The sequence below is a fragment of the Syngnathus floridae genome, unplaced genomic scaffold (assembly GCF_059516105.1).
Source record: "Syngnathus floridae isolate MCC-2025c unplaced genomic scaffold, RoL_Sflo_1.0 HiC_scaffold_32, whole genome shotgun sequence".
Lineage (NCBI taxonomy): Eukaryota > Metazoa > Chordata > Actinopteri > Syngnathiformes > Syngnathidae > Syngnathus > Syngnathus floridae.
In genome coordinates, this window is record NW_028284061.1 from 449,764 (window position 1) to 516,754 (window position 66,991).

Consider the following 66,991-nt stretch of genomic DNA (forward strand, 5'->3'; position numbering starts at 1 on the left):
AGGGGCTCCTCTTCCCTCCATTCAGGACATTTCATCTCAGCGCTGCATGTCCCGTGCCCGTAACATCATCAATGACCCATCACACCCCCACCATGGACTGTTCTCCCTGCTGCCCTCTGGGAAGAGGTTTGCAGCATCCGCTGCAGGTCCACCAGGTTCTGCAACAGCTTTTTCCCTGCTGTCATCAGACTGTTGAACACTAGAACTGTTGAGCTCTAAACTGAACTCTGCATCACACATTCACAGAACTGTACTTTATGACACTACGGACCTCTATCTTGCACTATCTCGCACTACCAACTTTACTGAACTTGTATAAACCCTTTAAATAGAAGTTTAATACATGGTTTAGCATTCCTCTGCACACTCTTGAATACTGTTTTGCCTACTTGCACTATTGCATAATTATCACTGCTGCACTTTATACTTATTTTTAATATATATATATATATATATATAGTATATATGTATATATATATATTTTCATAGGATATGTTACTTCTATTCAACTGCAATATCACTACTTTGTTGTAAGACGTATGCAACGGAATTTCGTTTTGTATGCACCATGTGCAGACAAGATGACAATAAAGTTTGTCTAAGTCTAAGTCATGTCAGGTCAGCTGTCTGGAGAGAGAGAGAAGTCAGGACCTGCGGGCGGAGCACCACCGTGCCACCGCCGCCATGACGGAACTCAAAAGCAAACTCCATGAGGAGAAGCAGAAAGAGTTAGCCATTACCAGGGAGACATTACTGCGGCAGCATGAAATGGAGCTGATGAGAGTGATCAAAATCAAATATGGAGAGATCCAGCGACTGAATGCCTTGGTCCTCAGCCTGAGGGACGGCTCCATGGACAAGGTGATCCGCTCTATCCGTGTCTGACTATCCGCACGCCACGTCGGGCTTCGATGCGGCCGCTACCGTATTGTGTAGCTTGTCCCCAGTAAGCGTCGCGGCGCTCCGTTGCGGTCTCAACGGCCCGGTGTGGCGCAATGTCTGCTCAGGTGAGGAGGGGGGGCGCTTTGCTGGCGGAGGTGGAGGAGACGCGGCGGTGTCGGGAGACCGAGCGGTGTCGCCTCCACCAGGAGCGCGGAAGAAGCCCTGGCAGCGGCCCAGCAGGCCTGGCAGTCCCGAGCGGCCGAGCTCCGATCGGCTCATCACCAGCATCGGGAGGAGCTGAGCCGAACCAAGAGAGACTGCGAGAGGGAGATCCGCCGACTGGTAGGACTGATCAGATGCGCGGTGCGTGGCTATGTTCCCAATTTCGTTGTATACCTGCAGTGCAATGACACCTAAGGCATTCTATTCTATTCTATTTCACAAGAAGAAAATGTCCGGTTGCTCGCTTCGCTTTTGTCACAGCAAAGGTGTTCTAGTCGATTCCAGAAAAAAATTGGCCGGTTGCTCTCTTTGTTTTTGTCACAATTCTGGCAAATGAGTTTGCCCGCCTGCCTGAGCGCTCCCCGTTTGTACATCCAGACGGATGAGATCAAGCTGAAAGACAGAGCGGTTAGTGTTTTGGATGAAGCCCTGGGGCCGGCCACGTCCACCGCCTTCAGCTGCAGACTCAGGCTGCCGAGCAGCAGATCGCTGCCCTGAGGGATTCCCAAAGGGCGGGCCTAAACTACCCTGGAAGTGGGGTCAACGCCGCTACTAGCAATCCTCTTCATTGCGTAAGCCACCTCATCACACACTTGCAGTACGCATGACTTAGTTCGTTGCTGGAGGAAGGTAGCACAAAAACAGTTTTGAACTTTGAACGAGTGCTTGTGTGTGTGTGTTGCGGGGCGTTTTCAGTCTCAGGAGGATCGGGACACGCGACGGTTTCATCTGAAAATCGCTGAGCTCAGCGCAGTCATCAGGAAACTGGAGGATCGAAACGCCCTGCTTTCTGAAGAGCGCAATGAACTGGTAATTTATTGACGGCACGCTTGAAGGTTTGCGCTACGTTTGATGCGCGCCATCCAGCGAGGCACCCATTGCGCTTGCTTATTAGTTGAGCGGCGCGGCGAGTCGGTTGCCTGGTAGATGTCTTTTATTGGGAGCCAAAGCCACGATTCCGTTCAAACCGATGCAAAAGGAATGGATACGTTCTGGCCCGCGTGTTGTGCGTCTTTCACATCCCGCACTTCATGCTTGCAGCTAAAGCGACTGAGAGAAACAGAAAGCCAGTTTCTGCCACTCCTGTACAAAAACAAACGCCTGAGCAGGAAGAATGAAGAACTCTCGCTGGTGCTGTGTCGCCTTGAAAACAAAGTGCGCTTTGTCACCCAGGAGAACGAGGAGATGGCAAGCTTGGTAAGTCGACGCGGACAACGGCGGCGTGCCAACAGAGTCCACTGCATTTGTGTTCCACAGAGAAGGCCTAGTTCGCTCAATGACCTGGACCGCGGTTGCGGCCAGCAGGACGGTGAAATGGAGTTCCTTCAAGTTGTGGAGCAGCGGCACATCATCGACGACTTGTCCAAGGTCTTCAGGCAGGCGACTCGGTGCACGTACGGCAGCGCCGCGCTCGCTCGCTGTCGCCAGGAAACCTTTTCCGTCCAAAGCTTGGCCGGCGGCCGCCATCCAAAAAATTGGCCCCTTAAATTCCGACCTTTCAAGCAGGAGCATTGTGCGCACGCGTTTGAACACGCTTTAGACTTGTTTTGCCGTTTTCAGCAGCTCAAAGCTCCCGTTTTGTCAGCGCCTTTGCCACTCGCTGTGCGCTGAAAACGACGGACTTGCCCGGCTGCTCAGCCCGTCAACCATGAGCCGCGAGCGCGACGTCATTGTCCGTAGGCAGCTAGTGGCAAAATGCACCCTGTTAGAGTTGCGCTCGCTCCAACTTATTTTGCAAGAACCACACGGGAGACAAGTAAGTTCTTTTGGACACCTGCAGGTGGAGAGTCCATCCGTTGTACGAATGAAGTCTGACTCTCGGCTCCTGCACGAGCATTTTAATTAAGAGAAACAGGGTGGGTGTAAGAGTGGATTGAATAGAGGAAGCCCTTGACCTCTAGTCAAAACATAGCAAGGGGTGTTTTACGACTTTGTGTAGGAAGGGATAAGCGATAGGGATAAATAAGGGATAAATAATATTATTTATTACAGGTCGCAGTCAAAGTCAAAGCAACACAATGATACGATAAAGATAATCTGGAAAACCCTGACACACCCTGTAGTTGTCACTTTTGGAAAAGACGAGCGTCCCTCCAATCATCGCCGGTGACGTGTTTTTCAGGCTCTGGAGACAGGAGCTCATGTCAGAAATGTCATTGTGAGTCGCGTTTGTTTCTGCGCCGGAGCCGTTCGTTCCCTTTGCATCCAAAGAATCTCAAAGGCGGATTATTTGTGTCGACAGGAGAGAGATTTGCTGCTACGATACCGACGTCGAGAATCTCTGAGGAGGAACAAAGCGTGAGGTCCTGCAAGGTGAGTCTGTTTGTTTGCGGCTGCTTGGTGTTGCGCAAGATGAAATGGCCTTTTTCTCGCTATCGTTCCTCTCGTCGATTCATCGTGAGGTGTCGCTTCAGTTTGTTCAGAGAGATGTTTGCTTCCGCGCCCGCAGGTCATCGAAACATTTTACGGCTACGACGAAGACGTGTTGGTGGACTCGGACGGATCGTCCTTGTCTTTTCACACCGACAGAACCCCCGACACGGAACCCGAAGAGGTAGCCCGCCATTTCTGCCAGCGTATTGGCACCAAACATTCCTCTTCAGCCTGGAATCGGACTCGTCTTTGCGTCGCGGGTGCTTTGTCGCCGGTCTGACTGATTCTGGTACTAGTGCTGTGTTGCATTGGTGTGTGCATGAAGAGGCGGAGCTTCGCTACCGCCAGCTGACGCAAGAATATCAAGCGCTGCAACGAGCCTACGCTCTGCTAGCCCAGACCAGCGAAAGGGGACTACGACGCCGAGAAGGAGATCAAGGTGGCGCCCCTTCCCGCAACCCCCGGCCGGGTCGCAGCCTCCCCGTTCTCACCCAGCCTCGGGTGTTCTCTGGTCTGAAAGGAGGAGGAGGAGCCTCCCTCCTCCTCCTTTCAGACCAGAGAAAAGCTGATGGTAGAAATGGGTCACTATCAAAGCAGAGTAGCAGATCTGGAGTCAGCGCTGAAGCAACAAGGACAGGTAAGCTCATCAATGAGCACACCTTTTTCTCAGACAAAATAGCTACATTCTTCAGTCACTCATCCGTCTGGCATTACTGGACCAACCCCCCCCCCCCCCCCCCCCGAACGTGGCTGGGAAAATGCGGAGAAAAGCAAATGTCATTTTCCAGTCAACCAAAGAATTTGTGGATGAAAATGACACAACATTCCAAAGCTGTCCACGCGTTTGTCTCTTCTAGAATGTCAAGTGGGTGGAGGAGAAGCAGCTGCTGCGTCAGAGCAATCAGCAGTTGGCCGAAAAGGTGACGGAAAGAAAGGCGCTGGGCGGAGTCGCTTGGCGTCACACCTGTCGGGAAGCCCCGCAGATGAGGTCTGACTGTCTTTTCAGGTCAGGCGGATGGAGGCGGAAGAAGCGCGTCTGAAAGAGCACATCCAGGATATCCGAGATCAAAACGAACTGCTTGAGTTCCGCATCCTGGAGCTGGAGGTGGGAAGACTCGCACAAGCGTGTTGAGGCCAGAGATGTGACGGACGGACGGACGGACGGACGGATGCATGCCTCTGCCTTTCAGGAGAGGGAGTGGCGCTCCCCCGTCTTGAAGTTTCTGCAAGTCCGTTTCCCAGACGGCCTCAGCCCTTTGCAGATCTACTGCGAGGCCGAGGGCGTGAGCGTACGTAAGGCGTCCCTCGCAACCCTAACCTTAACCCGAGGTCCCAGAACACCTTACATTGCTCCTTGCGCCTTTCCCCCGGACATCGTCATCAGTGATCTGATGAAGAAGCTGGACATCCTGGGCTATAACGCCGTAAGTGTATGTCGAACTCCTTATGTTCGCACTCCACGAGACTCGGCGGCTCAAATGTGACTTTTGGAAGGCTTTGCGCTGAAAGAAGCTTGTTGACGCTGTGCCTTTGGGCTCTTGCAGAATCTCACCAACGAGGAGCAGGTGGTCGTGATTCACGCCAGGACCCTTCTCACCCTAGCCGAGAAGGTAACGCGCACGTCCACGCACGCTCTCGCATTCTGCTTATGTGACAGCAGCCTTTCCTCAGTGGTTAGAATACATCAAAGTGACCAAGTCAGCACTTCAACAGAAGATGTTGGACATTGAAAGTGAGAAGGTAGACAGACACGCGACATCAGCCAAGGGGAACTCCGGCAATGTGCCCCAACAATTCTGACCTTGAGCTGTGCTAGGATATGTTCTGCAAGCAGAAGGGCTACCTGGATGAAGAGTTGGACTTCAGGAAGTGTTCCATGGACCAGGCTCATAAGGTAAGCCGCCCTCAAATCTCCCGCCGGACCACTGATGGACGAGGATTGCGGCCCAGAGGATCCTGGAGCTGGAGGCCATGTTGTACGAGGCGCTACCGCAGCGGGACTGCCCCGCCACGGACGGCGAAAAAGCCAGCCACGCTGGCGTGAATGACGTGCTGACGGCGGATCAGAGAGAAGAGCTTAGGAGCGCCGTGGACCAATGGAAGCGAGCCCTGATGTGCGAGTTGAGGGAGCGCGACGCTTGCATCCTCCAAGAGAGAATGGATCTGCTGCACAGCGCGCAACAGGTAAGGGCCCAAAGCCAGCCCGGCACTTACTTGCACGCTTACTGGCTTTTGAATGCCACTTTCCATTTGTCCGTCCTAGAGGAACAAAGAGCTGAAAGAATTCATCGAAGCTCAGAAGAGACAAATCAAACAATTGGAGGAGAAGTTTCTGTTTCTCTTTCTATTCTTCTCCTTGGCCTTCATTCTGTGGCCCTAACACCAGCTGGTGAGTGAGCTCCAGCGGCACCGCACTCGACACCTCCGATACACTGCCAGCCGGTCTCAGACGTTGGCAGACGCTCCGATGCCAACGTATACCCCCCGCCACGGTGACAGAGGCACCGCGTCACACCGGCGCTCATCCAATCAGAAGGCAGGAAAAGCAAATTCACATGCAGGGCACTTTTGAACCAGAAGAGAGCGCCACAAAAAACGGTTGTTGCCCCAAACGCGCACTAAAAAGGGTCAGAATAACAAGAGTCCCACTGGCCAGCCGGGGCCACCCGTCCAGCTGTTTCTTCAGGGGGGAAAAAAATTGGAGTCACCGGTGAGTACATTTTGCATTTAGCTCTGCTTTTCTGCTTCTGTCTTCAAGTGTGTGGCATCCTGCGATCAAAGAGTCAGCCAACCCCAAAGCGGTTGACCTCAACGTCCCACCACCATGCCTACCAGAGCAGGTGACGTGATGCTTTGGACATCCTTCCGTCTCAGATGCCCAAAAGTACTCTTTGCCACATCTGCGGCAATACGGTGTCTTTTCAAAGGTGCAAATAAATCCAGCGTGGGCGGAACACGCACGTCTTCGGTTTTTCCCGCTTTGTTTGTGTGACAGCTGTTGTGAAAATTTTATACAAATAAAGTTGTATAGTACAGGTTTGGCCAAGCCGCAACTCCCGAACCGCATGCGGCTCTTTTATGTTCATATCAACATTTGTGTGTGTGTGTGTGTGTGTGTGTGGGGGGGGGGGGTTGTGCGTGTTGGCTTCACTTGAGTTCAATTTGGTATTTTGGTCAAAAGCGCATGTGGTGAAATTCCACAAAGTAGGATGGGCAAACACATTTCTTTAAACTATGAGTGTCAATTGGGCTCTCGAAATGGCAGGGAAAAGATGCACAGCAAAACGAAAATACGTAGATGAACACAGGACGTTTTAATCAGAGTGGGAAAGTTTCTATTTTTTGTTGAACGTGATGGCAAACCATTCTGCCTGATATGTCAGACCTCAGCGCATTTCAAAGATTCAAATCTTCAGCGCCATGCACTTCAGCTCACTCCATGCTAACATTGATCAGGCGTCGAACCCGCATCATCATGCTTAAGAGGTGGCCATGCTAACCAGTGCGCCATTATGTCAACGCATAATAACTAAGTCTACTGGTCAAAAGAGCGGTTACTATATGACGTCGCTACGTCGTGGTCACGTGACGCAGACAAGACGTCAATGGACGTGGGCAGAGTTAACTTGTTTAAAAGGGAGTAGGCAGAAGAAATATTTAATTTATTTAAATCTATTTTGAGTGCACACCATTATGCCAATGCATAACAACTGTAAATCTACTAAACAAAACAGCGGTTGCTATATGACATCTGCCACGTCGTGGTCACGTGACATACGTGACGTCGATGGGCGTAACTTTCGCCGGAATTCAAATCCGCGGGGAGAGTTAACTTGTTTAAAAGAGAGTGGGCAGAAGAATTATTTAATTTATTTAAATCTATTTGGTGTGTGCGCCATTATGTCAATGCATAACAACTGTAAGTCTACTAAACAAAACAGCGGTTGCTATTTGACGTCTGCCACGTCGTGGTCACGTGACGCGGACGTGACGTCGACGCCTACTTTACATCCCACCGATCACAGGACTCCTCGGCTGCATAACCGTGCCCCCTTCCCAACCAATCGGATTTGCTATACGCGAAAACGACGCCAATGGAAAGAGCTTCCGCCCAAATTTAAATCCGTGGGCGTGGCTCGCAGCAGGAAGTAGGAAAATGGCGGCGATGTTGACAAAGACACAGCGGATGGTAACATACGACTAACAAGAGAAATATTTTTATTTTCTGCTTGCAACTGGACCGTCCAGAGCGTACACGGTAAGTACAACTCATCGTTTTTAAAAAGAAGTACATTTGTTGCCCTGAAAAGCGAGTGAGCGTGGCGTTTGTGGGGGACGTCGAATTTCGACGATTCTTTCTGGTCAACGGTTGTAAATGATTGTGTTGATTAAAAAAGAAAACTTGATGTAACTCTACTTTTAACTGCCGTTTCAGATAGATTTGGAATTGCATCACATCCAATTTTGCCTAGAGCGTACACGGTAAGTAACACTCGTTGTGTTTAAGGAGATTTACGTTTGTAATAGCAGAAGTGTAGCCGCGTTGCGTTGTACGTGTGAATGTTGGTCCGGGCGAAATGTTAATGTTTAATTTCATTCCTTTAGGTTCCACGGTGTTTGTTGGCTGCAAGTTTTCCACTGCAAGAAGAGGCTCATATCATTGACCAGGAGCGAGCTACAATGGTGAGTAGCCATAACATTTATGTTAAACACTTCCTATTTCATGTCTAACAGTACTTGATTTAACAAATAACCATAAATAAATACAGTGTGGGCACTGAAGTTAACATATGTGATTATACTGCCTAATCTGTCACCGAGTAGATTGTTGCAAAGTAATATAAGATCCAAAGTTGTAATTCAGAATAGTTTTCAAAAGAAGGCCATTAGAATTATATACAAGTCTGATTACCCTGAACAAGCTATTAATTAAATCACAAATTCTTCAATTCAAAGATTTGGTAGATTATCAGACAAATAATGTCTAACAGTAATTGATTTAACACATCACGATAAGTAGATTGAGTGTGGGCACTCTCAAGTTAACATATGTGATTATACTGCCTAATCTGTTACAGAGTATGTTGTTGCCAAGTAATGTAGAATAGATCCAAAGTAGTAATCCAGAATAGTTTTGAAGAGGCCATTAGAATGATAAACAAATCTGATTACCTTGAACATAATAACAAGCTAAGTGTTTAATATGTCCTATGAAGTCAAAATTGGGCACCATCATGTGGTGAAATTTGGAATTGCATCACATCCAATTTTGCCTGGGAACAAACAGATTACATAAATCTTAGTTTTGAATAAGCCACTCCTTCTCAAACAAGTAAACTCTGCCCATTTTGCGCAGTAGATGTTCTGTTAATATCTAGTATTTATACAAAGTCATAATTTAAATTGCTTTCAACCTTCATTCATCGGTTCAACCAACATTACTCGCTCTTATTACCAACTTGTATTGATTTAACTAAGCGTTTAATACTTCCTATCAGGTCTCAAATCGAGATTTGGCAAAATACAATTTCAGCAAATCCAATTTTGCCAGGGAACAAAAATAGATTAAATAAACTAAATAAGTCCTCTTCCCATTAAATAAATCAGAAAAGTCTGTCTTGTAACCAGTCCTCTTCAAACAAGTAAAGTCTGCCCATTTTGTGCCGTAGATTTTGTGTCTATGCCTAGTATTTAAACAAAATCATAATTTAAACGACTTCTTTCCTTCATTCACTTTGGAAATTTGGAATTGCAGCAAATCGAATTTTGCCAGGGAACAAAAATAGATCAATTAAACTAAATAAGTCTTCTTCCCATTAAATAAATTAAAAAAGTCTGTCTTGTAACCAGTCCTTTTCAAACAAGTAAAGTCTGCCCATTTTGTGCCGTCGATTTTGTGTTAATGCCTAGTATTTATACAAAATCATAATTTAAAGGACTTCATTCCTTCATTCACTTTGGAAATTTGGAATTGCAGCACATCAAATTTTGCCTGGGAAGAAAAGTAGATTAAATAAATTTAATAAGTCTTACTACTTCCCATTAAATAAATTAAATACGTCTTACTTGTTCCCACTCCTTTTCAAAACAGTAGTTTAAAACGAGGGCCCTTCACTCAATCTTTAACCTCAACCCCGCACGTTGTGTTGTATCTGTGAATGTTGGTTGTGGCCAAATGATAGTTTTCTTTCATTCGTTTAGGTTCCAAGAAAACTTGATGTAACTCTACTTTTAACTGCCGTTTCAGATAAGCGGGTATTACGTCGCAGTCAAATGCCGCGGATATGACGTAATTGCCCGAACCTCCGCCAAAATTCAAATCTGTTGGCGCGATGGCCGTGAGCCACTGAGCAGCGACGATTATCAACAGAAATATCTTTATTTTCTGCTTGCAACTGGACCGTCTAGAGCGTACACGGTAAGTAACACTCATTGTGTTTAAGGAGATTTACGTTTGTAATAGCAGAAGTGTAGCCGCGTTGCGTTGTACGTGTGAAAATTGGTCGAGGCGAAATGTTAATGTTTAATTTCATTCCTTTAGGTTCCACGGTGTTTGTTGGCTGCAAGTTTTCCACTGCAAGAAGAGGCTCGTATCATTGACCAGGAGCGAGCTACAATGGTGAGTAGCCATAACATTTATGTTAAACACTTCCTATTTCATGTCTAACAGTACTTGATTTAACAAATAACCATAAATAAATACAGTGTGGGCACTGAAGTTAACATATGTGATTATACTGCCTAATCTGTCACGGAGTAGATTGTTGCAAAGTAATATAAGATCCAAAGTTGTAATTCAGAATAGTTTTCAAAAGAAGGCCATTAGAATTATATACAAGTCTGATTACCCTGAACAAGCTATTAATTAAATCACAAATTCTTCAATTCAAAGATTTGGTAGATTATCAGACAAATAATGTCTAACAGTAATTGATTTAACACATCACGATAAGTAGATTGAGTGTGGGCACTCTCAAGTTAACATATGTGATTATACTGCCTAATCTGTTACAGAGTATGTTGTTGCCAAGTAATGTAGAATAGATCCAAAGTAGTAATCCAGAATAGTTTTGAAGAGGCCATTAGAATGATAAACAAATCTGATTACCTTGAACATAATAACAAGCTAAGTGTTTAATATGTCCTATGAAGTCAAAATTGGGCACCATCATGTGGTGAAATTTGGAATTGCATCACATCCAATTTTGCCTGGGAACAAACAGATTACATAAATCTTAGTTTTGAATAAGCCACTCCTTCTCAAACAAGTAAACTCTGCCCATTTTGCGCAGTAGATGTTCTGTTAATATCTAGTATTTATACAAAGTCATAATTTAAATTGCTTTCAACCTTCATTCATCGGTTCAACCAACATTACTCGCTCTTATTACCAACTTGTATTGATTTAACTAAGCGTTTAATACTTCCTATCAGGTCTCAAATCGAGATTTGGCAAAATACAATTTCAGCAAATCCAATTTTGCCAGGGAACAAAAATAGATTAAATAAACTAAATAAGTCCTCTTCCCATTAAATAAATCAGAAAAGTCTGTCTTGTAACCAGTCCTCTTCAAACAAGTAAAGTCTGCCCATTTTGTGCCGTAGATTTTGTGTCTATGCCTAGTATTTAAACAAAATCATAATTTAAACGACTTCTTTCCTTCATTCACTTTGGAAATTTGGAATTGCAGCAAATCGAATTTTGGCAGGGAACAAAAATAGATCAATTAAACTAAATAAGTCTTCTTCCCATTAAATAAATTAAAAAAGTCTGTCTTGTAACCAGTCCTTTTCAAACAAGTAAAGTCTGCCCATTTTGTGCCGTCGATTTTGTGTTAATGCCTAGTATTTATACAAAATCATAATTTAAAGGACTTCATTCCTTCATTCACTTTGGAAATTTGGAATTGCAGCACATCAAATTTTGCCTGGGAAGAAAAGTAGATTAAATAAATTTAATAAGTCTTACTACTTCCCATTAAATAAATTAAATACGTCTTACTTGTTCCCACTCCTTTTCAAAACAGTAGTTTAAAACGAGGGCCCTTCACTCAATCTTTAACCCCAACCCCGCACGTTGTGTTGTATCTGTGAATGTTGGTTGTGGCCAAATGATAGTTTTCTTTCATTCGTTTAGGTTCCAAGAAAACTTGATGTAACTCTACTTTTAACTGCTGTTTCAGATAAGCGGGTATTACGTCGCAGTCATGTGCCGTGGATATGACGTAATTGCCCGAACCTCCGCCAAAATTCAAATCTGTTGGCGCGATGGCCGTGAGCCACTGAGCAGCGACGATTATCAACAGAAATATCTTTATTTTCTGCTTGCAACTGGACCGTCTAGAGCGTACACGGTAAGTAACACTCATTGTGTTTAAGGAGATTTACGTTTGTAATAGCAGAAGTGTAGCCGCGTTGCGTTGTACGTGTGAAAATTGGTCGAGGCGAAATGTTAATGTTTAATTTCATTCCTTTAGGTTCCACGGTGTTTGTTGGCTGCAAGTTTTCCACTGCAAGAAGAGGCTCGTATCATTGACCAGGAGCGAGCTACAATGGTGAGTAGCCATAACATTTATGTTAAACACTTCCTATTTCATGTCTAACAGTACTTGATTTAACAAATAACCATAAATAAATACAGTGTGGGCACTGAAGTTAACATATGTGATTATACTGCCTAATCTGTCACGGAGTAGATTGTTGCAAAGTAATATAAGATCCAAAGTTGTAATTCAGAATAGTTTTCAAAAGAAGGCCATTAGAATTATATACAAGTCTGATTACCCTGAACAAGCTATTAATTAAATCACAAATTCTTCAATTCAAAGATTTGGTAGATTATCAGACAAATAATGTCTAACAGTAATTGATTTAACACATCACGATAAGTAGATTGAGTGTGGGCACTCTCAAGTTAACATATGTGATTATACTGCCTAATCTGTTACAGAGTATGTTGTTGCCAAGTAATGTAGAATAGATCCAAAGTAGTAATCCAGAATAGTTTTGAAGAGGCCATTAGAATGATAAACAAATCTGATTACCTTGAACATAATAACAAGCTAAGTGTTTAATATGTCCTATGAAGTCAAAATTGGGCACCATCATGTGGTGAAATTTGGAATTGCATCACATCCAATTTTGCCTGGGAACAAACAGATTACATAAATCTTAGTTTTGAATAAGCCACTCCTTCTCAAACAAGTAAACTCTGCCCATTTTGCGCAGTAGATGTTCTGTTAATATCTAGTATTTATACAAAGTCATAATTTAAATTGCTTTCAACCTTCATTCATCGGTTCAACCAACATTACTCGCTCTTATTACCAACTTGTATTGATTTAACTAAGCGTTTAATACTTCCTATCAGGTCTCAAATCGAGATTTGGCAAAATACAATTTCAGCAAATCCAATTTTGCCAGGGAACAAAAATAGATTAAATAAACTAAATAAGTCCTCTTCCCATTAAATAAATCAGAAAAGTCTGTCTTGTAACCAGTCCTCTTCAAACAAGTAAAGTCTGCCCATTTTGTGCCGTAGATTTTGTGTCTATGCCTAGTATTTAAACAAAATCATAATTTAAACGACTTCTTTCCTTCATTCACTTTGGAAATTTGGAATTGCAGCAAATCGAATTTTGGCAGGGAACAAAAATAGATCAATTAAACTAAATAAGTCTTCTTCCCATTAAATAAATTAAAAAAGTCTGTCTTGTAACCAGTCCTTTTCAAACAAGTAAAGTCTGCCCATTTTGTGCCGTCGATTTTGTGTTAATGCCTAGTATTTATACAAAATCATAATTTAAAGGACTTCATTCCTTCATTCACTTTGGAAATTTGGAATTGCAGCACATCAAATTTTGCCTGGGAAGAAAAGTAGATTAAATAAATTTAATAAGTCTTACTACTTCCCATTAAATAAATTAAATACGTCTTACTTGTTCCCACTCCTTTTCAAAACAGTAGTTTAAAACGAGGGCCCTTCACTCAATCTTTAACCCCAACCCCGCACGTTGTGTTGTATCTGTGAATGTTGGTTGTGGCCAAATGATAGTTTTCTTTCATTCGTTTAGGTTCCAAGAAAACTTGATGTAACTCTACTTTTAACTGCCGTTTCAGATAAGCGGGTATTACGTCGCAGTCATGTGCCGTGGATATGACGTAATTGCCCGAACCTCCGCCAAAATTCAAATCTGTTGGCGCGATGGCCGTGAGCCACTGAGCAGCGACGATTATCAACAGAAATATCTTTATTTTCTGCTTGCAACTGGACCGTCTAGAGCGTACACGGTAAGTAACACTCATTGTGTTTAAGGAGATTTACGTTTGTAATAGCAGAAGTGTAGCCGCGTTGCGTTGTACGTGTGAAAATTGGTCGAGGCGAAATGTTAATGTTTAATTTCATTCCTTTAGGTTCCACGGTGTTTGTTGGCTGCAAGTTTTCCACTGCAAGAAGAGGCTCGTATCATTGACCAGGAGCGAGCTACAATGGTGAGTAGCCATAACATTTATGTTAAACACTTCCTATTTCATGTCTAACAGTACTTGATTTAACAAATAACCATAAATAAATACAGTGTGGGCACTGAAGTTAACATATGTGATTATACTGCCTAATCTGTCACGGAGTAGATTGTTGCAAAGTAATATAAGATCCAAAGTTGTAATTCAGAATAGTTTTCAAAAGAAGGCCATTAGAATTATATACAAGTCTGATTACCCTTAACATAACAACAAGCTATTAATTAAATCACAAATTCTTCAATTCAAAGATTTGGTAGATTATCAGACAAATAATGTCTAACAGTAATTGATTTAACACATCACGATAAGTAGATTGAGTGTGGGCACTCTCAAGTTAACAGATATGATTATACTGCCTAATCTGTTACAGAGTATGTTGTTGCCAAGTAATGTAGAATAGATCCAAAGTAGTAATCCAGAATAGTTTTGAAGAGGCCATTAGAATAATAAACAAATCTGATTACCTTGAACATAATAACAAGCTAAGTGTTTAATATGTCCTATGAAGTCAAAATTGGGCACCATCATGTGGTGAAATTTGGAATTGCATCACATCCAATTTTGCCTGGGAACAAACAGATTAAATAAATCTTAGTTTTGAATAAGCCACTCCTTCTCAAACAAGTAAACTCTGCCCATTTCGCGCAGTAGATGTTCTGTTAATATCTAGTATTTATACAAAGTCATAATTTAAATTGCTTTCAACCTTCATTCATCGGTTCAACCAACATTACTCGCTCTTATTACCAACTTGTATTGATTTAACTAAGCGTTTAATACTTCCTATCAGGTCTCAAGGCAAGATTTGGCAAAATACAATTTCAGCAAATCCAATTTTGCCAGGGAACAAAAATAGATTAAATAAACTAAATAAGTCTTCTTCCCATTAAATAAATCAGAAAAGTCTGTCTTGTAACCAGTCCTCTTCAAACAAGTAAAGTCTGCCCATTTTGTGCCGTAGATTTTGTGTCTATGCCTAGTATTTAAACAAAATCATAATTTAAACGACTTCTTTCCTTCATTCACTTTGGAAATTTGGAATTGCAGCAAATCGAATTTTGCCAGGGAACAAAAATAGATCAATTAAACTAAATAAGTCTTCTTCCCATTAAATAAATTAAAAAAGTCTGTCTTGTAACCAGTCCTTTTCAAACAAGTAAAGTCTGCCCATTTTGTGCCGTCGATTTTGTGTTAATGCCTAGTATTTATACAAAATCATAATTTAAAGGACTTCATTCCTTCATTCACTTTGGAAATTTGGAATTGCAGCACATCAAATTTTGCCTGGGAAGAAAAGTAGATTAAATAAATTTAATAAGTCTTACTACTTCCCATTAAATAAATTAAATACGTCTTACTTGTTCCCACTCCTTTACAAAAAAGTAGTTTAAAACGAGGTCCCTTCACTCAACCTTTAACCCTATTTATTCACCTTCTAGGCTAAGTGTTAAAGGCTAAGTGTTAAAGGCTAAGTGTTAAAGGCTAAGTGTTAGAGGCTAAGTGCCAGAGGCTAGGCGCCAGAGGCGAGTTTTTGTGGGCTGAAGTTTTAGTGGGGTTAGTGTGAATACAATCCAAAAGAATACAACAGAATACAATACAATAGAATATAATACATAGATTAAATTCAATAGCTCTTACTACTTCCCATTAAATAAATTAAATACGTCTTACTTGTTCCCAATCCTTTTCAAAAAAGTAGTTTAAAACGAGGGCCCTTCACTCAACCTTTAACCTCAACCCCGCACGTCACATTGTGTTGTATCTGTGAATGTTGGTTGTGGCCAAATGATAGTTTTCTTTCATTCGTTTAGGTTCCACGGTGTTTGTTGGCTATGTTTTCCACTGTCAGAAGGATGAAAATACAAAGTACAACGCTTGGACGTGGGCGAAGACGTCACCGGTGAGTCCTTCCTTCCTATTTATTTACCTTCTAGATGCTAGAGGCTAAGTGTTAGAGGCTAAGTGTTAGAGGCTAAGTGTTAAACATAATACGAACAACACAACGATACTGCACTGAACAACACGATACCGCACTGAGAAACACGATACCGCACTGAACAACACGATACCGCACTGAACAACACCATGCCGCACTGAACACCATGCCACACTGAACAACACCATCCCGCACTGAACAACACCATGCCGCACTAAACAACACCATGCCGCACTGAACAACACCATGCCTCACTGAACGACACCATGCCGCACTGAAAGACACCATGCCGCACTGAACGACACCATGCCGCACTGAAAGACACCATCCCGCACTGAACACCATGCCGCACTGAACAACACCATCCTGCACTGAACAACACCATCCCGCACTGAACAACACCATGCCGCACTGAACAACATTTTGCCGCACTGAACATTATGCCGCACTGAACAACACCATGCCGCACTGAACAACACCATGCCGCACTGAACAACATTATGCCGCACTGAACAACACCATGCCGCACTGAACAACACCATGCCGCACTGAACAACACCATGCCGCACTGAACAACATTATGCCGCACTGAACAACACCATGCCGCACTGAACAACACCATCCTGCACTGAACAACACCATTCCGCATTGAACATCTTGCCGCACTGAACAACACCATCCCGCACTGAACAACACCATCCCGCACTGAACAACACCATGCCGCACTGAACAACATTATGCCGCACTGAACAACATTATGCCGCACTGAACAACACCATGCCGCACTGAACAACACCATGCCGCACTGAACAACACCATGCCGCACTGAACAACATTATAACGCACTGAACAACACCATCCCGCACTGAACAACACCATGCCGCACTAAACAACATTATGCCGCACTGAACAACATTATGCCGAAATGAACAACACCATGCCGCACTGAACAACACCATGCCGCACTGAACAACACCATCCTGCACTGAACAACACCATCCCGCACTGAACAACACCATGCCGCACTGAACAACACCATGCCGCACTGAACAACACCATGCCGCAATGAACAACACCATCCCGCACTGAACAACATTATGCCGCACTGAACAACATTATGCCGCACTGAACAACACCATGCCGCACTGAACAACACCATGCCGCACTGAACAACACCATCCTGCACTGAACAACACCATCCCGCACTGAACAACACCATGCCGCACTGAACAACATTATGGCGCACTGAACAACATTATGCCGCACTGAACAACACCATGCCGCACTGAACAACACCATGCCGCACTGAACAACACCATGCCGCAATGAACAACACCATCCCGCACTGAACAACACCATGCCGCACTGAGCAACACTATGCCGCACTGAACAACACCATCCTGCACTGAACAACACCATGCCGCACTGAACAACACCATTCCGCACTGAACAACACCATGCCGCACTGAACAACATTACGCTGCACTGAACAACACCATGCCGCACTGAACAACACCATGCCGCACTGAACAACACCATGCCGCATTGAACAACACCATGCCGCATTGAACAACACCATGCCGCACTGAACAACACCATCCTGCACTGAACAACACCATGCCGCATTGAACAACACCATGCCGCACTGAACAACACCATCCTGCACTGAACAACACCATCCCGCACTGAACAACACCATCCCGCATTGAACAACACCATCCTGCACTGAACAACACCATGCCGCACTGAACAACACCATGCCGCACTGAACAACACCATTCCGCACTGAACAACACCATGCCGCACTGAACAACACCATCCTGCACTGAACAACACCATCCCGCACTGAACAACACCATGCCGCATTGAACAACACCATCCTGCACTGAACAACACCATCCTGCACTGAACAACACCATGCCGCACTGAACAACACCATGCCGCACTGAACAACACCATGCCGCACTGAACAACACCATGCCGCACTGAACAACATTATGCCGCACTGAACAACATTATGTCGCACTGAACAACACCATGCCGCACTGAACAACACCATGCCGCACTGAACAACATTATGCCGCACTGAAAAACACCATGCCGCACTGAACAACACCATCCCGCACTGAACAACACCATGCCACATTGAACAACACCATGCCGCACTGAACAACACCATGCTGCACTGAACAACATTATGCTGCACTGAACAACACGATCCTGCATTGAACAACACCATGCCGCACTGAACAACACCATCCTGCACTGAACAACACCATCCTGCACTGAACAACACCACCCCGCACTGAACAACACGATCCCGCATTGAACACCATCCCGCACTGAACAACACCATGCCGCACTGAACAACACCATTCCGCACTGAACAACACCATGCCGCACTGAACAACACCATGCCGCACTGAACAACACCATGCCGCACTGAACAACACCATGCCGCACTGAACAACATTATGCCGCACTGAACAACACCATGCCGCACTGAACAACACCATCCCGCACTGAACAACACCATGCCGCATTGAACAACACCATGCCGCACTGAACAACACCATCCTGCACTGAACAACACCATCCCGCACTAAACAACACCATGCCGCACTGAACAACATTATGGCGCACTGGACAACATTATGCCGCACTGAACAACACCATGCCGCACTGAACAACACCATGCCGCACTGAACAACACCATGCCACACTGAACAACACCATGCCGCACTGAACAACATTATGCCGCACTGAACAACACCATGCCGCACTGAACAACACCATGCCGCACTGAACAACACGATCCCGCATTGAACAACACCATCCTGCACTGAACAACACCATGCCGCACTGAACAACACCATGCCGCACTGAACAACACCATTCCGCACTGAACAACACCATGCCGCACTGAACGACACCATCCTGCACTGAACAACACCATCCCGCACTGAACAACACCATGCCGCATTAAACAACACCATGCCGCACTGAACAACACCATCCTGCACTGAACAACACCATGCCGCACTGAACAACACCATGCCGCACTGAACAACACCATGCCGCACTGAACAACATTATGCCGCACTGAACAACATTATGCCGCACTAAACAACATTATGTCGCACTGAACAACACCATGCCGCACTGAACAACACCATGCTGCACTGAACAACATTATGCCGCACTGAACAACACGCTCCCGCATTGAACAACACCATCCCGCAGTGGACAACACCATGCCGCATTGAACAACACCATGCCGCACTGAACAACACCATGCTGCACTGAACAACATTATGCTGCACTGAACAACACGATCCTGCATTGAACAACACCATGCCGCACTGAACAACACCATCCTGCACTGAACAACACCATGCCGCACTGAACAACACCATGCCGCACTGAACAACATTATGCCGCACTGAAAAACACCATGCCGCACTGAACAACACCATCCCGCACTGAACAACACCATGCCGCATTGAACAACACCATGCCGCACTGAACAACACCATGCCGCACTGAACAACACGATCCCGCATTGAACAACACCATCCTGCACTGAACAACACCATGCCGCACTGAACAACACCATGCCGCACTGAACAACACCATTCCGCACTGAACAACACCATGCCGCACTGAACGACACCATCCTGCACTGAACAACACCATCCCGCACTGAACAACACCATGCCGCATTAAACAACACCATGCCGCACTGAACAACACCATCCTGCACTGAACAACACCATGCCGCACTGAACAACACCATGCCGCACTGAACAACACCATGCCGCACTGAACAACATTATGCCGCACTGAACAACATTATGCCGCACTAAACAACATTATGTCGCACTGAACAACACCATGCCGCACTGAACAACACCATGCTGCACTGAACAACATTATGCCGCACTGAACAACACGCTCCCGCATTGAACAACACCATCCCGCAGTGGACAACACCATGCCGCATTGAACAACACCATGCCGCACTGAACAACACCATGCTGCACTGAACAACATTATGCTGCACTGAACAACACGATCCTGCATTGAACAACACCATGCCGCACTGAACAACACCATCCTGCACTGAACAACACCATGCCGCACTGAACAACACCATGCCGCACTGAACAACATTATGCCGCACTGAAAAACACCATGCCGCACTGAACAACACCATCCCGCACTGAACAACACCATGCCGCATTGAACAACACCATGCCGCACTGAACAACACCATGCTGCACTGAACAACATTATGCTGCACTGAACAACACGATCCTGCATTGAACAACACCATGCCGCACTGAACAACACCATCCTGCACTGAACAACACCATCCTGCACTGAACAACACCACCCCGCACTGAACAACACGATCCCGCATTGAACAACACCATCCCGCACTGAACAACACCATGCCACACTGAACAACACCATTCCGCACTGAACAACACCATGCCGCACTGAACAACACCATGCCGCACTGAACAACACCATGCCGCACTGAACAACACCATGCCGCACTGAACAACATTATGCCGCACTGAACAACACCATGCCGCACTGAACAACACCATCCCGCACTGAACAACACCATGCCGCATTGAACAACACCATGCCGCACTGAACAACACCATCCTGCACTGAACAACACCATCCCGCACTAAACAACACCATGCCGCACTGAACAACATTATGGCGCACTGGACAACATTATGCCGCACTGAACAACACCATGCCGCACTGAACAACACCATGCCGCACTGAACAACACCATGCCGCACTGAACAACACCATGCCGCACTGAACAACATTATGCCGCACTGAACAACACCATGCCGCACTGAACAACACCATGCCGCACTGAACAACACGATCCCGCATTGAACAACACCATCCTGCACTGAACAACACCATGCCGCACTGAACAACACCATGCCGCACTGAACAACACCATTCCGCACTGAACAACACCATGCCGCACTGAACAACACCATCCTGCGCTGAACAACACCATCCCGCACTGAACAACACCATGCCGCATTGAACAACACCATGCCGCACTGAACAACACCATCCTGCACTGAACAACACCATGCCGCACTGAACAACACCATGCCGCACTGAACAACACCATGCCGCACTGAACAACATTATGCCGCACTGAACAACATTACGCCGCACTAAACAACATTATGTCGCACTGAACAACACCATGCCGCACTGAACAACACCATGCTGCACTGAACAACATTATGCCGCACTGAACAACACGATCCCGCATTGAACAACACCATCCCGCAGTGAACAACACCATGCCGCATTGAACAAAGCCATGCCGCACTGAACAACACCATGCTGCACTGAACAACATTATGCTGCACTGAACAACACGATCCTGCATTGAACAACACCATGCCGCACTGAACAACACCATCCTGCACTGAACAACACCTTTCCACACTGAACAACACCATGCCGCACTGAACAACATTATGCCGCACTGAACAACACCATGCCGCACTGAACAACACCATGCCGCACTGAACAACACCATGCCGCACTGAACAACACCATGCCGCAATGAACAACACCATCCCGCACTGAACAACACCATGCCGCATTGAACACCATGCCGCACTGAACAACACCATCCCGCACTGAACAACACCACCCCGCACTGAACAACACGATCCCGCATTGAACAACACCATCCCGGACTGAACAACACCATGCCGCACTGAACAACACCATTCCGCACTGAACAACACCATGCCGCACTGAACAACACCATGCCGCACTGAACAACACCATGCCGCACTGAACAACACCATGCCGCACTGAACAACATTATGCCGCACTGAACAACACCATGCCGCACTGAACAACACCATCCCGCACTGAACAACACCATGCCGCATTGAACAACACCATGCCGCACTGAACAACACCATCCTGCACTGAACAACACCATCCCGCACTGAACAACACCATGCCGCACTGAACAACATTATGGCGCACTGAACAACATTATGCCGCACTGAACAACACCATGCCGCACTGAACAACACCATGCCGCACTGAACAACACCATGCCGCACTGAACAACATTATGCCGCACTGAACAACATTATGCCGCACTGAACAACACCATGCCGCACTGAACAACACCATGCCGCACTGAACAACACCATGCCGCACTGAACAACACGACGTCGCACTGAACAACACGACGCCGCACAGAACAACACGACGCCGCACAGAATAACACAATACCGCACAGAACAACACAATACCGCACAAACAGTTTTAGATAATATTACGTCGCAGTCATGTGACGCGGACATGACGTCAATAGGCGGAACTCACGGCAAAATTATAATCCGTGGGCGTGGCTTGCAACAGGAAGTAGGAAAGCGGCAGTTCTGGCAAACAAGACACAGCTGTTAGTAACACGATGACTAACAAGGCAAATATTTTTGTTTTCAGCTTGCAACTTGACCGTCTAGAGCGTACAAGGTAATTACAACTGTTTTTTTTTAGCCCTGAAAAGCAAGGGAGTGTGGCGTTTGGGAGGAATGTCGAACTCGGCGTCTGCTTCCAGCCACAGACGCCAAATTTCGACGATTATTTCGACTGGTCAACGGTTGTAAATTATTGCGTTGACTAAAAACTTTATTTAACTCTACTCTTAACTTTGCCGTTTCAGATATGCGGGTATTACACCGCGGAAATGACGTCAATAGGCTGAACTCTCGCCAAAATTCAAATCTGTGGGCGCAATGGCTATGAGCGAGACACCGGATACAAACACGACGATTATCAACAGAAATATCTTTATTTTCCGCTTGCAAGTGGACCGTCTAGAGCGTACACGGTAAGTACAACTCATTGTGTTTAAAAAGATTTACGTTTGTGTAGTTTGCGTTGCGTTGTATCTGTGAATGTTGGTTGAGGCTAAATGTTAATGTTTAATTTCATTCCTTTAGGTTCCACGGTGTTTGTTGGCTGTATGTTTTCCACTGCAAGAAGAGGCTCGTATCATTGACCAGCAGGAGCTACAATGGTGAGTACCCCTTTCGTCTTCCATTTATGTTAAACACTTCCTATTTCATGTCTAACAGTACTCGATTTAACAAATAACCATAAATAAATACAGTGTGGGCAGTCACGTTAACATATGTGATTATCCTGCCTAATATGTTTATCACAAATATGTCACTAATCACTAATATGTTTATTTGTTTATCACAACACCTTTGGACCTTCAGCAATCGATTATTTACCTTCATCTACATAGAGACAGAACGATGGTGTCTTAAACATCTCATTCATTTCACCAAATAACTTCACGCAGGTGGATAACGGCCGTCTCGGTCACGCTATGTTGCGTGATGCAGTTTTGAAGAACCAAATGCATTTATTCAATGAATAAGTCAAGCTAGTTCTATGTTTATGATGTTGTAAGTTACGGTACCGATTGAAGTTGAGTTCGAAGCCAGTGGAAAACAGCGCTGCGTTTGTGCTCTCCAGGTACAAATGTTGTGATCTCTGACTGACGACCGGGCGAGACTCGAGTAAGAGATGTCCAAACGAGCTCCGGCAGGGCGGGCCAAGGCGGAGCGAACGGACGCCCTTCAGGCCGCCAATGACGAGCTGAGAACCAAACTGATGGACGTCCAGTTAGAACTTCAGCAGGAGAAGAACAAGGTGAAAACCTCAACAGACAGACACTGCCTGCCTCCCTGCCTGCCTCCCTGCCTGCCTCCCTGCCTGCCTCCCTCCCTCCCAGTTTTCCCGATGTAGATTAGACATGCGTGTGCCATGACTGTGTCAGCCTACATCAACAAATGCACCGAGGACGTCAGCACCACTAAGAATATCATCACCCGGGGCAAGCAACGACCCTGGATGACTGAGGAGGTACGTCAAACGCTACGAGCGCGGAACTCTGCCTTCAAGTCTGGCGACAAGGAGACACTGAGGACAGCGAGAGCCAACTTGAACCGTGCCATCAGGATAGCGAAGCGAGACCGCAGTCGAAAATTTCAGGATCGTTTCCACGACGTCAAAAACATCAGGAGTATGTGGCAAGGCATACGGGCGATTACAGACTACAACTCACCCTCCCCCCCCCCGGTGGGTGTAGTTGATGCTGACTTTCTAAATGGTCTAAATAACTTCTTTGGGAGGTTCGAGGCACTAAACGGCACTCCAGCAGTTAAAACTGTCCCCCATCAGGAAGAGGAGGTACTCTGCCTTGACTCCGCCGATGTGTTGAAGACCCTGAGGAGAGTCAACCCCTGTAAGGCCCCTGGCCCCGACAACATTCCTGGGCGTGTGTTCAGGGAATGTGCAAGTCATCTGGCTGGGGTCATCACAGACATTTTTAACACCTCGCTGGGCCAAGCCACAGTGCCGGCGTGCTTTAAGACTGCCTCCATCATTCCGGTGCCGAAGAAACCTCAAATCACCTCATTTAATGATTACCGGCCTGTTGCACTGACTCCGGTTATGATGAAGTGCTTCGAAAGGCTGCTTAAAGGTCACATCGTTTCCAGACTCCCCCTATTATTTGACCCGTTCCAGTTTGCCGACCGGCAAAACCGCTCCACTCAGGACGCCATCTCCTCCGTTCTTCACCTGAGCCTGGCTCACCTGGAGGAGAAGAACACCCATGTGCGGAGGCTGTTCCTGGACTTCAGCTCAGCGTTTAACACCATCATCCCACAGCATCTGGTAGGAAAATTGGAACACCTGGGCTTCAACACCCCCCTTCGCAACTGGCTGCTAGACTTCCTCACCAACAGACCTCAGTCAGTCCGGGTCGGACAGAACACCTCTGATGTCATCACCCTCAGCACAGGCTCCCTTCAGGGCTGCGTCCTGAGCCCCCTGCTGTGCACCCTGATGACACACGACTGCGTCCTCAGGTTCACCACCAATCACATCGTGAAGTCAGCAGACGACACAACGGTGGTGGGGCTCATCAGAGACAACAACGACCTGGACTACAGAGAGGAGGTGGAGCAGCTGGTGGGCTGGTGCAGAGAAAACAGCCTGATCCTGAATGAGGAGAAGATGAAGGAGATCATCGTCGACTTCAGGAAAAAACAGCCTCACCACGCTCCACTGATCATCAACAGCTCAGCTGTGGAGGTGGTCAGCACCACCAAATTCCTGGGGGTCCACATCACAGAAGACCTCACCTGGACTATGAACACTACGGCACTGGTCAAGAGGGCACAGAAGCGCTTGTACTTCCTGCGGAGGATGAGGAGAGCCCACCTGCCCCCACCCATCATGAGGACGTTCTACAGGAGCACCATAGAGAGCATTCTGACAAGCTGTCTCTCTGTGTGGTGTGGAGGCTGCACCGCCTCCGATTGGAAGAACGTGAGGAGAGTGGTGAGGACAGCAGAGAGGATCATAGGGGCTCCTCTTCCCTCCATTCAGGACATTTCATCTCAGCGCTGCATGTCCCGTGCCCGTAACATCATCAATGACCCATCACACCCCCACCATGGACTGTTCTCCCTGCTGCCCTCTGGGAAGAGGTTTGCAGCATCCGCTGCAGGTCCACCAGGTTCTGCAACAGCTTTTTCCCTGCTGTCATCAGACTGTTGAACACTAGAACTGTTGAGCTCTAAACTGAAGTCTGCATCACACATTCACAGAACTGTACTTTATGACACTACGGACCTCTATCTTGCACTATCTCGCACTACCAACTTTACTGAACTTGTATAAACCCTTTAAATAGAAGTTTAATACATGGTTTAGCATTCCTCTGCACACTCTTGAATACTGTTTTGCCTACTTGGACTGTTGCATAATTATCACTGCTGCACTTTATACTTATTTTTAATATATATATATATATATATATATAGTATATATGTATATATATATATTTTCATAGGATATGTTACTTCTATTCAACTGCAATATCACTACTTTGTTGTAAGACGTATGCAACGGAATTTCGTTTTGTATGCACCATGTGCAGACAAGATGACAATAAAGTTTGTCTAAGTCTAAGTCATGTCAGGTCAGCTGTCTGGAGAGAGAGAGAAGTCAGGACCTGCGGGCGGAGCACCACCGTGCCACCGCCGCCATGACGGAACTCAAAAGCAAACTCCATGAGGAGAAGCAGAAAGAGTTAGCCATTACCAGGGAGACATTACTGCGGCAGCATGAAATGGAGCTGATGAGAGTGATCAAAATCAAATATGGAGAGATCCAGCGACTGAATGCCTTGGTCCTCAGCCTGAGGGACGGCTCCATGGACAAGGTGATCCGCTCTATCCGTGTCTGACTATCCGCACGCCACGTCGGGCTTCGATGCGGCCGCTACCGTATTGTGTAGCTTGTCCCCAGTAAGCGTCGCGGCGCTCCGTTGCGGTCTCAACGGCCCGGTGTGGCGCAATGTCTGCTCAGGTGAGGAGGGGGGGCGCTTTGCTGGCGGAGGTGGAGGAGACGCGGCGGTGTCGGGAGACCGAGCGGTGTCGCCTCCACCAGGAGCGCGGAAGAAGCCCTGGCAGCGGCCCAGCAGGCCTGGCAGTCCCGAGCGGCCGAGCTCCGATCGGCTCATCACCAGCATCGGGAGGAGCTGAGCCGAACCAAGAGAGACTGCGAGAGGGAGATCCGCCGACTGGTAGGACTGATCAGATGCGCGGTGCGTGGCTATGTTCCCAATTTCGTTGTATACCTGCAGTGCAATGACACCTAAGGCATTCTATTCTATTCTATTTCACAAGAAGAAAATGTCCGGTTGCTCGCTTCGCTTTTGTCACAGCAAAGGTGTTCTAGTCGATTCCAGAAAAAAATTGGCCGGTTGCTCTCTTTGTTTTTGTCACAATTCTGGCAAATGAGTTTGCCCGCCTGCCTGAGCGCTCCCCGTTTGTACATCCAGACGGATGAGATCAAGCTGAAAGACAGAGCGGTTAGTGTTTTGGATGAAGCCCTGGGGCCGGCCACGTCCACCGCCTTCAGCTGCAGACTCAGGCTGCCGAGCAGCAGATCGCTGCCCTGAGGGATTCCCAAAGGGCGGGCCTAAACTACCCTGGAAGTGGGGTCAACGCCGCTACTAGCAATCCTCTTCATTGCGTAAGGCACCTCATCACACACTTGCAGTACGCATGACTTAGTTCGTTGCTGGAGGAAGGTAGCACAAAAACAGTTTTGAACTTTGAACGAGTGCTTGTGTGTGTGTGTTGCGGGGCGTTTTCAGTCTCAGGAGGATCGGGACACGCGACGGTTTCATCTGAAAATCGCTGAGCTCAGCGCAGTCATCAGGAAACTGGAGGATCGAAACGCCCTGCTTTCTGAAGAGCGCAATGAACTGGTAATTTATTGACGGCACGCTTGAAGGTTTGCGCTACGTTTGATGCGCGCCATCCAGCGAGGCACCCATTGCGCTTGCTTATTAGTTGAGCGGCGCGGCGAGTCGGTTGCCTGGTAGATGTCTTTTATTGGGAGCCAAAGCCACGATTCCGTTCAAACCGATGCAAAAGGAATGGATACGTTCTGGCCCGCGTGTTGTGCGTCTTTCACATCCCGCACTTCATGCTTGCAGCTAAAGCGACTGAGAGAAACAGAAAGCCAGTTTCTGCCACTCCTGTACAAAAACAAACGCCTGAGCAGGAAGAATGAAGAACTCTCGCTGGTGCTGTGTCGCCTTGAAAACAAAGTGCGCTTTGTCACCCAGGAGAACGAGGAGATGGCAAGCTTGGTAAGTCGACGCGGACAACGGCGGCGTGCCAACAGAGTCCACTGCATTTGTGTTCCACAGAGAAGGCCTAGTTCGCTCAATGACCTGGACCGCGGTTGCGGCCAGCAGGACGGTGAAATGGAGTTCCTTCAAGTTGTGGAGCAGCGGCACATCATCGACGACTTGTCCAAGGTCTTCAGGCAGGCGACTCGGTGCACGTACGGCAGCGCCGCGCTCGCTCGCTGTCGCCAGGAAACCTTTTCCGTCCAAAGCTTGGCCGGCGGCCGCCATCCAAAAAATTGGCCCCTTAAATTCCGACCTTTCAAGCAGGAGCATTGTGCGCACGCGTTTGAACACGCTTTAGACTTGTTTTGCCGTTTTCAGCAGCTCAAAGCTCCCGTTTTGTCAGCGCCTTTGCCACTCGCTGTGCGCTGAAAACGACGGACTTGCCCGGCTGCTCAGCCCGTCAACCATGAGCCGCGAGCGCGACGTCATTGTCCGTAGGCAGCTAGTGGCAAAATGCACCCTGTTAGAGTTGCGCTCGCTCCAACTTATTTTGCAAGAACCACACGGGAGACAAGTAAGTTCTTTTGGACACCTGCAGGTGGAGAGTCCATCCGTTGTACGAATGAAGTCTGACTCTCGGCTCCTGCACGAGCATTTTAATTAAGAGAAACAGGGTGGGTGTAAGAGTGGATTGAATAGAGGAAGCCCTTGACCTCTAGTCAAAACATAGCAAGGGGTGTTTTACGACTTTGTGTAGGAAGGGATAAGCGATAGGGATAAATAAGGGATAAATAATATTATTTATTACAGGTCGCAGTCAAAGTCAAAGCAACACAATGATACGATAAAGATAATCTGGAAAACCCTGACACACCCTGTAGTTGTCACTTTTGGAAAAGACGAGCGTCCCTCCAATCATCGCCGGTGACGTGTTTTTCAGGCTCTGGAGACAGGAGCTCATGTCAGAAATGTCATTGTGAGTCGCGTTTGTTTCTGCGCCGGAGCCGTTCGTTCCCTTTGCATCCAAAGAATCTCAAAGGCGGATTATTTGTGTCGACAGGAGAGAGATTTGCTGCTACGATACCGACGTCGAGAATCTCTGAGGAGGAACAAAGCGTGAGGTCCTGCAAGGTGAGTCTGTTTGTTTGCGGCTGCTTGGTGTTGCGCAAGATGAAATGGCCTTTTTCTCGCTATCGTTCCTCTCGTCGATTCATCGTGAGGTGTCGCTTCAGTTTGTTCAGAGAGATGTTTGCTTCCGCGCCCGCAGGTCATCGAAACATTTTACGGCTACGACGAAGACGTGTTGGTGGACTCGGACGGATCGTCCTTGTCTTTTCACACCGACAGAACCCCCGACACGGAACCCGAAGAGGTAGCCCGCCATTTCTGCCAGCGTATTGGCACCAAACATTCCTCTTCAGCCTGGAATCGGACTCGTCTTTGCGTCGCGGGTGCTTTGTCGCCGGTCTGACTGATTCTGGTACTAGTGCTGTGTTGCATTGGTGTGTGCATGAAGAGGCGGAGCTTCGCTACCGCCAGCTGACGCAAGAATATCAAGCGCTGCAACGAGCCTACGCTCTGCTAGCCCAGACCAGCGAAAGGGGACTACGACGCCGAGAAGGAGATCAAGGTGGCGCCCCTTCCCGCAACCCCCGGCCGGGTCGCAGCCTCCCCGTTCTCACCCAGCCTCGGGTGTTCTCTGGTCTGAAAGGAGGAGGAGGAGCCTCCCTCCTCCTCCTTTCAGACCAGAGAAAAGCTGATGGTAGAAATGGGTCACTATCAAAGCAGAGTAGCAGATCTGGAGTCAGCGCTGAAGCAACAAGGACAGGTAAGCTCATCAATGAGCACACCTTTTTCTCAGACAAAATAGCTACATTCTTCAGTCACTCATCCGTCTGGCATTACTGGACCAACCCCCCCCCCCCCCCCTCCCGAACGTGGCTGGGAAAATGCGGAGAAAAGCAAATGTCATTTTCCAGTCAACCAAAGAATTTGTGGATGAAAATGACACAACATTCCAAAGCTGTCCACGCGTTTGTCTCTTCTAGAATGTCAAGTGGGTGGAGGAGAAGCAGCTGCTGCGTCAGAGCAATCAGCAGTTGGCCGAAAAGGTGACGGAAAGAAAGGCGCTGGGCGGAGTCGCTTGGCGTCACACCTGTCGGGAAGCCCCGCAGATGAGGTCTGACTGTCTTTTCAGGTCAGGCGGATGGAGGCGGAAGAAGCGCGTCTGAAAGAGCACATCCAGGATATCCGAGACCAAAACGAACTGCTTGAGTTCCGCATCCTGGAGCTGGAGGTGGGAAGACTCGCACAAGCGTGTTGAGGCCAGAGATGTGACGGACGGACGGACGGATGCATGCCTCTGCCTTTCAGGAGAGGGAGTGGCGCTCCCCCGTCTTGAAGTTTCTGCAAGTCCGTTTCCCAGACGGCCTCAGCCCTTTGCAGATCTACTGCGAGGCCGAGGGCGTGAGCGTACGTAACGCGTCCCTCGCAACCCTAACCTTAACCCGAGGTCCCAGAACACCTTACATTGCTCCTTGCGCCTTTCCCCCGGACATCGTCATCAGTGATCTGATGAAGAAGCTGGACATCCTGGGCTATAACGCCGTAAGTGTATGTCGAACTCCTTATGTTCGCACTCCACGAGACTCGGCGGCTCAAATGTGACTTTTGGAAGGCTTTGCGCTGAAAGAAGCTTGTTGACGCTGTGCCTTTGGGCTCTTGCAGAATCTCACCAACGAGGAGCAGGTGGTCGTGATTCACGCCAGGACCCTTCTCACCCTAGCCGAGAAGGTAACGCGCACGTCCACGCACGCTCTCGCATTCTGCTTATGTGACAGCAGCCTTTCCTCAGTGGTTAGAATACATCAAAGTGACCAAGTCAGCACTTCAACAGAAGATGTTGGACATTGAAAGTGAGAAGGTAGACAGACACGCGACATCAGCCAAGGGGAACTCCGGCAATGTGCCCCAACAATTCTGACCTTGAGCTGTGCTAGGATATGTTCTGCAAGCAGAAGGGCTACCTGGATGAAGAGTTGGACTTCAGGAAGTGTTCCATGGACCAGGCTCATAAGGTAAGCCGCCCTCAAATCTCCCGCCGGACCACTGATGGACAAGGATTGCGGCCCAGAGGATCCTGGAGCTGGAGGCCATGTTGTACGAGGCGCTACCGCAGCGGGACTGCCCCGCCACGGACGGCGAAAAAGCCAGCCACGCTGGCGTGAATGACGTGCTGACGGCGGATCAGAGAGAAGAGCTTAGGAGCGCCGTGGACCAATGGAAGCGAGCCCTGATGTGCGAGTTGAGGGAGCGCGACGCTTGCATCCTCCAAGAGAGAATGGATCTGCTGCACAGCGCGCAACAGGTAAGGGCCCAAAGCCAGCCCGGCACTTACTTGCACGCTTACTGGCTTTTGAATGCCACTTTCCATTTGTCCGTCCTAGAGGAACAAAGAGCTGAAAGAATTCATCGAAGCTCAGAAGAGACAAATCAAACAATTGGAGGAGAAGTTTCTGTTTCTCTTTCTATTCTTCTCCTTGGCCTTCATTCTGTGGCCCTAACACCAGCTGGTGAGTGAGCTCCAGCGGCACCGCACTCGACACCTCCGATACACTGCCAGCCGGTCTCAGACGTTGGCAGACGCTCCGATGCCAACGTATACCCCCCGCCACGGTGACAGAGGCACCGCGTCACACCGGCGCTCATCCAATCAGAAGGCAGGAAAAGCAAATTCACATGCAGGGCACTTTTGAACCAGAAGAGAGCGCCACAAAAAACGGTTGTTGCCCCAAACGCGCACTAAAAAGGGTCAGAATAACAAGAGTCCCACTGGCCAGCCGGGGCCACCCGTCCAGCTGTTTCTTCAGGGGGGAAAAAAATTGGAGTCACCGGTGAGTACATTTTGCATTTAGCTCTGCTTTTCTGCTTCTGTCTTCAAGTGTGTGGCATCCTGCGATCAAAGAGTCAGCCAACCCCAAAGCGGTTGACCTCAACGTCCCACCACCATGCCTACCAGAGCAGGTGACGTGATGCTTTGGACATCCTTCCGTCTCAGATGCCCAAAAGTACTCTTTGCCACATCTGCGGCAATACGGTGTCTTTTCAAAGGTGCAAATAAATCCAGCGTGGGCGGAACACGCACGTCTTCGGTTTTTCCCGCTTTGTTTGTGTGACAGCTGTTGTGAAAATTTTATACAAATAAAGTTGTATAGTACAGGTTTGGCCAAGCCGCAACTCCCGAACCGCATGCGGCTCTTTTATGTTCATATCAACATTTGTGTGTGTGTGTGTGTGTGGGGGGGGGGGGGGGGGGGTTGTGCGTGTTGGCTTCACTTGAGTTCAATTTGGTATTTTGGTCAAAAGCGCATGTGGTGAAATTCCACAAAGTAGGATGGGCAAACACATTTCTTTAAACTATGAGTGTCAATTGGGCTCTCGAAATGGCAGGGAAAAGATGCACAGCAAAACGAAAATACGTAGATGAACACAGGACGTTTTAATCAGAGTGGGAAAGTTTCTATTTTTTGTTGAACGTGATGGCAAACCATTCTGCCTGATATGTCAGACCTCAGCGCATTTCAAAGATTCAAATCTTCAGCGCCATGCACTTCAGCTCACTCCATGCTAACATTGATCAGGCGTCGAACCCGCATCATCATGCTTAAGAGGTGGCCATGCTAACCAGTGCGCCATTATGTCAACGCATAATAACTAAGTCTACTGGTCAAAAGAGCGGTTACTATATGACGTCGCTACGTCGTGGTCACGTGACGCAGACAAGACGTCAATGGACGTGGGCAGAGTTAACTTGTTTAAAAGGGAGTAGGCAGAAGAAATATTTAATTTATTTAAATCTATTTTGAGTGCACACCATTATGCCAATGCATAACAACTGTAAATCTACTAAACAAAACAGCGGTTGCTATATGACATCTGCCACGTCGTGGTCACGTGACATACGTGACGTCGATGGGCGTAACTTTCGCCGGAATTCAAATCCGCGGGGAGAGTTAACTTGTTTAAAAGAGAGTGGGCAGAAGAATTATTTAATTTATTTAAATCTATTTGGTGTGTGCGCCATTATGTCAATGCATAACAACTGTAAGTCTACTAAACAAAACAGCGGTTGCTATTTGACGTCTGCCACGTCGTGGTCACGTGACGCGGACGTGACGTCGACGCCTACTTTACATCCCACCGATCACAGGACTCCTCGGCTGCATAACCGTGCCCCCTTCCCAACCAATCGGATTTGCTATACGCGAAAACGACGCCAATGGAAAGAGCTTCCGCCCAAATTTAAATCCGTGGGCGTGGCTCGCAGCAGGAAGTAGGAAAATGGCGGCGATGTTGACAAAGACACAGCGGATGGTAACATACGACTAACAAGAGAAATATTTTTATTTTCTGCTTGCAACTGGACCGTCCAGAGCGTACACGGTAAGTACAACTCATCGTTTTTAAAAAGAAGTACTTTTGTTGCCCTGAAAAGCGAGTGAGCGTGGCGTTTGTGGGGGACGTCGAATTTCGACGATTCTTTCTGGTCAACGGTTGTAAATGATTGTGTTGATTAAAAAAGAAAACTTGATGTAACTCTACTTTTAACTGCCGTTTCAGATAGATTTGGAATTGCATCACATCCAATTTTGCCTAGAGCGTACACGGTAAGTAACACTCGTTGTGTTTAAGGAGATTTACGTTTGTAATAGCAGAAGTGTAGCCGCGTTGCGTTGTACGTGTGAATGTTGGTCCGGGCGAAATGTTAATGTTTAATTTCATTCCTTTAGGTTCCACGGTGTTTGTTGGCTGCAAGTTTTCCACTGCAAGAAGAGGCTCATATCATTGACCAGGAGCGAGCTACAATGGTGAGTAGCCATAACATTTATGTTAAACACTTCCTATTTCATGTCTAACAGTACTTGATTTAACAAATAACCATAAATAAATACAGTGTGGGCACTGAAGTTAACATATGTGATTATACTGCCTAATCTGTCACCGAGTAGATTGTTGCAAAGTAATATAAGATCCAAAGTTGTAATTCAGAATAGTTTTCAAAAGAAGGCCATTAGAATTATATACAAGTCTGATTACCCTGAACAAGCTATTAATTAAATCACAAATTCTTCAATTCAAAGATTTGGTAGATTATCAGACAAATAATGTCTAACAGTAATTGATTTAACACATCACGATAAGTAGATTGAGTGTGGGCACTCTCAAGTTAACATATGTGATTATACTGCCTAATCTGTTACAGAGTATGTTGTTGCCAAGTAATGTAGAATAGATCCAAAGTAGTAATCCAGAATAGTTTTGAAGAGGCCATTAGAATGATAAACAAATCTGATTACCTTGAACATAATAACAAGCTAAGTGTTTAATATGTCCTATGAAGTCAAAATTGGGCACCATCATGTGGTGAAATTTGGAATTGCATCACATCCAATTTTGCCTGGGAACAAACAGATTACATAAATCTTAGTTTTGAATAAGCCACTCCTTCTCAAACAAGTAAACTCTGCCCATTTTGCGCAGTAGATGTTCTGTTAATATCTAGTATTTATACAAAGTCATAATTTAAATTGCTTTCAACCTTCATTCATCGGTTCAACCAACATTACTCGCTCTTATTACCAACTTGTATTGATTTAACTAAGCGTTTAATACTTCCTATCAGGTCTCAAATCGAGATTTGGCAAAATACAATTTCAGCAAATCCAATTTTGCCAGGGAACAAAAATAGATTAAATAAACTAAATAAGTCCTCTTCCCATTAAATAAATCAGAAAAGTCTGTCTTGTAACCAGTCCTCTTCAAACAAGTAAAGTCTGCCCATTTTGTGCCGTAGATTTTGTGTCTATGCCTAGTATTTAAACAAAATCATAATTTAAACGACTTCTTTCCTTCATTCACTTTGGAAATTTGGAATTGCAGCAAATCGAATTTTGCCAGGGAACAAAAATAGATCAATTAAACTAAATAAGTCTTCTTCCCATTAAATAAATTAAAAAAGTCTGTCTTGTAACCAGTCCTTTTCAAACAAGTAAAGTCTGCCCATTTTGTGCCGTCGATTTTGTGTTAATGCCTAGTATTTATACAAAATCATAATTTAAAGGACTTCATTCCTTCATTCACTTTGGAAATTTGGAATTGCAGCACATCAAATTTTGCCTGGGAAGAAAAGTAGATTAAATAAATTTAATAAGTCTTACTACTTCCCATTAAATAAATTAAATACGTCTTACTTGTTCCCACTCCTTTTCAAAACAGTAGTTTAAAACGAGGGCCCTTCACTCAATCTTTAACCTCAACCCCGCACGTTGTGTTGTATCTGTGAATGTTGGTTGTGGCCAAATGATAGTTTTCTTTCATTCGTTTAGGTTCCAAGAAAACTTGATGTAACTCTACTTTTAACTGCCGTTTCAGATAAGCGGGTATTACATCGCAGTCAAATGCCGCGGATATGACGTAATTGCCCGAACCTCCGCCAAAATTCAAATCTGTTGGCGCGATGGCCGTGAGCCACTGAGCAGCGACGATTATCAACAGAAATATCTTTATTTTCTGCTTGCAACTGGACCGTCTAGAGCGTACACGGTAAGTAACACTCATTGTGTTTAAGGAGATTTACGTTTGTAATAGCAGAAGTGTAGCCGCGTTGCGTTGTACGTGTGAAAATTGGTCGAGGCGAAATGTTAATGTTTAATTTCATTCCTTTAGGTTCCACGGTGTTTGTTGGCTGCAAGTTTTCCACTGCAAGAAGAGGCTCGTATCATTGACCAGGAGCGAGCTACAATGGTGAGTAGCCATAACATTTATGTTAAACACTTCCTATTTCATGTCTAACAGTACTTGATTTAACAAATAACCATAAATAAATACAGTGTGGGCACTGAAGTTAACATATGTGATTATACTGCCTAATCTGTCACGGAGTAGATTGTTGCAAAGTAATATAAGATCCAAAGTTGTAATTCAGAATAGTTTTCAAAAGAAGGCCATTAGAATTATATACAAGTCTGATTACCCTGAACAAGCTATTAATTAAATCACAAATTCTTCAATTCAAAGATTTGGTAGATTATCAGACAAATAATGTCTAACAGTAATTGATTTAACACATCACGATAAGTAGATTGAGTGTGGGCACTCTCAAGTTAACATATGTGATTATACTGCCTAATCTGTTACAGAGTATGTTGTTGCCAAGTAATGTAGAATAGATCCAAAGTAGTAATCCAGAATAGTTTTGAAGAGGCCATTAGAATGATAAACAAATCTGATTACCTTGAACATAATAACAAGCTAAGTGTTTAATATGTCCTATGAAGTCAAAATTGGGCACCATCATGTGGTGAAATTTGGAATTGCATCACATCCAATTTTGCCTGGGAACAAACAGATTACATAAATCTTAGTTTTGAATAAGCCACTCCTTCTCAAACAAGTAAACTCTGCCCATTTTGCGCAGTAGATGTTCTGTTAATATCTAGTATTTATACAAAGTCATAATTTAAATTGCTTTCAACCTTCATTCATCGGTTCAACCAACATTACTCGCTCTTATTACCAACTTGTATTGATTTAACTAAGCGTTTAATACTTCCTATCAGGTCTCAAATCGAGATTTGGCAAAATACAATTTCAGCAAATCCAATTTTGCCAGGGAACAAAAATAGATTAAATAAACTAAATAAGTCCTCTTCCCATTAAATAAATCAGAAAAGTCTGTCTTGTAACCAGTCCTCTTCAAACAAGTAAAGTCTGCCCATTTTGTGCCGTAGATTTTGTGTCTATGCCTAGTATTTAAACAAAATCATAATTTAAACGACTTCTTTCCTTCATTCACTTTGGAAATTTGGAATTGCAGCAAATCGAATTTTGGCAGGGAACAAAAATAGATCAATTAAACTAAATAAGTCTTCTTCCCATTAAATAAATTAAAAAAGTCTGTCTTGTAACCAGTCCTTTTCAAACAAGTAAAGTCTGCCCATTTTGTGCCGTCGATTTTGTGTTAATGCCTAGTATTTATACAAAATCATAATTTAAAGGACTTCATTCCTTCATTCACTTTGGAAATTTGGAATTGCAGCACATCAAATTTTGCCTGGGAAGAAAAGTAGATTAAATAAATTTAATAAGTCTTACTACTTCCCATTAAATAAATTAAATACGTCTTACTTGTTCCCACTCCTTTTCAAAACAGTAGTTTAAAACGAGGGCCCTTCACTCAATCTTTAACCTCAACCCCGCACGTTGTGTTGTATCTGTGAATGTTGGTTGTGGCCAAATGATAGTTTTCTTTCATTCGTTTAGGTTCCAAGAAAACTTGATGTAACTCTACTTTTAACTGCCGTTTCAGATAAGCGGGTATTACGTCGCAGTCAAATGCCGCGGATATGACGTAATTGCCCGAACCTCCGCCAAAATTCAAATCTGTTGGCGCGATGGCCGTGAGCCACTGAGCAGCGACGATTATCAACAGAAATATCTTTATTTTCTGCTTGCAACTGGACCGTCTAGAGCGTACACGGTAAGTAACACTCATTGTGTTTAAGGAGATTTACGTTTGTAATAGCAGAAGTGTAGCCGCGTTGCGTTGTACGTGTGAAAATTGGTCGAGGCGAAATGTTAATGTTTAATTTCATTCCTTTAGGTTCCACGGTGTTTGTTGGCTGCAAGTTTTCCACTGCAAGAAGAGGCTCGTATCATTGACCAGGAGCGAGCTACAATGGTGAGTAGCCATAACATTTATGTTAAACACTTCCTATTTCATGTCTAACAGTACTTGATTTAACAAATAACCATAAATAAATACAGTGTGGGCACTGAAGTTAACATATGTGATTATACTGCCTAATCTGTCACGGAGTAGATTGTTGCAAAGTAATATAAGATCCAAAGTTGTAATTCAGAATAGTTTTCAAAAGAAGGCCATTAGAATTATATACAAGTCTGATTACCCTGAACAAGCTATTAATTAAATCACAAATTCTTCAATTCAAAGATTTGGTAGATTATCAGACAAATAATGTCTAACAGTAATTGATTTAACACATCACGATAAGTAGATTGAGTGTGGGCACTCTCAAGTTAACATATGTGATTATACTGCCTAATCTGTTACAGAGTATGTTGTTGCCAAGTAATGTAGAATAGATCCAAAGTAGTAATCCAGAATAGTTTTGAAGAGGCCATTAGAATGATAAACAAATCTGATTACCTTGAACATAATAACAAGCTAAGTGTTTAATATGTCCTATGAAGTCAAAATTGGGCACCATCATGTGGTGAAATTTGGAATTGCATCACATCCAATTTTGCCTGGGAACAAACAGATTACATAAATCTTAGTTTTGAATAAGCCACTCCTTCTCAAACAAGTAAACTCTGCCCATTTTGCGCAGTAGATGTTCTGTTAATATCTAGTATTTATACAAAGTCATAATTTAAATTGCTTTCAACCTTCATTCATCGGTTCAACCAACATTACTCGCTCTTATTACCAACTTGTATTGATTTAACTAAGCGTTTAATACTTCCTATCAGGTCTCAAATCGAGATTTGGCAAAATACAATTTCAGCAAATCCAATTTTGCCAGGGAACAAAAATAGATTAAATAAACTAAATAAGTCCTCTTCCCATTAAATAAATCAGAAAAGTCTGTCTTGTAACCAGTCCTCTTCAAACAAGTAAAGTCTGCCCATTTTGTGCCGTAGATTTTGTGTCTATGCCTAGTATTTAAACAAAATCATAATTTAAACGACTTCTTTCCTTCATTCACTTTGGAAATTTGGAATTGCAGCAAATCGAATTTTGGCAGGGAACAAAAATAGATCAATTAAACTAAATAAGTCTTCTTCCCATTAAATAAATTAAAAAAGTCTGTCTTGTAACCAGTCCTTTTCAAACAAGTAAAGTCTGCCCATTTTGTGCCGTCGATTTTGTGTTAATGCCTAGTATTTATACAAAATCATAATTTAAAGGACTTCATTCCTTCATTCACTTTGGAAATTTGGAATTGCAGCACATCAAATTTTGCCTGGGAAGAAAAGTAGATTAAATAAATTTAATAAGTCTTACTACTTCCCATTAAATAAATTAAATACGTCTTACTTGTTCCCACTCCTTTTCAAAACAGTAGTTTAAAACGAGGGCCCTTCACTCAATCTTTAACCTCAACCCCGCACGTTGTGTTGTATCTGTGAATGTTGGTTGTGGCCAAATGATAGTTTTCTTTCATTCGTTTAGGTTCCAAGAAAACTTGATGTAACTCTACTTTTAACTGCCGTTTCAGATAAGCGGGTATTACGTCGCAGTCAAATGCCGCGGATATGACGTAATTGCCCGAACCTCCGCCAAAATTCAAATCTGTTGGCGCGATGGCCGTGAGCCACTGAGCAGCGACGATTATCAACAGAAATATCTTTATTTTCTGCTTGCAACTGGACCGTCTAGAGCGTACACGGTAAGTAACACTCATTGTGTTTAAGGAGATTTACGTTTGTAATAGCAGAAGTGTAGCCGCGTTGCGTTGTACGTGTGAAAATTGGTCGAGGCGAAATGTTAATGTTTAATTTCATTCCTTTAGGTTCCACGGTGTTTGTTGGCTGCAAGTTTTCCACTGCAAGAAGAGGCTCGTATCATTGACCAGGAGCGAGCTACAATGGTGAGTAGCCATAACATTTATGTTAAACACTTCCTATTTCATGTCTAACAGTACTTGATTTAACAAATAACCATAAATAAATACAGTGTGGGCACTGAAGTTAACATATGTGATTATACTGCCTAATCTGTCACGGAGTAGATTGTTGCAAAGTAATATAAGATCCAAAGTTGTAATTCAGAATAGTTTTCAAAAGAAGGCCATTAGAATTATATACAAGTCTGATTACCCTGAACAAGCTATTAATTAAATCACAAATTCTTCAATTCAAAGATTTGGTAGATTATCAGACAAATAATGTCTAACAGTAATTGATTTAACACATCACGATAAGTAGATTGAGTGTGGGCACTCTCAAGTTAACATATGTGATTATACTGCCTAATCTGTTACAGAGTATGTTGTTGCCAAGTAATGTAGAATAGATCCAAAGTAGTAATCCAGAATAGTTTTGAAGAGGCCATTAGAATGATAAACAAATCTGATTACCTTGAACATAATAACAAGCTAAGTGTTTAATATGTCCTATGAAGTCAAAATTGGGCACCATCATGTGGTGAAATTTGGAATTGCATCACATCCAATTTTGCCTGGGAACAAACAGATTACATAAATCTTAGTTTTGAATAAGCCACTCCTTCTCAAACAAGTAAACTCTGCCCATTTTGCGCAGTAGATGTTCTGTTAATATCTAGTATTTATACAAAGTCATAATTTAAATTGCTTTCAACCTTCATTCATCGGTTCAACCAACATTACTCGCTCTTATTACCAACTTGTATTGATTTAACTAAGCGTTTAATACTTCCTATCAGGTCTCAAATCGAGATTTGGCAAAATACAATTTCAGCAAATCCAATTTTGCCAGGGAACAAAAATAGATTAAATAAACTAAATAAGTCCTCTTCCCATTAAATAAATCAGAAAAGTCTGTCTTGTAACCAGTCCTCTTCAAACAAGTAAAGTCTGCCCATTTTGTGCCGTAGATTTTGTGTCTATGCCTAGTATTTAAACAAAATCATAATTTAAACGACTTCTTTCCTTCATTCACTTTGGAAATTTGGAATTGCAGCAAATCGAATTTTGCCAGGGAACAAAAATAGATCAATTAAACTAAATAAGTCTTCTTCCCATTAAATAAATTAAAAAAGTCTGTCTTGTAACCAGTCCTTTTCAAACAAGTAAAGTCTGCCCATTTTGTGCCGTCGATTTTGTGTTAATGCCTAGTATTTATACAAAATCATAATTTAAAGGACTTCATTCCTTCATTCACTTTGGAAATTTGGAATTGCAGCACATCAAATTTTGCCTGGGAAGAAAAGTAAATTAAATAAATTTAATAAGTCTTACTACTTCCCATTAAATAAATTAAATACGTCTTACTTGTTCCCACTCCTTTACAAAAAAGTAGTTTAAAACGAGGTCCCTTCACTCAACCTTTAACCCTATTTATTCACCTTCTAGGCTAAGTGTTAAAGGCTAAGTGTTAAAGGCTAAGTGTTAAAGGCTAAGTGTTAGAGGCTAAGTGCCAGAGGCTAGGCGCCAGAGGCGAGTTTTTGTGGGCTGAAGTTTTAGTGGGGTTAGTGTGAATACAATCCAAAAGAATACAACAGAATACAATACAATAGAATATAATACATAGATTAAATTCAATAGCTCTTACTACTTCCCATTAAATAAATTAAATACGTCTTACTTGTTCCCAATCCTTTTCAAAAAAGTAGTTTAAAACGAGGGCCCTTCACTCAACCTTTAACCTCAACCCCGCACGTCACATTGTGTTGTATCTGTGAATGTTGGTTGTGGCCAAATGATAGTTTTCTTTCATTCGTTTAGGTTCCACGGTGTTTGTTGGCTATGTTTTCCACTGTCAGAAGGATGAAAATACAAAGTACAACGCTTGGACGTGGGCGAAGACGTCACCGGTGAGTCCTTCCTTCCTATTTATTTACCTTCTAGATGCTAGAGGCTAAGTGTTAGAGGCTAAGTGTTAAACACAATACGAACAACACAACGATACTGCACTGAACAACACGATACCGCACTGAGAAACACGATACCGCACTGAACAACACGATACCGCACTGAACAACACCATCCCGCACTGAACACCATGCCACACTGAACAACACCATCCCGCACTGAACAACACCATGCCGCACTAAACAACACCATGCCGCACTGAACAACACCATGCCTCACTGAACGACACCATGCCGCACTGAAAGACACCATGCCGCACTGAACGACACCATGCCGCACTGAAAGACACCATCCCGCACTGAACACCATGCCGCACTGAACAACACCATCCTGCACTGAACAACACCATCCCGCACTGAACAACACCATGCCGCACTGAACAACATTATGCCGCACTGAACATTATGCCGCACTGAACAACACCATGCCGCACTGAACAACACCATGCCGCACTGAACAACATTATGCCGCACTGAACAACATTATGTCGCACTGAACAACACCATGCCGCACTGAACAACACCATGCCGCACTGAACAACATTATGCCGCACTGAAAAACACCATGCCGCACTGAACAACACCATCCCGCACTGAACAACACCATGCCGCATTGAACAACACCATGCCGCACTGAACAACACCATGCTGCACTGAACAACATTATGCTGCACTGAACAACACGATCCTGCATTGAACAACACCATGCCGCACTGAACAACACCATCCTGCACTGAACAACACCATCCTGCACTGAACAACACCACCCCGCACTGAACAACACGATCCCGCATTGAACACCATCCTGCACTGAACAACACCATGCCGCACTGAACAACACCATTCCGCACTGAACAACACCATGCCGCACTGAACAACACCATGCCGCACTGAACAACACCATGCCGCACTGAACAACACCATGCCGCACTGAACAACATCATGCCGCACTGAACAACACCATGCCGCACTGAACAACACCATCCCGCACTGAACAACACCATGCCGCATTGAACAACACCATGCCGCACTGAACAACACCATCCTGCACTGAACAACACCATCCCGCACTAAACAACACCATGCCGCACTGAACAACATTATGGCGCACTGGACAACATTATGCCGCACTGAACACCATGCCGCACTGAACAACACCATGCCGCACTGAACAACACCATGCCGCACTGAACAACACCATGCCGCACTGAACAACATTATGCCGCACTGAACAACACCATGCCGCACTGAACAACACCATGCCGCACTGAACAACACGATCCCGCATTGAACAACACCATCCTGCACTGAACAACACCATGCCGCACTGAACAACACCATGCCGCACTGAACAACACCATGCCGCACTGAACAACACCATCCCGCACTGAACAACACCATGCCGCATTGAACAACACCATGCCGCACTGAACAACACCATCCTGCACTGAACAACACCATCCCGCACTGAACAACACCATGCCGCACTGAACAACATTATGGCGCACTGAACAACATTATGCCGCACTGAACAACACCATGCCGCACTGAACAACACCATGCCGCACTGAACAACACCATGCCGCACTGAACAACATTATGCCGCACTGAACAACATTATGCCGCACTGAACAACACCATGCCGCACTGAACAACACCATGCCGCACTGAACAACACCATGCCGCACTGAACAACACGACGTCGCACTGAACAACACGACGCCGCACAGAACAACACGACGCCGCACAGAATAACACAATACCGCACAGAACAACACAATACCGCACAAACAGTTTTAGATATTACGTCGCAATCATGTGACGCGGACATGACGTCAATAGGCGGAACTCACGGCAAAATTATAATCCGTGGGCGTGGCTTGCAACAGGAAGTAGGAAAGCGGCAGTTCTGGCAAACAAGACACAGCTGTTAGTAACACGATGACTAACAAGGCAAATATTTTTGTTTTCAGCTTGCAACTTGACCGTCTAGAGCGTACAAGGTAATTACAACTGTTTTTTTTTAGCCCTGAAAAGCAAGGGAGTGTGGCGTTTGGGAGGAATGTCGAACTCGGCGTCTGCTTCCAGCCACAGACGCCAAATTTCGACGATTATTTCGACTGGTCAACGGTTGTAAATTATTGCGTTGACTAAAAACTTTATTTAACTCTACTCTTAACTTTGCCGTTTCAGATATGCGGGTATTACACCGCGGAAATGACGTCAATAGGCTGAACTCTCGCCAAAATTCAAATCTGTGGGCGCAATGGCCTTGAGCGAGACACCGGATACAAACACGACGATTATCAACAGAAATATCTTTATTTTCCGCTTGCAAGTGGACCGTCTAGAGCGTACACGGTAAGTACAACTCATTGTGTTTAAAAAGATTTACGTTTGTGTAGTTTGCGTTGCGTTGTATCTGTGAATGTTGGTTGAGGCTAAATGTTAATGTTTAATTTCATTCCTTTAGGTTCCACGGTGTTTGTTGGCTGTATGTTTTCCACTGCAAGAAGAGGCTCGTATCATTGACCAGCAGGAGCTACAATGGTGAGTACCCCTTTCGTCTTCCATTTATGTTAAACACTTCCTATTTCATGTCTAACAGTACTCGATTTAACAAATAACCATAAATAAATACAGTGTGGGCAGTCACGTTAACATATGTGATTATCCTGCCTAATATGTTTATCACAAATATGTCACTAATCACTAATATGTTTATTTGTTTATCACAACACCTTTGGACCTTCAGCAATCGATTATTTACCTTCATCTACATAGAGACAGAACGATGGTGTCTTAAACATCTCATTCATTTCACCAAATAACTTCACGCAGGTGGATAACGGCCGTCTCGGTCACGCTATGTTGCGTGATGCAGTTTTGAAGAACCAAATGCATTTATTCAATGAATAAGTCAAGCTAGTTCTATGTTTATGATGTTGTAAGTTACGGTACCGATTGAAGTTGAGTTCGAAGCCAGTGGAAAACAGCGCTGCGTTTGTGCTCTCCAGGTACAAATGTTGTGATCTCTGACTGACGACCGGGCGAGACTCGAGTAAGAGATGTCCAAACGAGCTCCGGCAGGGCGGGCCAAGGCGGAGCGAACGGACGCCCTTCAGGCCGCCAATGACGAGCTGAGAACCAAACTGATGGACGTCCAGTTAGAACTTCAGCAGGAGAAGAACAAGGTGAAAACCTCAACAGACAGACACTGCCTGCCTCCCTGCCTGCCTCCCTGCCTGCCTCCCTGCCTGCCTCCCTCCCTCCCAGTTTTCCCGATGTAGATTAGACATGCGTGTGCCATGACTGTGTCAGCCTACATCAACAAATGCACCGAGGACGTCAGCACCACTAAGAATATCATCACCCGGGGCAACCAACGACCCTGGATGACTGAGGAGGTACGTCAAACGCTACGAGCGCGGAACTCTGCCTTCAAGTCTGGCGACAAGGAGACACTGAGGACAGCGAGAGCCAACTTGAACCGTGCCATCAGGATAGCGAAGCGAGACCGCAGTCGAAAATTTCAGGATCGTTTCCACGACGTCAAAAACATCAGGAGTATGTGGCAAGGCATACGGGCGATTACAGACTACAACTCACCCTCCCCCCCCCCGGTGGGTGTAGTTGATGCTGACTTTCTAAATGGTCTAAATAACTTCTTTGGGAGGTTCGAGGCACTAAACGGCACTCCAGCAGTTAAAACTGTCCCCCATCAGGAAGAGGAGGTACTCTGCCTTGACTCCGCCGATGTGTTGAAGACCCTGAGGAGAGTCAACCCCTGTAAGGCCCCTGGCCCCGACAACATTCCTGGGCGTGTGTTCAGGGAATGTGCAAGTCATCTGGCTGGGGTCATCACAGACATTTTTAACACCTCGCTGGGCCAAGCCACAGTGCCGGCGTGCTTTAAGACTGCCTCCATCATTCCGGTGCCGAAGAAACCTCAAATCACCTCATTTAATGATTACCGGCCTGTTGCACTGACTCCGGTTATGATGAAGTGCTTCGAAAGGCTGCTTAAAGGTCACATCGTTTCCAGACTCCCCCTATTATTTGACCCGTTCCAGTTTGCCGACCGGCAAAACCGCTCCACTCAGGACGCCATCTCCTCCGTTCTTCACCTGAGCCTGGCTCACCTGGAGGAGAAGAACACCCATGTGCGGAGGCTGTTCCTGGACTTCAGCTCAGCGTTTAACACCATCATCCCACAGCATCTGGTAGGAAAATTGGAACACCTGGGCTTCAACACCCCCCTTCGCAACTGGCTGCTAGACTTCCTCACCAACAGACCTCAGTCAGTCCGGGTCGGACAGAACACCTCTGATGTCATCACCCTCAGCACAGGCTCCCTTCAGGGCTGCGTCCTGAGCCCCCTGCTGTGCACCCTGATGACACACGACTGCGTCCTCAGGTTCACCACCAATCACATCGTGAAGTCAGCAGACGACACAACGGTGGTGGGGCTCATCAGAGACAACAACGACCTGGACTACAGAGAGGAGGTGGAGCAGCTGGTGGGCTGGTGCAGAGAAAACAGCCTGATCCTGAATGAGGAGAAGATGAAGGAGATCATCGTCGACTTCAGGAAAAAACAGCCTCACCACGCTCCACTGATCATCAACAGCTCAGCTGTGGAGGTGGTCAGCACCACCAAATTCCTGGGGGTCCACATCACAGAAGACCTCACCTGGACTATGAACACTACGGCACTGGTCAAGAGGGCACAGAAGCGCTTGTACTTCCTGCGGAGGATGAGGAGAGCCCACCTGCCCCCACCCATCATGAGGACGTTCTACAGGAGCACCATAGAGAGCATTCTGACAAGCTGTCTCTCTGTGTGGTGTGGAGGCTGCACCGCCTCCGATTGGAAGAACGTGAGGAGAGTGGTGAGGACAGCAGAGAGGATCATAGGGGCTCCTCTTCCCTCCATTCAGGACATTTCATCTCAGCGCTGCATGTCCCGTGCCCGTAACATCATCAATGACCCATCACACCCCCACCATGGACTGTTCTCCCTGCTGCCCTCTGGGAAGAGGTTTGCAGCATCCGCTGCAGGTCCACCAGGTTCTGCAACAGCTTTTTCCCTGCTGTCATCAGACTGTTGAACACTAGAACTGTTGAGCTCTAAACTGAACTCTGCATCACACATTCACAGAACTGTACTTTATGACACTACGGACCTCTATCTTGCACTATCTCGCACTACCAACTTTACTGAACTTGTATAAACCCTTTAAATAGAAGTTTAATACATGGTTTAGCATTCCTCTGCACACTCTTGAATACTGTTTTGCCTACTTGCACTATTGCATAATTATCACTGCTGCACTTTATACTTATTTTTAATATATATATATATATATATATAGTATATATGTATATATATATATTTTCATAGGATATGTTACTTCTATTCAACTGCAATATCACTACTTTGTTGTAAGACGTATGCAACGGAATTTCGTTTTGTATGCACCATGTGCAGACAAGATGACAATAAAGTTTGTCTAAGTCTAAGTCATGTCAGGTCAGCTGTCTGGAGAGAGAGAGAAGTCAGGACCTGCGGGCGGAGCACCACCGTGCCACCGCCGCCATGACGGAACTCAAAAGCAAACTCCATGAGGAGAAGCAGAAAGAGTTAGCCATTACCAGGGAGACATTACTGCGGCAGCATGAAATGGAGCTGATGAGAGTGATCAAAATCAAATATGGAGAGATCCAGCGACTGAATGCCTTGGTCCTCAGCCTGAGGGACGGCTCCATGGACAAGGTGATCCGCTCTATCCGTGTCTGACTATCCGCACGCCACGTCGGGCTTCGATGCGGCCGCTACCGTATTGTGTAGCTTGTCCCCAGTAAGCGTCGCGGCGCTCCGTTGCGGTCTCAACGGCCCGGTGTGGCGCAATGTCTGCTCAGGTGAGGAGGGGGGGCGCTTTGCTGGCGGAGGTGGAGGAGACGCGGCGGTGTCGGGAGACCGAGCGGTGTCGCCTCCACCAGGAGCGCGGAAGAAGCCCTGGCAGCGGCCCAGCAGGCCTGGCAGTCCCGAGCGGCCGAGCTCCGATCGGCTCATCACCAGCATCGGGAGGAGCTGAGCCGAACCAAGAGAGACTGCGAGAGGGAGATCCGCCGACTGGTAGGACTGATCAGATGCGCGGTGCGTGGCTATGTTCCCAATTTCGTTGTATACCTGCAGTGCAATGACACCTAAGGCATTCTATTCTATTCTATTTCACAAGAAGAAAATGTCCGGTTGCTCGCTTCGCTTTTGTCACAGCAAAGGTGTTCTAGTCGATTCCAGAAAAAAATTGGCCGGTTGCTCTCTTTGTTTTTGTCACAATTCTGGCAAATGAGTTTGCCCGCCTGCCTGAGCGCTCCCCGTTTGTACATCCAGACGGATGAGATCAAGCTGAAAGACAGAGCGGTTAGTGTTTTGGATGAAGCCCTGGGGCCGGCCACGTCCACCGCCTTCAGCTGCAGACTCAGGCTGCCGAGCAGCAGATCGCTGCCCTGAGGGATTCCCAAAGGGCGGGCCTAAACTACCCTGGAAGTGGGGTCAACGCCGCTACTAGCAATCCTCTTCATTGCGTAAGCCACCTCATCACACACTTGCAGTACGCATGACTTAGTTCGTTGCTGGAGGAAGGTAGCACAAAAACAGTTTTGAACTTTGAACGAGTGCTTGTGTGTGTGTGTTGCGGGGCGTTTTCAGTCTCAGGAGGATCGGGACACGCGACGGTTTCATCTGAAAATCGCTGAGCTCAGCGCAGTCATCAGGAAACTGGAGGATCGAAACGCCCTGCTTTCTGAAGAGCGCAATGAACTGGTAATTTATTGACGGCACGCTTGAAGGTTTGCGCTACGTTTGATGCGCGCCATCCAGCGAGGCACCCATTGCGCTTGCTTATTAGTTGAGCGGCGCGGCGAGTCGGTTGCCTGGTAGATGTCTTTTATTGGGAGCCAAAGCCACGATTCCGTTCAAACCGATGCAAAAGGAATGGATACGTTCTGGCCCGCGTGTTGTGCGTCTTTCACATCCCGCACTTCATGCTTGCAGCTAAAGCGACTGAGAGAAACAGAAAGCCAGTTTCTGCCACTCCTGTACAAAAACAAACGCCTGAGCAGGAAGAATGAAGAACTCTCGCTGGTGCTGTGTCGCCTTGAAAACAAAGTGCGCTTTGTCACCCAGGAGAACGAGGAGATGGCAAGCTTGGTAAGTCGACGCGGACAACGGCGGCGTGCCAACAGAGTCCACTGCATTTGTGTTCCACAGAGAAGGCCTAGTTCGCTCAATGACCTGGACCGCGGTTGCGGCCAGCAGGACGGTGAAATGGAGTTCCTTCAAGTTGTGGAGCAGCGGCACATCATCGACGACTTGTCCAAGGTCTTCAGGCAGGCGACTCGGTGCACGTACGGCAGCGCCGCGCTCGCTCGCTGTCGCCAGGAAACCTTTTCCGTCCAAAGCTTGGCCGGCGGCCACCATCCAAAAAATTGGCCCCTTAAATTCCGACCTTTCAAGCAGGAGCATTGTGCGCACGCGTTTGAACACGCTTTAGACTTGTTTTGCCGTTTTCAGCAGCTCAAAGCTCCCGTTTTGTCAGCGCCTTTGCCACTCGCTGTGCGCTGAAAACGACGGACTTGCCCGGCTGCTCAGCCCGTCAACCATGAGCCGCGAGCGCGACGTCATTGTCCGTAGGCAGCTAGTGGCAAAATGCACCCTGTTAGAGTTGCGCTCGCTCCAACTTATTTTGCAAGAACCACACGGGAGACAAGTAAGTTCTTTTGGACACCTGCAGGTGGAGAGTCCATCCGTTGTACGAATGAAGTCTGACTCTCGGCTCCTGCACGAGCATTTTAATTAAGAGAAACAGGGTGGGTGTAAGAGTGGATTGAATAGAGGAAGCCCTTGACCTCTAGTCAAAACATAGCAAGGGGTGTTTTACGACTTTGTGTAGGAAGGGATAAGCGATAGGGATAAATAAGGGATAAATAATATTATTTATTACAGGTCGCAGTCAAAGTCAAAGCAACACAATGATACGATAAAGATAATCTGGAAAACCCTGACACACCCTGTAGTTGTCACTTTTGGAAAAGACGAGCGTCCCTCCAATCATCGCCGGTGACGTGTTTTTCAGGCTCTGGAGACAGGAGCTCATGTCAGAAATGTCATTGTGAGTTGCGTTTGTTTCTGCGCCGGAGCCGTTCGTTCCCTTTGCATCCAAAGAATCTCAAAGGCGGATTATTTGTGTCGACAGGAGAGAGATTTGCTGCTACGATACCGACGTCGAGAATCTCTGAGGAGGAACAAAGCGTGAGGTCCTGCAAGGTGAGTCTGTTTGTTTGCGGCTGCTTGGTGTTGCGCAAGATGAAATGGCCTTTTTCTCGCTATCGTTCCTCTCGTCGATTCATCGTGAGGTGTCGCTTCAGTTTGTTCAGAGAGATGTTTGCTTCCGCGCCCGCAGGTCATCGAAACATTTTACGGCTACGACGAAGACGTGTTGGTGGACTCGGACGGATCGTCCTTGTCTTTTCACACCGACAGAACCCCCGACACGGAACCCGAAGAGGTAGCCCGCCATTTCTGCCAGCGTATTGGCACCAAACATTCCTCTTCAGCCTGGAATCGGACTCGTCTTTGCGTCGCGGGTGCTTTGTCGCCGGTCTGACTGATTCTGGTACTAGTGCTGTGTTGCATTGGTGTGTGCATGAAGAGGCGGAGCTTCGCTACCGCCAGCTGACGCAAGAATATCAAGCGCTGCAACGAGCCTACGCTCTGCTAGCCCAGACCAGCGAAAGGGGACTACGACGCCGAGAAGGAGATCAAGGTGGCGCCCCTTCCTGCAACCCCCGGCCGGGTCGCAGCCTCCCCGTTCTCACCCAGCCTCGGGTGTTCTCTGGTCTGAAAGGAGGAGGAGGAGCCTCCCTCCTCCTCCTTTCAGACCAGAGAAAAGCTGATGGTAGAAATGGGTCACTATCAAAGCAGAGTAGCAGATCTGGAGTCAGCGCTGAAGCAACAAGGACAGGTAAGCTCATCAATGAGCACACCTTTTTCTCAGACAAAATAGCTACATTCTTCAGTCACTCATCCGTCTGGCATTACTGGACCAACCCCCCCCCCCCCCCCCCCCCCGAACGTGGCTGGGAAAATGCGGAGAAAAGCAAATGTCATTTTCCAGTCAACCAAAGAATTTGTGGATGAAAATGACACAACATTCCAAAGCTGTCCACGCGTTTGTCTCTTCTAGAATGTCAAGTGGGTGGAGGAGAAGCAGCTGCTGCGTCAGAGCAATCAGCAGTTGGCCGAAAAGGTGACGGAAAGAAAGGCGCTGGGCGGAGTCGCTTGGCGTCACACCTGTCGGGAAGCCCCGCAGATGAGGTCTGACTGTCTTTTCAGGTCAGGCGGATGGAGGCGGAAGAAGCGCGTCTGAAAGAGCACATCCAGGATATCCGAGATCAAAACGAACTGCTTGAGTTCCGCATCCTGGAGCTGGAGGTGGGAAGACTCGCACAAGCGTGTTGAGGCCAGAGATGTGACGGACGGACGGACGGACGGACGGATGCATGCCTCTGCCTTTCAGGAGAGGGAGTGGCGCTCCCCCGTCTTGAAGTTTCTGCAAGTCCGTTTCCCAGACGGCCTCAGCCCTTTGCAGATCTACTGCGAGGCCGAGGGCGTGAGCGTACGTAAGGCGTCCCTCGCAACCCTAACCTTAACCCGAGGTCCCAGAACACCTTACATTGCTCCTTGCGCCTTTCCCCCGGACATCGTCATCAGTGATCTGATGAAGAAGCTGGACATCCTGGGCTATAACGCCGTAAGTGTATGTCGAACTCCTTATGTTCGCACTCCACGAGACTCGGCGGCTCAAATGTGACTTTTGGAAGGCTTTGCGCTGAAAGAAGCTTGTTGACGCTGTGCCTTTGGGCTCTTGCAGAATCTCACCAACGAGGAGCAGGTGGTCGTGATTCACGCCAGGACCCTTCTCACCCTAGCCGAGAAGGTAACGCGCACGTCCACGCACGCTCTCGCATTCTGCTTATGTGACAGCAGCCTTTCCTCAGTGGTTAGAATACATCAAAGTGACCAAGTCAGCACTTCAACAGAAGATGTTGGACATTGAAAGTGAGAAGGTAGACAGACACGCGACATCAGCCAAGGGGAACTCCGGCAATGTGCCCCAACAATTCTGACCTTGAGCTGTGCTAGGATATGTTCTGCAAGCAGAAGGGCTACCTGGATGAAGAGTTGGACTTCAGGAAGTGTTCCATGGACCAGGCTCATAAGGTAAGCCGCCCTCAAATCTCCCGCCGGACCACTGATGGACGAGGATTGCGGCCCAGAGGATCCTGGAGCTGGAGGCCATGTTGTACGAGGCGCTACCGCAGCGGGACTGCCCCGCCACGGACGGCGAAAAAGCCAGCCACGCTGGCGTGAATGACGTGCTGACGGCGGATCAGAGAGAAGAGCTTAGGAGCGCCGTGGACCAATGGAAGCGAGCCCTGATGTGCGAGTTGAGGGAGCGCGACGCTTGCATCCTCCAAGAGAGAATGGATCTGCTGCACAGCGCGCAACAGGTAAGGGCCCAAAGCCAGCCCGGCACTTACTTGCACGCTTACTGGCTTTTGAATGCCACTTTCCATTTGTCCGTCCTAGAGGAACAAAGAGCTGAAAGAATTCATCGAAGCTCAGAAGAGACAAATCAAACAATTGGAGGAGAAGTTTCTGTTTCTCTTTCTATTCTTCTCCTTGGCCTTCATTCTGTGGCCCTAACACCAGCTGGTGAGTGAGCTCCAGCGGCACCGCACTCGACACCTCCGATACACTGCCAGCCGGTCTCAGACGTTGGCAGACGCTCCGATGCCAACGTATACCCCCCGCCACGGTGACAGAGGCACCGCGTCACACCGGCGCTCATCCAATCAGAAGGCAGGAAAAGCAAATTCACATGCAGGGCACTTTTGAACCAGAAGAGAGCGCCACAAAAAACGGTTGTTGCCCCAAACGCGCACTAAAAAGGGTCAGAATAACAAGAGTCCCACTGGCCAGCCGGGGCCACCCGTCCAGCTGTTTCTTCAGGGGGGAAAAAAATTGGAGTCACCGGTGAGTACATTTTGCATTTAGCTCTGCTTTTCTGCTTCTGTCTTCAAGTGTGTGGCATCCTGCGATCAAAGAGTCAGCCAACCCCAAAGCGGTTGACCTCAACGTCCCACCACCATGCCTACCAGAGCAGGTGACGTGATGCTTTGGACATCCTTCCGTCTCAGATGCCCAAAAGTACTCTTTGCCACATCTGCGGCAATACGGTGTCTTTTCAAAGGTGCAAATAAATCCAGCGTGGGCGGAACACGCACGTCTTCGGTTTTTCCCGCTTTGTTTGTGTGACAGCTGTTGTGAAAATTTTATACAAATAAAGTTGTATAGTACAGGTTTGGCCAAGCCGCAACTCCTGAACCGCATGCGACTCTTTTATGTTCATATCAACATTTGTGTGTGTGTGTGTGGGGGGGGGGGGGGGGGGGGGGGGTTGTGCGTGTTGGCTTCACTTGAGTTCAATTTGGTATTTTGGTCAAAAGCGCATGTGGTGAAATTCCACAAAGTAGGATGGGCAAACACATTTCTTTAAACTATGAGTGTCAATTGGGCTCTCGAAATGGCAGGGAAAAGATGCACAGCAAAACGAAAATACGTAGATGAACACAGGACGTTTTAATCAGAGTGGGAAAGTTTCTATTTTTTGTTGAACGTGATGGCAAACCATTCTGCCTGATATGTCAGACCTCAGCGCATTTCAAAGATTCAAATCTTCAGCGCCATGCACTTCAGCTCACTCCATGCTAACATTGATCAGGCGTCGAACCCGCATCATCATGCTTAAGAGGTGGCCATGCTAACCAGTGCGCCATTATGTCAACGCATAATAACTAAGTCTACTGGTCAAAACAGCGGTTACTATATGACGTCGCTACGTCGTGGTCACGTGACGCAGACAAGACGTCAATGGACGTGGGCAGAGTTAACTTGTTTAAAAGGGAGTAGGCAGAAGAAATATTTAATTTATTTAAATCTATTTTGAGTGCACACCATTATGCCAATGCATAACAACTGTAAATCTACTAAACAAAACAGCGGTTGCTATATGACATCTGCCACGTCGTGGTCACGTGACATACGTGACGTCGATGGGCGTAACTTTCGCCGGAATTCAAATCCGCGGGGAGAGTTAACTTGTTTAAAAGAGAGTGGGCAGAAGAATTATTTAATTTATTTAAATCTATTTGGTGTGTGCGCCATTATGTCAATGCATAACAACTGTAAGTCTACTAAACAAAACAGCGGTTGCTATTTGACGTCTGCCACGTCGTGGTCACGTGACGCGGACGTGACGTCGACGCCTACTTTACATCCCACCGATCACAGGACTCCTCGGCTGCATAACCGTGCCCCCTTCCCAACCAATCGGATTTGCTATACGCGAAAACGACGCCAATGGAAAGAGCTTCCGCCCAAATTTAAATCCGTGGGCGTGGCTCGCAGCAGGAAGTAGGAAAATGGCGGCGATGTTGACAAAGACACAGCGGATGGTAACATACGACTAACAAGAGAAATATTTTTATTTTCTGCTTGCAACTGGACCGTCCAGAGCGTACACGGTAAGTACAACTCATCGTTTTTAAAAAGAAGTACTTTTGTTGCCCTGAAAAGCGAGTGAGCGTGGCGTTTGTGGGGGACGTCGAATTTCGACGATTCTTTCTGGTCAACGGTTGTAAATGATTGTGTTGATTAAAAAAGAAAACTTGATGTAACTCTACTTTTAACTGCCGTTTCAGATAGATTTGGAATTGCATCACATCCAATTTTGCCTAGAGCGTACACGGTAAGTAACACTCGTTGTGTTTAAGGAGATTTACGTTTGTAATAGCAGAAGTGTAGCCGCGTTGCGTTGTACGTGTGAATGTTGGTCCGGGCGAAATGTTAATGTTTAATTTCATTCCTTTAGGTTCCACGGTGTTTGTTGGCTGCAAGTTTTCCACTGCAAGAAGAGGCTCATATCATTGACCAGGAGCGAGCTACAATGGTGAGTAGCCATAACATTTATGTTAAACACTTCCTATTTCATGTCTAACAGTACTTGATTTAACAAATAACCATAAATAAATACAGTGTGGGCACTGAAGTTAACATATGTGATTATACTGCCTAATCTGTCACCGAGTAGATTGTTGCAAAGTAATATAAGATCCAAAGTTGTAATTCAGAATAGTTTTCAAAAGAAGGCCATTAGAATTATATACAAGTCTGATTACCCTGAACAAGCTATTAATTAAATCACAAATTCTTCAATTCAAAGATTTGGTAGATTATCAGACAAATAATGTCTAACAGTAATTGATTTAACACATCACGATAAGTAGATTGAGTGTGGGCACTCTCAAGTTAACATATGTGATTATACTGCCTAATCTGTTACAGAGTATGTTGTTGCCAAGTAATGTAGAATAGATCCAAAGTAGTAATCCAGAATAGTTTTGAAGAGGCCATTAGAATGATAAACAAATCTGATTACCTTGAACATAATAACAAGCTAAGTGTTTAATATGTCCTATGAAGTCAAAATTGGGCACCATCATGTGGTGAAATTTGGAATTGCATCACATCCAATTTTGCCTGGGAACAAACAGATTACATAAATCTTAGTTTTGAATAAGCCACTCCTTCTCAAACAAGTAAACTCTGCCCATTTTGCGCAGTAGATGTTCTGTTAATATCTAGTATTTATACAAAGTCATAATTTAAATTGCTTTCAACCTTCATTCATCGGTTCAACCAACATTACTCGCTCTTATTACCAACTTGTATTGATTTAACTAAGCGTTTAATACTTCCTATCAGGTCTCAAATCGAGATTTGGCAAAATACAATTTCAGCAAATCCAATTTTGCCAGGGAACAAAAATAGATTAAATAAACTAAATAAGTCCTCTTCCCATTAAATAAATCAGAAAAGTCTGTCTTGTAACCAGTCCTCTTCAAACAAGTAAAGTCTGCCCATTTTGTGCCGTAGATTTTGTGTCTATGCCTAGTATTTAAACAAAATCATAATTTAAACGACTTCTTTCCTTCATTCACTTTGGAAATTTGGAATTGCAGCAAATCGAATTTTGGCAGGGAACAAAAATAGATCAATTAAACTAAATAAGTCTTCTTCCCATTAAATAAATTAAAAAAGTCTGTCTTGTAACCAGTCCTTTTCAAACAAGTAAAGTCTGCCCATTTTGTGCCGTCGATTTTGTGTTAATGCCTAGTATTTATACAAAATCATAATTTAAAGGACTTCATTCCTTCATTCACTTTGGAAATTTGGAATTGCAGCACATCAAATTTTGCCTGGGAAGAAAAGTAGATTAAATAAATTTAATAAGTCTTACTACTTCCCATTAAATAAATTAAATACGTCTTACTTGTTCCCACTCCTTTTCAAAACAGTAGTTTAAAACGAGGGCCCTTCACTCAATCTTTAACCTCAACCCCGCACGTTGTGTTGTATCTGTGAATGTTGGTTGTGGCCAAATGATAGTTTTCTTTCATTCGTTTAGGTTCCAAGAAAACTTGATGTAACTCTACTTTTAACTGCCGTTTCAGATAAGCGGGTATTACGTCGCAGTCAAATGCCGCGGATATGACGTAATTGCCCGAACCTCCGCCAAAATTCAAATCTGTTGGCGCGATGGCCGTGAGCCACTGAGCAGCGACGATTATCAACAGAAATATCTTTATTTTCTGCTTGCAACTGGACCGTCTAGAGCGTACACGGTAAGTAACACTCATTGTGTTTAAGGAGATTTACGTTTGTAATAGCAGAAGTGTAGCCGCGTTGCGTTGTACGTGTGAAAATTGGTCGAGGCGAAATGTTAATGTTTAATTTCATTCCTTTAGGTTCCACGGTGTTTGTTGGCTGCAAGTTTTCCACTGCAAGAAGAGGCTCGTATCATTGACCAGGAGCGAGCTACAATGGTGAGTAGCCATAACATTTATGTTAAACACTTCCTATTTCATGTCTAACAGTACTTGATTTAACAAATAACCATAAATAAATACAGTGTGGGCACTGAAGTTAACATATGTGATTATACTGCCTAATCTGTCACGGAGTAGATTGTTGCAAAGTAATATAAGATCCAAAGTTGTAATTCAGAATAGTTTTCAAAAGAAGGCCATTAGAATTATATACAAGTCTGATTACCCTTAACATAACAACAAGCTATTAATTAAATCACAAATTCTTCAATTCAAAGATTTGGTAGATTATCAGACAAATAATGTCTAACAGTAATTGATTTAACACATCACGATAAGTAGATTGAGTGTGGGCACTCTCAAGTTAACAGATATGATTATACTGCCTAATCTGTTACAGAGTATGTTGTTGCCAAGTAATGTAGAATAGATCCAAAGTAGTAATCCAGAATAGTTTTGAAGAGGCCATTAGAATAATAAACAAATCTGATTACCTTGAACATAATAACAAGCTAAGTGTTTAATATGTCCTATGAAGTCAAAATTGGGCACCATCATGTGGTGAAATTTGGAATTGCATCACATCCAATTTTGCCTGGGAACAAACAGATTAAATAAATCTTAGTTTTGAATAAGCCACTCCTTCTCAAACAAGTAAACTCTGCCCATTTCGCGCAGTAGATGTTCTGTTAATATCTAGTATTTATACAAAGTCATAATTTAAATTGCTTTCAACCTTCATTCATCGGTTCAACCAACATTACTCGCTCTTATTACCAACTTGTATTGATTTAACTAAGCGTTTAATACTTCCTATCAGGTCTCAAGGCAAGATTTGGCAAAATACAATTTCAGCAAATCCAATTTTGCCAGGGAACAAAAATAGATTAAATAAACTAAATAAGTCTTCTTCCCATTAAATAAATCAGAAAAGTCTGTCTTGTAACCAGTCCTCTTCAAACAAGTAAAGTCTGCCCATTTTGTGCCGTAGATTTTGTGTCTATGCCTAGTATTTAAACAAAATCATAATTTAAACGACTTCTTTCCTTCATTCACTTTGGAAATTTGGAATTGCAGCAAATCGAATTTTGCCAGGGAACAAAAATAGATCAATTAAACTAAATAAGTCTTCTTCCCATTAAATAAATTAAAAAAGTCTGTCTTGTAACCAGTCCTTTTCAAACAAGTAAAGTCTGCCCATTTTGTGCCGTCGATTTTGTGTTAATGCCTAGTATTTATACAAAATCATAATTTAAAGGACTTCATTCCTTCATTCACTTTGGAAATTTGGAATTGCAGCACATCAAATTTTGCCTGGGAAGAAAAGTAGATTAAATAAATTTAATAAGTCTTACTACTTCCCATTAAATAAATTAAATACGTCTTACTTGTTCCCACTCCTTTACAAAAAAGTAGTTTAAAACGAGGTCCCTTCACTCAACCTTTAACCCTATTTATTCACCTTCTAGGCTAAGTGTTAAAGGCTAAGTGTTAAAGGCTAAGTGTTAAAGGCTAAGTGTTAAAGGCTAAGTGCCAGAGGCTAGGCGCCAGAGGCGAGTTTTTGTGGGCTGAAGTTTTAGTGGGGTTAGTGTGAATACAATCCAAAAGAATACAACAGAATACAATACAATAGAATATAATACATAGATTAAATTCAATAGCTCTTACTACTTCCCATTAAATAAATTAAATACGTCTTACTTGTTCCCAATCCTTTTCAAAAAAGTAGTTTAAAACGAGGGCCCTTCACTCAACCTTTAACCTCAACCCCGCACGTCACATTGTGTTGTATCTGTGAATGTTGGTTGTGGCCAAATGATAGTTTTCTTTCATTCGTTTAGGTTCCACGGTGTTTGTTGGCTATGTTTTCCACTGTCAGAAGGATGAAAATACAAAGTACAACGCTTGGACGTGGGCGAAGACGTCACCGGTGAGTCCTTCCTTCCTATTTATTTACCTTCTAGATGCTAGAGGCTAAGTGTTAGAGGCTAAGTGTTAAACACAATACGAACAACACAACGATACTGCACTGAACAACACGATACCGCACTGAGAAACACGATACCGCACTGAACAACACGATACCGCACTGAACAACACCATCCCGCACTGAACACCATGCCACACTGAACAACACCATCCCGCACTGAACAACACCATGCCGCACTAAACAACACCATGCCGCACTGAACAACACCATGCCTCACTGAACGACACCATGCCGCACTGAAAGACACCATGCCGCACTGAACGACACCATGCCGCACTGAAAGACACCATCCCGCACTGAACACCATGCCGCACTGAACAACACCATCCTGCACTGAACAACACCATCCCGCACTGAACAACACCATGCCGCACTGAACAACATTATGCCGCACTGAACATTATGCCGCACTGAACAACACCATGCCGCACTGAACAACACCATGCCGCACTGAACAACATTATGCCGCACTGAACAACATTATGTCGCACTGAACAACACCATGCCGCACTGAACAACACCATGCCGCACTGAACAACATTATGCCGCACTGAAAAACACCATGCCGCACTGAACAACACCATCCCGCACTGAACAACACCATGCCGCATTGAACAACACCATGCCGCACTGAACAACACCATGCTGCACTGAACAACATTATGCTGCACTGAACAACACGATCCTGCATTGAACAACACCATGCCGCACTGAACAACACCATCCTGCACTGAACAACACCATCCTGCACTGAACAACACCACCCCGCACTGAACAACACGATCCCGCATTGAACACCATCCTGCACTGAACAACACCATGCCGCACTGAACAACACCATTCCGCACTGAACAACACCATGCCGCACTGAACAACACCATGCCGCACTGAACAACACCATGCCGCACTGAACAACACCATGCCGCACTGAACAACATCATGCCGCACTGAACAACACCATGCCGCACTGAACAACACCATCCCGCACTGAACAACACCATGCCGCATTGAACAACACCATGCCGCACTGAACAACACCATCCTGCACTGAACAACACCATCCCGCACTAAACAACACCATGCCGCACTGAACAACATTATGGCGCACTGGACAACATTATGCCGCACTGAACACCATGCCGCACTGAACAACACCATGCCGCACTGAACAACACCATGCCGCACTGAACAACACCATGCCGCACTGAACAACATTATGCCGCACTGAACAACACCATGCCGCACTGAACAACACCATGCCGCACTGAACAACACGATCCCGCATTGAACAACACCATCCTGCACTGAACAACACCATGCCGCACTGAACAACACCATGCCGCACTGAACAACACCATGCCGCACTGAACAACACCATCCCGCACTGAACAACACCATGCCGCATTGAACAACACCATGCCGCACTGAACAACACCATCCTGCACTGAACAACACCATCCCGCACTGAACAACACCATGCCGCACTGAACAACATTATGGCGCACTGAACAACATTATGCCGCACTGAACAACACCATGCCGCACTGAACAACACCATGCCGCACTGAACAACACCATGCCGCACTGAACAACATTATGCCGCACTGAACAACATTATGCCGCACTGAACAACACCATGCCGCACTGAACAACACCATGCCGCACTGAACAACACCATGCCGCACTGAACAACACGACGTCGCACTGAACAACACGACGCCGCACAGAACAACACGACGCCGCACAGAATAACACAATACCGCACAGAACAACACAATACCGCACAAACAGTTTTAGATATTACGTCGCAATCATGTGACGCGGACATGACGTCAATAGGCGGAACTCACGGCAAAATTATAATCCGTGGGCGTGGCTTGCAACAGGAAGTAGGAAAGCGGCAGTTCTGGCAAACAAGACACAGCTGTTAGTAACACGATGACTAACAAGGCAAATATTTTTGTTTTCAGCTTGCAACTTGACCGTCTAGAGCGTACAAGGTAATTACAACTGTTTTTTTTTAGCCCTGAAAAGCAAGGGAGTGTGGCGTTTGGGAGGAATGTCGAACTCGGCGTCTGCTTCCAGCCACAGACGCCAAATTTCGACGATTATTTCGACTGGTCAACGGTTGTAAATTATTGCGTTGACTAAAAACTTTATTTAACTCTACTCTTAACTTTGCCGTTTCAGATATGCGGGTATTACACCGCGGAAATGACGTCAATAGGCTGAACTCTCGCCAAAATTCAAATCTGTGGGCGCAATGGCCTTGAGCGAGACACCGGATACAAACACGACGATTATCAACAGAAATATCTTTATTTTCCGCTTGCAAGTGGACCGTCTAGAGCGTACACGGTAAGTACAACTCATTGTGTTTAAAAAGATTTACGTTTGTGTAGTTTGCGTTGCGTTGTATCTGTGAATGTTGGTTGAGGCTAAATGTTAATGTTTAATTTCATTCCTTTAGGTTCCACGGTGTTTGTTGGCTGTATGTTTTCCACTGCAAGAAGAGGCTCGTATCATTGACCAGCAGGAGCTACAATGGTGAGTACCCCTTTCGTCTTCCATTTATGTTAAACACTTCCTATTTCATGTCTAACAGTACTCGATTTAACAAATAACCATAAATAAATACAGTGTGGGCAGTCACGTTAACATATGTGATTATCCTGCCTAATATGTTTATCACAAATATGTCACTAATCACTAATATGTTTATTTGTTTATCACAACACCTTTGGACCTTCAGCAATCGATTATTTACCTTCATCTACATAGAGACAGAACGATGGTGTCTTAAACATCTCATTCATTTCACCAAATAACTTCACGCAGGTGGATAACGGCCGTCTCGGTCACGCTATGTTGCGTGATGCAGTTTTGAAGAACCAAATGCATTTATTCAATGAATAAGTCAAGCTAGTTCTATGTTTATGATGTTGTAAGTTACGGTACCGATTGAAGTTGAGTTCGAAGCCAGTGGAAAACAGCGCTGCGTTTGTGCTCTCCAGGTACAAATGTTGTGATCTCTGACTGACGACCGGGCGAGACTCGAGTAAGAGATGTCCAAACGAGCTCCGGCAGGGCGGGCCAAGGCGGAGCGAACGGACGCCCTTCAGGCCGCCAATGACGAGCTGAGAACCAAACTGATGGACGTCCAGTTAGAACTTCAGCAGGAGAAGAACAAGGTGAAAACCTCAACAGACAGACACTGCCTGCCTCCCTGCCTGCCTCCCTGCCTGCCTCCCTGCCTGCCTCCCTCCCTCCCAGTTTTCCCGATGTAGATTAGACATGCGTGTGCCATGACTGTGTCAGCCTACATCAACAAATGCACCGAGGACGTCAGCACCACTAAGAATATCATCACCCGGGGCAACCAACGACCCTGGATGACTGAGGAGGTACGTCAAACGCTACGAGCGCGGAACTCTGCCTTCAAGTCTGGCGACAAGGAGACACTGAGGACAGCGAGAGCCAACTTGAACCGTGCCATCAGGATAGCGAAGCGAGACCGCAGTCGAAAATTTCAGGATCGTTTCCACGACGTCAAAAACATCAGGAGTATGTGGCAAGGCATACGGGCGATTACAGACTACAACTCACCCTCCCCCCCCCCGGTGGGTGTAGTTGATGCTGACTTTCTAAATGGTCTAAATAACTTCTTTGGGAGGTTCGAGGCACTAAACGGCACTCCAGCAGTTAAAACTGTCCCCCATCAGGAAGAGGAGGTACTCTGCCTTGACTCCGCCGATGTGTTGAAGACCCTGAGGAGAGTCAACCCCTGTAAGGCCCCTGGCCCCGACAACATTCCTGGGCGTGTGTTCAGGGAATGTGCAAGTCATCTGGCTGGGGTCATCACAGACATTTTTAACACCTCGCTGGGCCAAGCCACAGTGCCGGCGTGCTTTAAGACTGCCTCCATCATTCCGGTGCCGAAGAAACCTCAAATCACCTCATTTAATGATTACCGGCCTGTTGCACTGACTCCGGTTATGATGAAGTGCTTCGAAAGGCTGCTTAAAGGTCACATCGTTTCCAGACTCCCCCTATTATTTGACCCGTTCCAGTTTGCCGACCGGCAAAACCGCTCCACTCAGGACGCCATCTCCTCCGTTCTTCACCTGAGCCTGGCTCACCTGGAGGAGAAGAACACCCATGTGCGGAGGCTGTTCCTGGACTTCAGCTCAGCGTTTAACACCATCATCCCACAGCATCTGGTAGGAAAATTGGAACACCTGGGCTTCAACACCCCCCTTCGCAACTGGCTGCTAGACTTCCTCACCAACAGACCTCAGTCAGTCCGGGTCGGACAGAACACCTCTGATGTCATCACCCTCAGCACAGGCTCCCTTCAGGGCTGCGTCCTGAGCCCCCTGCTGTGCACCCTGATGACACACGACTGCGTCCTCAGGTTCACCACCAATCACATCGTGAAGTCAGCAGACGACACAACGGTGGTGGGGCTCATCAGAGACAACAACGACCTGGACTACAGAGAGGAGGTGGAGCAGCTGGTGGGCTGGTGCAGAGAAAACAGCCTGATCCTGAATGAGGAGAAGATGAAGGAGATCATCGTCGACTTCAGGAAAAAACAGCCTCACCACGCTCCACTGATCATCAACAGCTCAGCTGTGGAGGTGGTCAGCACCACCAAATTCCTGGGGGTCCACATCACAGAAGACCTCACCTGGACTATGAACACTACGGCACTGGTCAAGAGGGCACAGAAGCGCTTGTACTTCCTGCGGAGGATGAGGAGAGCCCACCTGCCCCCACCCATCATGAGGACGTTCTACAGGAGCACCATAGAGAGCATTCTGACAAGCTGTCTCTCTGTGTGGTGTGGAGGCTGCACCGCCTCCGATTGGAAGAACGTGAGGAGAGTGGTGAGGACAGCAGAGAGGATCATAGGGGCTCCTCTTCCCTCCATTCAGGACATTTCATCTCAGCGCTGCATGTCCCGTGCCCGTAACATCATCAATGACCCATCACACCCCCACCATGGACTGTTCTCCCTGCTGCCCTCTGGGAAGAGGTTTGCAGCATCCGCTGCAGGTCCACCAGGTTCTGCAACAGCTTTTTCCCTGCTGTCATCAGACTGTTGAACACTAGAACTGTTGAGCTCTAAACTGAACTCTGCATCACACATTCACAGAACTGTACTTTATGACACTACGGACCTCTATCTTGCACTATCTCGCACTACCAACTTTACTGAACTTGTATAAACCCTTTAAATAGAAGTTTAATACATGGTTTAGCATTCCTCTGCACACTCTTGAATACTGTTTTGCCTACTTGCACTATTGCATAATTATCACTGCTGCACTTTATACTTATTTTTAATATATATATATATATATATATAGTATATATGTATATATATATATTTTCATAGGATATGTTACTTCTATTCAACTGCAATATCACTACTTTGTTGTAAGACGTATGCAACGGAATTTCGTTTTGTATGCACCATGTGCAGACAAGATGACAATAAAGTTTGTCTAAGTCTAAGTCATGTCAGGTCAGCTGTCTGGAGAGAGAGAGAAGTCAGGACCTGCGGGCGGAGCACCACCGTGCCACCGCCGCCATGACGGAACTCAAAAGCAAACTCCATGAGGAGAAGCAGAAAGAGTTAGCCATTACCAGGGAGACATTACTGCGGCAGCATGAAATGGAGCTGATGAGAGTGATCAAAATCAAATATGGAGAGATCCAGCGACTGAATGCCTTGGTCCTCAGCCTGAGGGACGGCTCCATGGACAAGGTGATCCGCTCTATCCGTGTCTGACTATCCGCACGCCACGTCGGGCTTCGATGCGGCCGCTACCGTATTGTGTAGCTTGTCCCCAGTAAGCGTCGCGGCGCTCCGTTGCGGTCTCAACGGCCCGGTGTGGCGCAATGTCTGCTCAGGTGAGGAGGGGGGGCGCTTTGCTGGCGGAGGTGGAGGAGACGCGGCGGTGTCGGGAGACCGAGCGGTGTCGCCTCCACCAGGAGCGCGGAAGAAGCCCTGGCAGCGGCCCAGCAGGCCTGGCAGTCCCGAGCGGCCGAGCTCCGATCGGCTCATCACCAGCATCGGGAGGAGCTGAGCCGAACCAAGAGAGACTGCGAGAGGGAGATCCGCCGACTGGTAGGACTGATCAGATGCGCGGTGCGTGGCTATGTTCCCAATTTCGTTGTATACCTGCAGTGCAATGACACCTAAGGCATTCTATTCTATTCTATTTCACAAGAAGAAAATGTCCGGTTGCTCGCTTCGCTTTTGTCACAGCAAAGGTGTTCTAGTCGATTCCAGAAAAAAATTGGCCGGTTGCTCTCTTTGTTTTTGTCACAATTCTGGCAAATGAGTTTGCCCGCCTGCCTGAGCGCTCCCCGTTTGTACATCCAGACGGATGAGATCAAGCTGAAAGACAGAGCGGTTAGTGTTTTGGATGAAGCCCTGGGGCCGGCCACGTCCACCGCCTTCAGCTGCAGACTCAGGCTGCCGAGCAGCAGATCGCTGCCCTGAGGGATTCCCAAAGGGCGGGCCTAAACTACCCTGGAAGTGGGGTCAACGCCGCTACTAGCAATCCTCTTCATTGCGTAAGCCACCTCATCACACACTTGCAGTACGCATGACTTAGTTCGTTGCTGGAGGAAGGTAGCACAAAAACAGTTTTGAACTTTGAACGAGTGCTTGTGTGTGTGTGTTGCGGGGCGTTTTCAGTCTCAGGAGGATCGGGACACGCGACGGTTTCATCTGAAAATCGCTGAGCTCAGCGCAGTCATCAGGAAACTGGAGGATCGAAACGCCCTGCTTTCTGAAGAGCGCAATGAACTGGTAATTTATTGACGGCACGCTTGAAGGTTTGCGCTACGTTTGATGCGCGCCATCCAGCGAGGCACCCATTGCGCTTGCTTATTAGTTGAGCGGCGCGGCGAGTCGGTTGCCTGGTAGATGTCTTTTATTGGGAGCCAAAGCCACGATTCCGTTCAAACCGATGCAAAAGGAATGGATACGTTCTGGCCCGCGTGTTGTGCGTCTTTCACATCCCGCACTTCATGCTTGCAGCTAAAGCGACTGAGAGAAACAGAAAGCCAGTTTCTGCCACTCCTGTACAAAAACAAACGCCTGAGCAGGAAGAATGAAGAACTCTCGCTGGTGCTGTGTCGCCTTGAAAACAAAGTGCGCTTTGTCACCCAGGAGAACGAGGAGATGGCAAGCTTGGTAAGTCGACGCGGACAACGGCGGCGTGCCAACAGAGTCCACTGCATTTGTGTTCCACAGAGAAGGCCTAGTTCGCTCAATGACCTGGACCGCGGTTGCGGCCAGCAGGACGGTGAAATGGAGTTCCTTCAAGTTGTGGAGCAGCGGCACATCATCGACGACTTGTCCAAGGTCTTCAGGCAGGCGACTCGGTGCACGTACGGCAGCGCCGCGCTCGCTCGCTGTCGCCAGGAAACCTTTTCCGTCCAAAGCTTGGCCGGCGGCCACCATCCAAAAAATTGGCCCCTTAAATTCCGACCTTTCAAGCAGGAGCATTGTGCGCACGCGTTTGAACACGCTTTAGACTTGTTTTGCCGTTTTCAGCAGCTCAAAGCTCCCGTTTTGTCAGCGCCTTTGCCACTCGCTGTGCGCTGAAAACGACGGACTTGCCCGGCTGCTCAGCCCGTCAACCATGAGCCGCGAGCGCGACGTCATTGTCCGTAGGCAGCTAGTGGCAAAATGCACCCTGTTAGAGTTGCGCTCGCTCCAACTTATTTTGCAAGAACCACACGGGAGACAAGTAAGTTCTTTTGGACACCTGCAGGTGGAGAGTCCATCCGTTGTACGAATGAAGTCTGACTCTCGGCTCCTGCACGAGCATTTTAATTAAGAGAAACAGGGTGGGTGTAAGAGTGGATTGAATAGAGGAAGCCCTTGACCTCTAGTCAAAACATAGCAAGGGGTGTTTTACGACTTTGTGTAGGAAGGGATAAGCGATAGGGATAAATAAGGGATAAATAATATTATTTATTACAGGTCGCAGTCAAAGTCAAAGCAACACAATGATACGATAAAGATAATCTGGAAAACCCTGACACACCCTGTAGTTGTCACTTTTGGAAAAGACGAGCGTCCCTCCAATCATCGCCGGTGACGTGTTTTTCAGGCTCTGGAGACAGGAGCTCATGTCAGAAATGTCATTGTGAGTCGCGTTTGTTTCTGCGCCGGAGCCGTTCGTTCCCTTTGCATCCAAAGAATCTCAAAGGCGGATTATTTGTGTCGACAGGAGAGAGATTTGCTGCTACGATACCGACGTCGAGAATCTCTGAGGAGGAACAAAGCGTGAGGTCCTGCAAGGTGAGTCTGTTTGTTTGCGGCTGCTTGGTGTTGCGCAAGATGAAATGGCCTTTTTCTCGCTATCGTTCCTCTCGTCGATTCATCGTGAGGTGTCGCTTCAGTTTGTTCAGAGAGATGTTTGCTTCCGCGCCCGCAGGTCATCGAAACATTTTACGGCTACGACGAAGACGTGTTGGTGGACTCGGACGGATCGTCCTTGTCTTTTCACACCGACAGAACCCCCGACACGGAACCCGAAGAGGTAGCCCGCCATTTCTGCCAGCGTATTGGCACCAAACATTCCTCTTCAGCCTGGAATCGGA

General features: G+C 46.2%; 4 protein-coding genes and 3 long non-coding RNA genes across 7 annotated transcripts; all 7 read left to right on the top strand.

Moving 5' to 3' along the window:
* Positions 1-5,509: 5,509 nt before the first annotated feature.
* LOC148378628 (uncharacterized) lies at positions 5,510-6,541 on the top strand. The gene is made up of 3 exons (XR_015855735.1): positions 5,510-5,661; positions 5,741-5,866; positions 6,236-6,541. It is a non-coding gene; the product is annotated as an uncharacterized LOC148378628 (long non-coding RNA).
* A 16,148-nt stretch (positions 6,542-22,689) lies between these two features.
* Positions 22,690-27,056, top strand: LOC148378629 (janus kinase and microtubule-interacting protein 3-like). Its single transcript, XM_088367752.1, has 6 exons — positions 22,690-22,853; positions 22,966-23,042; positions 23,510-23,686; positions 26,028-26,270; positions 26,417-26,633; positions 26,892-27,056. The coding sequence occupies exons 3-6, from the start codon at positions 23,561-23,563 to the stop codon at positions 26,897-26,899; spliced, it is 594 nt and encodes a 197-aa protein (XP_088223878.1). The 5' UTR covers positions 22,690-22,853; positions 22,966-23,042; positions 23,510-23,560; the 3' UTR covers positions 26,900-27,056.
* Positions 27,057-28,700: 1,644 nt separating this feature from the next.
* On the top strand, positions 28,701-29,295 carry LOC148378630 (uncharacterized). Its single transcript, XR_015855743.1, has 3 exons — positions 28,701-28,826; positions 28,963-29,067; positions 29,212-29,295. It is a non-coding gene; the product is annotated as an uncharacterized LOC148378630 (long non-coding RNA).
* A 434-nt stretch (positions 29,296-29,729) lies between these two features.
* LOC148378631 (janus kinase and microtubule-interacting protein 3-like) lies at positions 29,730-31,942 on the top strand. The gene is made up of 8 exons (XM_088367761.1): positions 29,730-29,806; positions 29,893-29,991; positions 30,069-30,302; positions 30,423-30,488; positions 30,550-30,618; positions 30,695-31,062; positions 31,142-31,267; positions 31,637-31,942. The coding sequence occupies exons 2-6, from the start codon at positions 29,902-29,904 to the stop codon at positions 30,920-30,922; spliced, it is 687 nt and encodes a 228-aa protein (XP_088223887.1). The 5' UTR covers positions 29,730-29,806; positions 29,893-29,901; the 3' UTR covers positions 30,923-31,062; positions 31,142-31,267; positions 31,637-31,942.
* Positions 31,943-43,468: 11,526 nt separating this feature from the next.
* Positions 43,469-47,914, top strand: LOC148378632 (janus kinase and microtubule-interacting protein 3-like). The gene is made up of 6 exons (XM_088367757.1): positions 43,469-43,713; positions 43,826-43,902; positions 44,370-44,546; positions 46,886-47,128; positions 47,275-47,491; positions 47,750-47,914. The coding sequence occupies exons 3-6, from the start codon at positions 44,421-44,423 to the stop codon at positions 47,755-47,757; spliced, it is 594 nt and encodes a 197-aa protein (XP_088223883.1). The 5' UTR covers positions 43,469-43,713; positions 43,826-43,902; positions 44,370-44,420; the 3' UTR covers positions 47,758-47,914.
* Positions 47,915-51,778: 3,864 nt separating this feature from the next.
* Positions 51,779-52,812, top strand: LOC148378633 (uncharacterized). Its single transcript, XR_015855734.1, has 3 exons — positions 51,779-51,930; positions 52,010-52,135; positions 52,505-52,812. It is a non-coding gene; the product is annotated as an uncharacterized LOC148378633 (long non-coding RNA).
* A 7,661-nt stretch (positions 52,813-60,473) lies between these two features.
* Positions 60,474-64,919, top strand: LOC148378634 (janus kinase and microtubule-interacting protein 3-like). Its single transcript, XM_088367756.1, has 6 exons — positions 60,474-60,718; positions 60,831-60,907; positions 61,375-61,551; positions 63,891-64,133; positions 64,280-64,496; positions 64,755-64,919. The coding sequence occupies exons 3-6, from the start codon at positions 61,426-61,428 to the stop codon at positions 64,760-64,762; spliced, it is 594 nt and encodes a 197-aa protein (XP_088223882.1). The 5' UTR covers positions 60,474-60,718; positions 60,831-60,907; positions 61,375-61,425; the 3' UTR covers positions 64,763-64,919.
* Positions 64,920-66,991: the final 2,072 nt, after the last annotated feature.

Bases quoted from the DNA above. Each gene is read 5' to 3' on its own strand.
- LOC148378634 (XM_088367756.1), top strand. From the start codon at position 61,426: ATGTCCAAACGAGCTCCGGCAGGGCGGGCCAAGGCGGAGCGAACGGAC. The intron at 61,552-63,890 runs GTGAAAACCTCA...AAGTCATGTCAG, and splicing joins TTCAGCAGGAGAAGAACAAG to GTCAGCTGTCTGGAGAGAGA. The intron at 64,134-64,279 runs GTGATCCGCTCT...ATGTCTGCTCAG, and splicing joins GGGACGGCTCCATGGACAAG to GTGAGGAGGGGGGGCGCTTT.
- LOC148378629 (XM_088367752.1), top strand. From the start codon at position 23,561: ATGTCCAAACGAGCTCCGGCAGGGCGGGCCAAGGCGGAGCGAACGGAC. The intron at 23,687-26,027 runs GTGAAAACCTCA...AAGTCATGTCAG, and splicing joins TTCAGCAGGAGAAGAACAAG to GTCAGCTGTCTGGAGAGAGA. The intron at 26,271-26,416 runs GTGATCCGCTCT...ATGTCTGCTCAG, and splicing joins GGGACGGCTCCATGGACAAG to GTGAGGAGGGGGGGCGCTTT.
- LOC148378631 (XM_088367761.1), top strand. From the start codon at position 29,902: ATGGAGGCGGAAGAAGCGCGTCTGAAAGAGCACATCCAGGATATCCGA. The intron at 29,992-30,068 runs GTGGGAAGACTC...TCTGCCTTTCAG, and splicing joins TCCGCATCCTGGAGCTGGAG to GAGAGGGAGTGGCGCTCCCC. The intron at 30,619-30,694 runs GTAGACAGACAC...GAGCTGTGCTAG, and splicing joins TGGACATTGAAAGTGAGAAG to GATATGTTCTGCAAGCAGAA.
- LOC148378632 (XM_088367757.1), top strand. From the start codon at position 44,421: ATGTCCAAACGAGCTCCGGCAGGGCGGGCCAAGGCGGAGCGAACGGAC. The intron at 44,547-46,885 runs GTGAAAACCTCA...AAGTCATGTCAG, and splicing joins TTCAGCAGGAGAAGAACAAG to GTCAGCTGTCTGGAGAGAGA. The intron at 47,129-47,274 runs GTGATCCGCTCT...ATGTCTGCTCAG, and splicing joins GGGACGGCTCCATGGACAAG to GTGAGGAGGGGGGGCGCTTT.